This window comes from Ambystoma mexicanum, chromosome 11, assembly GCF_040938575.1.
Source record: "Ambystoma mexicanum isolate Mex_15411 chromosome 11, UKY_AmexF1_1, whole genome shotgun sequence".
In the NCBI taxonomy this organism is placed as follows: domain Eukaryota; kingdom Metazoa; phylum Chordata; class Amphibia; order Caudata; family Ambystomatidae; genus Ambystoma; species Ambystoma mexicanum.
The window spans coordinates 672,528,937-672,601,025 of record NC_090934.1 but is presented as its reverse complement, the minus strand read 5'-3'; positions in this window follow the sequence as shown (position 1 = coordinate 672,601,025).

Sequence of the window (72,089 nt, the reverse complement as noted above, 5' to 3'; positions counted from 1 at the left end):
CAGGGGGATTTTAAATCAGGAATCCCCAGAGTCTCTCTGGGAGGAGGAACCATGGTTCTAGGACCATGAGAATCTTCCCCTAACTTAAAGGATTCGACTGGAAAACTCGTTTTTGGAGGGATGATGGAAGTCTTCTCCAATAATTTCTCTATCGCCTCTAAACTCTGCCCCTCCTTCTCCACTTCCACATCTACCAAATGCGTTGGTCTTAGAGATGTATTAGTCTTTGCACTACTCCATTGGTTCCTAAGGGCTTCTTCCACAGCACTACAAATCATTTGAGTGAGATCGGTATGTGATTTGTTTGCAGTGCCCTTTATTTCTTTCTGCGGGGTCACTACCGCTGGTTTCTGAGGTAGGATGGGAAGTGGAGGGATATTCTCCCTTTTTTCTACCTCTGATGCCGACTTCCAGGGCACTGACAGAGAGTCGGGCCCTTTTATCCTTCCCGCCATCAGCAGTTATACGCCCTTGTCTATATGTAGCACAGGTTCTGAACCACCTCCCCCTATTTCTACATCAATTACTTCTACTGATGTAATTATATTAGAATTGGGAGGATTTGCTCTTGGCTTAGAAAAGAGTCCATATATTTCTTTCTGGGGCAGACATGACGGAGACCTGTCTAATGATTTCTTACGTTTCCCCCCCTCGGGACCTACTACGTCCTTAAGGAGGGACCTACCGCGTTATTTGAACTTTTTTTGTGGGTCATTTCTTCCGAAAGAAGATTAGATGGAGTGGAGTAGGCAGCGTTACCGGTGAACGGCTCATTTCCTTCCAGCATTGCTGGTTTTGCCTGATCCACTTCATCCCTGATAAAGTTTCTCCAAGTATGCTTCGCAAATTTGTTGCACTGTGTTTTTGCGAGCAACGAGAAGGTTTTTTTTATTTTTCTTATTTTTTGGGGAAATTTTCTTTTGCTGTGCAGAAAAGTCCCTTTTTCCGCCCGAAAACATCTTTGTTGGATGAGACGAATCCGTCTCTGGCTCTTTTAATGTCAGAGGAGGGAAGATAGGAGGATGAACCGTACTATCGGTTTTGTAATCAGAATTATCAATGAAAGGTACATGCACCTGCGAGGAAAGCTTTAAGGAGAGGGAAGCCATGATTTCTGATGTTTTTTTTTACTCAATTAATTGGCGCTCTGAAAGAATCCTTAGTTCTGTAAATCCAAGTGAGTGTGTTTTTAGTACTTCTAGTATTTGTCACAAGAGATCTGGCACCACCTGATTCTGAGACATAGTCTCTCCACCAGTTGCCAACTCCTGAATAGAGAAATTTTCCTGAAGGTGTTGGGAAAGGTTTTACAGATCAGTATCTGCCGAAAAAAAATCGGGCCGAGTATCCAAATAAAGAAAAGAGATAGGTACATTATTTACATTTTTTTCCGGGGCAGTGCCGAACAAGCAGGAACTGAAGGCTTTGTCCTGTTTACAAGCAACAGAACCCCTGATGGAAAGCTTAGAAGAATGTGCCATAGCAACCCCCTCCAAGAGCAAGGAATCTTTTGGTTCTGGAGGTGAGGGTGGCAGTGGCATATTCATTGCCATGCGAAGAGTATTTTTGACCAGAGTAAAGATTAAAGGAGCTGATAATATGTCATCGTACATTCTGAGCCCCTGTCCTTTAGAGCCCCTCATATTGGGGGCGGAAGGATTTGTACGATTATAGACATATTCTAAGCTGTTACACCTTCTAGACATCGTAGAACGTAGTATAAAATGCAATATAATTCACAATAACCCTCCACCGCACTGCACCGCAGGCGCAGGCCTTTAATTCACTAACTACGTCTACTCTATCAGGCAGCACAATACAACTTTACCTTCAACTCTACCAGCGAAATGCACAAGAAGCCCGAAATCCACAGATTTAACCCAAGTGGCCTCTGCAGATGGGGCGTGGCTCTAAAATGTGAACAAGTTACACATTGGCGTTTGAAGGACAAGAGAGTGGCCGCGACGCGGCCTAACAAAACACACAGCTGCACAGGAAAAGGGTTCAGGGGGAGCTTATACCACACAGCCCACCACAGAGAAAAACGCCTTCACTGTCCACAAAAATCGATTCGAAATCGGGCCAATGCTGATCCAGCACAGTCCAGGTGAAGCAGGCAGGCACTTCTGGCCGGCACTTCCGCAAGGCGCTATAGATTTATCTCAATTGGCCTCTGAAGATGGTACGTGGCTCACAGAGAAAAATGCCTTCTCAGTCCACCAAAGTCCGTTCGAAGTCATCGCAATGCAGATCCGGCGCAGTCCAGGCGTAACAGGCAGGCACTTATGGCAGACACTTCCACAAGGATTCAATCTACCTCAAAATAAAGCTGATAATCAAGAACAAGAACAATGCGTGACTGCCTTGAATGGAAAACAAGGTCTTGTTTGTCATGCACTAATCACAGTAGCTTTTGGGTCAAAGCCAAGCATCTCACTGGCTACTCTCGTGCTACAGACAAACGTACCCCACAGCACGGCACCAATGATCACAAATGGGCACTGATGGGCTCCAATTAGCCACCGCGGGTCACTGCACACTGCTCAGCCGTTACCCGTGGCACACAGCGTTATAAATAAGGATAAGGATAAGATTGAGGTAAATAGCAGGACCCCCCACAGCTTACAGGTCAATCACTGATCACTCACCCGTTACTCGCTGCACACACACACAGCGTTGTAAGGGAGACAGAGCGACCTGGATACCTGGAGCCTGGAGCCCTCTCGATTGTCTACACTGGCCCTGCAAGGCTTTCCAGGCTTTCAAGACTTTCAAGCCCAAACCAACTCGGTGGAGACTTCTGGAGGAGTTGGGGAGTACTTGCGCAATCTCGCTCGCTCGGTCCACAGCTTTCAGCTTTCTGCTTCAGCTTTTCTGCTCAGGCCCCCCAGCTCCCCGGCTCCCGCGGCTCCCGCGTCGCGTCCGAGTACACACACTTGACTCCAAGGAATCAAAGGAAAGGACCCTACGCTGACGAAACTGATGGAACTGTCAAGCCTCACCTCTCCTCTCATGAGCACACAAGCTCACGCAAATCACAGAGGCCGCTTCCGACAGCCTCAGACTCAGCCTCAGACCATCTAACATTCCACTCACCCAATGCAGTAAGAAAGTACCTAACAAGCTCCTTACATCTCAGGGCTCCCTTCTCCAAGACTTCATCTCCGCCGGTGGATACTTACTGCCTGATTCAAGGAATTATTTGCGTGAAAAACGCAGATTTGCGCACCTTTCTGCCTGAAAATCCCCCTACTTCAAACAGGGATTTTCGGGCAGAAAGGCGCGCAAATCTCCGTTTTTCACGCAAATAATTCAATGAATCAGGCAGTTAGTCTTTTTAACAAAATGTTTAATACAACTCAAGATCAGCTTTGCCCTGTTCCCAGATTGCCTCATCCATTCATTGGCAGTGACGCTTCTTTTTCACAATGTCTTTTGGTTCTCAAAGTTCAGGTCTCACTGGTCTAGGCACAGTTGTCAGACCACATGGTCCACACATCACAGGTCACGCAACTAGGATCCTTCTCTTTGTTGGCCTGTTGGCTTTATGGACAATATTTACACTTCTCTAGCCTCTCCTCGGTAGCCTGCTGGCTCTGCCAGAGTATGTCCCACACCTTTTTGCCAGTCCTTGGCCTTGCCTCACTGTATTTGATAGTAAAGTTCACTTTACGGTGGTGTTATTCCTTTTCCACCTTTTTATGGCTCTCTTTCACACTGGTACTGTTTCTTATATGTTGGTTTCATATGGGCACTTTTCCCTTTCTATTATTTGCTTAGCCCATTAAGTTCCACCAAGCTTAATTGCAAGATTTAATTATGTGTAGTATTCACTAGATAATTAAGATGCTTAATTGTGAAGTTTCATTCAGTTCAGTATTTAATAAATGTTCAACATGCTTATTTAGTTCCCATTTGGTTCGGTATTCAGTATGCACCTAGCATGCGTATTTGCTAGTTTCCTTTTCGTTCGATAACACATTGCCTCTTTCCCGCCCGCTTGGAATGCCCCTGGCTACTGAGTGCATCTTCCCGAAACTCACTAGTCTTCAGCATTGTTTTTTGGCAGCTACCGTGTCTTCCTTCCAGCCTCCCCGGTTGATGGCCAGCTGCTGCGAGCCTTGCTCGCACTTCTTGCTTGCCTTGCCCTCCCTGGTTGTTCCGCTCCCTGGAAATGGACAGCATCCCGCTGTCTCCTGCACCTTCCTTGCGGCTCCTGCTGCTGGTTTTCTCACTGCCCAGGCTCCTGCTCCAGCAAGAGCCTAGCGGCCCAACTCACCTTGGGCTGGACAGGCTTTCTGGGCTTTCGGCTGACGTCCTGGCTCCTCCACAGGTCCCTCCACAGCTGCCTCCTCCGAAACAGGGTCCCCTTCTGGTCTCCTTCCCACAGGCCTTCCTGTGGAGTACCACAGGGTTTGTGCGTCTCTCCGATGCTTTATAATATCTTCACATAGTTGCTCTTTGATCGTCTTGATAACATGGGTGTCACATATATACGAATTACGCAGACGACACCCAAGTTCTCATTACGCTGACTGGATGTTATGAAAATGACTCCAAATTGATAAATGAAATCTACCTTGAAATCCAGGCATGGATGGCAGCACACAGCTTATGTCTGAATGATGATAAGACGGAGCTTTTGATCATTGGTTCATAAGCACGTCTAAATAAACTCGACACACGGTACACAATGTTTAACATTGACGGAACACCATCACATTGCCAAGGAGGTCAAAACCTAAGGCGTCTATCTGGACTCCACACTCTCACTTAAGAAACAAGTGAACGCCACTGCCTCTACAACAGCCTATACCAATAAATTGATTAATGCCTGCAAACCATACTTGTCCCACAACAGTTGCATCATGTTAGGCAGGTCATTAGTCTTATCGAAGCTGGACTACTAAAATACTCTCTTCCTAGGCTCGTCTGAACGTAATCTCAACAGACTGCAGGTCCTACAGAATAATGCCCTGAGATCAGCGTTAAACATACCCCGGTCCAACCATATCTCAACCATTAGATGGGATGCCCACTGGCTCCCTGTGCGTGACAGTATCTCACGCCGCACTCTAGTTATCACCCATAAGTGTCTGTCAAACACAGCCCCTAAATATCTGGCTGACAAATTCTCTAGAAACCAACCTGCCACACCTACCAGCTATTTCTACTTGCACTGCCTCAATATCCCGAGGTTCAAACTAAAAATGGCGGGAGGAGCTAGCTTCCCAGTTTTGGTGGCCAAAATCTGGAATTCTGTCCCCCTCACTATCAGAGCTGAACCTTCCTTCTGGTCTTTCAGAGCTAAAGTGAAAAGATGGCTCTTTGATAAGAAACACTAATAGGCCTCAGGTAAATCACAAATCTACTCCACTGCAACAAATGCACCTTAATCATATCACCACATACTTTTGTATTACTGTACTTTTGTATTAGTGTTCTCCTGTACTGTTGTTCAAACTATCACCTTCGGCGACAATTGGAGGAAAGGGGACGGGACGTAGGAGTAATTATAAGTTACTCAACATAGTGATTAACGTACTCCTAGTCCATAGTCCCCTTTCCTCCATACTGTATGGGTGATTACAACTGAATGTAGCCCCAGGGTGGAGAGGTTCATTAGCACAGCCTGTCCAAATGCTGCATCTGACCTGGAGCCGGCATCCAGCCGGCATCCAGACAATAGTGTTTGCAGAGGCCGAAAGGGTGGCGCCTTTCCTCCATACGTCCCACCATCATCCCCCTAATAAAACTGGTGTCATTAGGCAATGGTAATATTGTCGATGTGTCAATGGGGACTGAGGAGTGGCGCCAGTGGGTGGAGTTAGGAGAGCGCATGCTTCCATGGACGCACTGCTGCGCGCCTCTAAATTGAAAAGGGAAGAAGATTTTTTCTGGTGAAAAAGGTTCTGTCTCCCGTCCCTGGATCAATATTAAAACTAGTGTAATTTCTTCTGACCTATGATCTGTGGCATTCTGCTTACCGTTGATGCCCTAGCATCAGAAATATTTGAATTTGTAATGCTGCTAGGCCATAAAGACCGATATGGAAACTAAGGCACAATAACCATACACTAAAGTGACACGTCAGACACAAGGTTCATTTTCCAAACAAGTCTTGTTTATTGCAAAGTATTCTCAGTTGGCCGACTGGGTCTCAACGCCTCACAACGTGTGTTCCCAAACACTGTGAGATGCGAGAGAGAGCGAACAGCGCTCAAGCAGCAATATATATACATTAGAAATAATCTTTGTGAAGGTAATTCGATCCGCCCACATACATGACATTCAGGCTAGGAATCAGTGATTGACAATCATGACACGTTATGACAAGTCTTCATTCAGCCTAAACATAGTTATTCTACCAAAGGCAGCAGAGACAGCTTTCTGTTATGGGGAACATGGAGCTTCTGGCTCAGCAAGGATATTGTGTTCTTAGCAGGGAAACATTCCTTACTATGTTATCTGTGTGACTTGGGCCATGAGCTAAGGGTCAGATAGTTCTGAAGCAGAAAATACCATTCTCTGCGAAGGAGCACTGCTAGAAGAATATAATTCATGGTTTAAGTGCCTTTTACTACAGCGTTTGCAAGACAACCCGGCACCTGGTCTGCTGATTAGATGGGGCTTCTGCTCACCTTCAAGGACTTAGTGAGAGAGAAAAACAATGTATTTCTGCACAGTTTGACATTCCTGTCTGTGTTGGTATTTCAGCATGCAGGCCGTGGCCTCGGACTGTGTGCAAGTTCGAAGCATAGAATATATTTGCAAAGCGTTTTGACAGAAAGGAAAAAAGCAAATGCCCGACATTATACAAAATGGACGCCCTTTGATTACATTGACGATTCTTTGATCGCAATGTTTGTCACATGATGCGATTGGTTTCAGGCCAACATACTATACATATCATTTGACTATAGGGTTACGTTTCTGGTCTAACAAGCCCTCCTTTTGGCCGTCAGCCAATAGCATCATCCATACATTGCGTCTTCATCGGACTACGTGTCTAATTCCGAACTACCCATGCTGCTGTAATCGTCATCAGAAATATTAATTGCCATAAATTCTTTAAATATTTCATTTTCGTGTTGTGCACCTTCACTTAATATGCGAGGAGGTTTCGTTCTAATTGCATCTACACACTCATTTGTCATTTGGGAGCAGAGGACTGGCAGGCATTGTATGCAACAACAGCAGAACATGAGGATTCCAAATATCATAACCAAAATTGCAATTAGTTTCCATCCCCATGATCGCAGCATTTCCCAGAACCATGAACTTATATTTAGATTCCAACCACCTGTGGGAACATGAATTTCAGAACTTAGGACATGCACTTTTTTAATTGCTTCAAATATCGTGCGGGAGGAGTCACTTACGAATACACAGCACGCTGGCCCCGCCAATTTGCATACTCCTCCACGATCAGCCAAAATTATATCAAGGACCATTCTATTTTGAAGTGCAATTAATCTGATTGCTTTTTGTTCCAATGTCATTTTATTTATTTATTGCATTTGTTACTCGCCCAGACCCTGGGGTATCACGGCGAAAGGTACAGAACGGTAACTAATTATTATACAATGTTACGGTTACAAAACAACAATACATATTTATACAATGGTTACAGGAGATCATGTAGTCATAAGTCAAGTTCCACTTGGTGGGATCGCCCTACCCTTGTAAACCGGGCCTATTTCAGCATTGCGGCTATCCTGGGTAGTAAAATTAGTCATGGTAGGGAAGGGCTTGGGTGGTTAATATTTATTGAATAACCAGGTTTTCAGTGCTTTTTTGAATTTACGTAAGGAGTCCTCGTTTTTGATGCTCAGCGGAAGGGTGTTCCAGTGCGAAGGGGCTAGAACTTTGAAACTGCTTCCTCCTGCTCTGCTATATTTGTATGGCGGAACTTCTAAGAGGGCCAAACTGTTCGATCCCAGCGATCTGCTTGAGATTTTTTTTGTTGATGGAGTTGTTGAGGTAGCTGGGCGCTTTGTTGGTGGTACATTTGTAGACGATGCTTAGGGTTTTGAAAATGATCCTTGCTTCAATAGGCAGCCAGTGATTATCTCTTCTAATGCTGGATATATGTTCCGATTTCTTAATCCCTAGGGCCACTCTCAGGGCTTTATTCTGTAGTAGTTGGATTTTATTTATATTAGTCTTGGATGTTCCTAGGAAGAGGATATTACAGTAATCTAGTTTTGGTAAGATCAAGGCTCTAGCTAGTGTGATGCAATTTACAGGGGTGAGAAATTGGAGACTGAGTGCAATGAGTTTTGCTGTGTATGCTGTGGACGATGAGAGGGCTGCTATTTGTTTATGCATGGAGAGGTTGGCATCGATGAAGACACCTAATGTTTTGACTTGTTTAAGCACTGGGATCTGGGTGCCGTGAGAGTAGTCTGGAGGGAGAGTGCTTATTCTTTTTTGGGAGCCCACAATGAGGACCTCCGTTTTCTCATCATTTAAGCATAGGCTGTTCAGGGCCATCCAGTTTTGAATTATGGAATAGACTTTGTTAATGGTGAGAGTGTCTTGGGTGTAGTCATCTGAGATAGGGATGAGGATCTGAGTGTCATCAGCGAAGTTGGTGTAAATGACACCCATATCGTCTAGGGCTGAAAATAGGAGTTTGGTGTATGCATTATAGAGGGTGGGGGAGAGACAGGATCCCTGGGGGACTCCTATGGGTACTATTATGGGGTCAGCTGCAAAATTCCCAATCGCGACTCTGGATGTGCGGTCGGTGAGAAAGGATGTAATCCAATATGTGGCGTTGTTGGAAAGATTGAAATCTTTTTTTAGAGTGTTGCATAGTTTATCGTGATCTACCAGGTCGAATGCTGCTGATAAGTCCAGTAGCAGTAGTGTGGCTAGTTTACCTGAGTCTCTAATGGAGTCTAATTGGATTTTGAGATCCAGGAGGGCTGTTTCCGTGCTGTGATTAGGCCTAAAGCCTGATTTTCTAGCCCCTAGCAGATTGTTTTGTTCTAAGTGAGTTTGTAGTTGGTTATAAACTATTTTATCAATGATTTTAAGTAAGAATGGGACAGTCGTTATGGGCCGGTAGTTTGTAGGCACTAGTGGGTCTAGAGTGGGCTTTTTTAGAAGGGGGGTGACCCAGGCCGCTTTAATGCTGTCTGGGACCTGGTTGGAGACGAATGAGGCATTTACGAAATTGGTGATTATGGGCGTGAGGGTGGGGGCGCAGAGTTTAATTAGGTGTGCCGGGAAGTTATCTCCTTTGCAGTTGGACGCTTTAAGTTTGGCAATAGTCTTGAGTACAGTGTCTTGCGAGACTGGTGTGAAATTGAAGAGAGAGGCAGTGTTTTCTGAGGTAGTGGAGATCTGGTTGGCCGTGGAATATTTGTCGGACAGGAGGTTTCTTTTAGAGACAATTTTGTTTTGTAATAGTTTAATTTTGGTGGCTAGGGCGTCTTGGATGGTGGTGCACCATTCTTTGCTTGGTTTGACTGGATTGATTATGGGGATTGGATTCTCCAGCTCCTTGAGTATGGTGAATAACTCTTTGCTGTCGTGTGACGCATTACTAATTCTAGTATTAAAGGCATCTGCTTTATGGGCAATGATGGCTGATTTGTAGATTTTATTTGCAGCGTTGAATTCTTCCAGGGCTTCTGGGGTCTGGTTTTTCTTTAAGCGGTGTTCAAGCGATCTTTTGATTCGTCTGAGTGAAACTAATTCCTCATTGAACCAGAAGGAGGACTTTTTGTCTTTATGTTTGGTTTTGATAATGCAGGGTGCTAAGGCGTCTATAGCACTAGTGAGAGAGTTGTGGTAATGGTCTGCCAGGACAGAAGGTTCTTGAGCAATAATGATTTTGTTGTTGAGGGATTTGGCTAATAGGGGGTTGATGTTTTCTGCTGTGAGTTTACGGATGTTTCTTGTTACATATGATTCTTCAACAATCATTTTGGTTAGGTCTGTTTGTTTGCGCAAGATAGAGAAGTTTATGCAGTGATGGTCTAACCATGGCACCGGGGAGATGGAGTCAAGGGATACTGTGGCGTTAAGATGCAGTATCCAGTCTGGCGCTCTCCCTTTTGTATGGGTAGGGGTGTTCACGATTTGCGTGAAGGCCATGTCTTTGAGTGCACTATGTAGTGCATCTGCTTTGTGGTCTTGGGGGTCATTGAATCCTAGATTCAAGTCCCCTAGTATTAGGCATTTTGTGTTTGGTTTTATGAGTGGTGTTAACAATAGTAGTATAACTAGTTCAGGTTGAGATAAGGTGTTAGGTGCTCTGTAGATGGTTATTAAGTTTATAGCAGTTTTGTGGTCCGTGGCTAGTTTAGCTAGCAGGACTTCATAGCCGACTGGGCTCTCGATAGGGCTGGTTCTTAGATTGAGGCTAGCTTTGGAAATGATGGCTACTCCTCCACCTACTGATTTTGTTCTGTCTGTTCTGAGAATGGTGTAGTCTGGGGGAATGGCAATGGCGAGCGAGGGACCGGACGCTTGGTGGAGCCAGGTTTCTGTCACTATAAATAGGTCCAATTCTTGCTCAATAATGAGATCATGAATTTCAGTGGCGTGAGCAGGTATGGAACGCGCGTTAATGAGAGCTGCTTTGAGGTGTGTGGCTGGGGGCGGCTCTTGGGTTGGGGTGGGTGGGTGCATGTTGGTAGTCTCTGTGGCGTTAGATTGTTTTTTGATTATGATAGGACTTTTAGAGTGTTTGTCTTGGGTTCTTGATAGGGGTATACCTTTTGCGTTATCATGATTAGTGCAAGTGATAGTTCGAGGCAGGTTAGGGATTCTAGCTCTAAGTCTTTGGGTTCTTGTGATGCCTAGAGTAGGGGTATGTTTGGATTGATTGGCTTTGGAAGGTCTGCTGGTTTTAAGGTAGGTGGCTGTAAGAGTCCGTGATCTGAGTCTAGTGCGTCTAAGTGCACTGAGGACTGGGGTGGTTGTTATAGGTGCTAAGTGAGGTGTGATGTCCCTTATAGTCTTTAGGATGCTTTTGTGCTCTATTCGGTTATTGGACGGGAGGTGTAGCTTAGGGAATGGTGTGGTACGGGGCAGGAAATGTGTAGGACAAGGGATGGGGTGATGACGGGGGCAGGCTGCTCTGGAGAGGCCATTATCAAGACGAAGGAAGTGTGAACCTGTGCATAGTGTGTCATACGGGATGGCACAAAAGGGAAACATCATGAATAATAACCAACCTTGCATGGTTTGGCTTGGATTGGGTATTAGAGGGGATGGGGGTTGACTATCTGTAGTGTACTTGGGAGTTTCTTTTTTAGAGTAGCAGGGACTCGCAATATCACAATGGGCTAGATACGACTATGCACCTATGTGCAAAAAGGCAGCAGTGGCTAGGTAACACAACATCACAATAGGCAGGGTGAAACTATGCACTTGTGTACAAAAAGGCAGCAGTGGCTAGGTTATACCACAATACAGTAGGCATGGTGCGAACTATGCACCTGTGTGCAAGTAGGCAGCAGTAGCTAAATCACTCACTGTCACAATGGGCTAGAAACGACTGTGCACCTATGTGCAAAAGGCAGCAGTGGCTAGGTAGCACAACATCACAATAGGCAAGGTGAAAACTATGCACCTGTGTGCAAATAGGCAGCAGTAGCTAAATCACTCACTGTCACAATGGGCTAGAAACGACTGTGCACCTATGTTCAAAAGGCAGCAGTGGCTAGGTAGCACAACTTCACAATAGGCAAGGTGAAAACTATGCACCTGTGTGTACGGAGAACAATAGTGGTACGATTTGCCGGACAAATATGTCACTCGAAGTGAGAATTATTTCAAATAATGATAGCAATATAGCAGTAATACATTGTTCATGAAAACTGCGCAATCCGACTGGTGTTTAGGCCAGTATGCAGGGTCAAGGTTATCCGTGAAGATCGTCTAGGTAAGGTGTGTAATACGGTGGGTCACTAGAAATTGGTGGGAATTGCGGAGGTAGAGGGGATATTTAGGAGGCTCACCGTATTGATCCTAGTCCTGTGATAGGGGATCCAGCGGAAGCACCGCCTGAGAGCAAAGACCTGGGCAGCCCGCAGCGCGACACGCTCAGCTCAGTCAGTGCCAAGCCTTCTTTCCGTCGCCTTACTTCCGGCTCCGTCTGCCGGCTCCGCCTGTCGGCGAATTGCGTTGCTGCTTAGGAGCAGTATGTGGGCCAATCAGCATTCGGCTACTGGCCTGGGAGAGGCAGGCATAGATGAGGGCAGTGCAGGGGCGGCGGCCATATTAGTATAGGGCACCTCGAGTGCGCCATTGGAGGCAAATTTCAAATATCATGTAGAGGACTCCACGCCTGAAAACGGATCGTAGGGGTGGGCAGGCAAAGCGTAGTGCGGTAGATGCGTGCAATGCAGGAAATAGGGATAAAGAATTATAACAGGCACGGAGGTGCTTTGAGAACAGCTGGTAGTATGTCCAAAGCTTACCTCACAGCCTGTGGGGATCGAGTGGTGCTGCTCCAGCAGGGCACCACGGCGCTGGGGAGCTTCTGCTCCAAGAAGGCATCGGCTACTACTCATCATAATGTAGAGTATATCTGTAGTTCCATGTATTGTTTTTTCTAACACCCTGGACAGTTTCCTTTTATTCCATTAATTTATTGCTTGTCCCCAAAATGGTATAAATGATTTAGCTATATCCCCTGAGATCTGTCCTGCAGTAGCACCTCGACGTGGTTGAGATCTAGATAGTTCTGGTATCTCAGAAGTTTGGAAAGAAATACACCAGGTAAAAGTATACCTAAATAACAGGTCCCTTCCCAAGTTCTAGGTAACCATGGGTAGGCCTGATCTCTACATTTAAAATAGACAGAACCTCCTATATATAATGGTCTTTCTTCTTGCTCAAGCACAGCAATGTTCATGCCTCTAGTGAAGGTTGGGAACCCTTTTTCCGTAAGCAAAATGGGACAGAACGTGGATTATGATTAATAGTATAAGAGGGAAGCACAGCATTGTTATTTCCTACCGGAGCCATTTTAAAAGTGATTAGGGACTTGTAAGGCCTAGAAAGCCTATATACTGGAGTTGTTGTTACCAGGTTTATTTTGCTTCTGCTTGTAAATACGGAGCAACCCAACGGTTCCAATAGCAATCTTTCAAATTCATTTATGTTTGTTCCATGGAATTGACCAGTGACACTATCATTCCATTTTCTGAAAAATAGCACTCTTAATGATGCATAACAGGTGGTATTATGTGGCAACGGATGTACATACCAACCCATTCCTCTTTCCCCGTGCTGGGGTAAATGGGAACAAACCCAACAATTGGACCTATTCAAGATAGCATGGGTCATATTCATAATCAATAGCAATGTATTATTATCACACCCTTTTCTATGTTTCACATCTTGTGAGGGGAGAGTATAAGAGAGCACATGCACTGGGCTGCTCATAATAGGAGCATTGGTAGCAGTCAAAAGAGAGTTCAAAGTGTGCACAGTTTCTAGATACCAGAATATTGGGAATAGTGTAATAAAAATGCAAAGCGGTATCATAATCAAAAGCATATTATTCCTTCTAAACCAAGTCTTTCTTGTAGTAGGCTTAATCTCTATCTCTATATCATCAACAGCATCGGTGCAGGAGGGAGCAGGAGCGAATATAGGCATTGTCTGTAATGTTTATCTCAGGAAAAGTTTTCCGTCGGGCAATGTTCTCCACAGCAGCACACGTTAGCAACAAACGTTCAGGCCAGTCCAGGCTAGTCTGCTTATTGATGACAGCAAGCTGCTGTAAATTTGCACAGAGCTCCAAAAAGGCAGGAGCAAGTATCAATTTGATTGTGTCAGTACCATATGCCCCCGCTTGTCCTTGCCAGGTTGCATTGGTCCTTTACTTTTCAATGGTAGCACCGGGAAACCGCGTGTCAGAGCTTTCAATTTGATAAAGCTTGATACTGCTCATACGCTCCTTTTCCCTAGGCCTAGGCTCCGTTCCCAGCGTCATCCGGGAGCTAGGAACAAAGGCGAAACAAAAGCTGATTATTTGCGAACGTAGATTGTACCTCACAGCTCCAGGTACAGTATGATCTATGAACAATGCACTCTCATATCCAGATGCAAGAGCAGTGCCAGCTTGAGATGCACTGCGTGATGATGATAAGGCAGCAGTCGGACAAAGTTGAGGCACTTTTGGCCTTTCGATCTTCGTTGCAATCTCCCCAGGCCCTTTCTCGGGCTTAGGAAGCACTTCCAGCAGAGGACTGGCGATGATATCTTTGTGATCAAGTGCAGCTGTCTTTCTTTTGATGTCAGGATCATCAAGCTCTTTCTCATGTGGCAAAGGAAACAAAACTCTTTCCGTGTGTGTTGCGTGGATCCAATGCTTGCGTCCATTCCCTCGGACGGCAGTCTGCATAGCCAGTAGCACCTGGAAGGGTTCCATCCAACGTGGTGCAAGTGAAGATTTTCTTTCAAAACTTTTGACAAGTGTCCAGTCCCCAGGCTGTAGACAATGTCCTGGGCCGGTATATCTGATAGGAAGAGCCTCCTGCACCTGCTGATGAATCAAACGCAAGTTTTGAGTTATCTGTTTACAGTAATCAATAAGTAATGGGTACTCTATGTCCCTCAACCGCTTCATTCGAGGGGCATTCCAAATATTCGCTGGTCTCCCCATCACGATTTCGTAAGGGGAGAGACCAGTCTTCACCTGTACAGTTGTGCGCATGCAGAGTAAGGTTAGCGGTAGTGCATCGGCCATTTCAAATTGCTCCCAGCACACACTTTACTAATTTTATTTTTCAAAATACCGTTCTTGGGTTCTACTAGACCGGCACTCATCGGGTGTCTGGCCGAATGGAATTGTTTATCAATCTGGAGACCTGCACAGATTTGCAATATCATGGCAACAATAAAGTGCGGGCCGTTATCTGACCATACGACACGGGGCAGGCCGAAACAGGGAAAGTATTCTTTTAGCATGGCTTTAGCTGTGCACATAGCTGTACAATCTTTCAGGGGATAGGCCTCTACCCATTTGCTAAAGGCACAAACCACCACGAGAACATACTTATAGTTTTGGCACCTCTCCATTTCTATAAAATCAAAATGGATGACTTCAAATGGCATAGACGGCGAGCCAAAACTTCCTACTGGTGTCACTGTCCCCTTTCCAATGTTATGTTGTAAACAAGTCATGCAATTTTGAAACAATCTTTTAGCAGTTTTTCTAATATGTGGATTCTGCCATACAGAATCCAGGTGTTGAATCATTTTTCTAGCACACGTGTGTTGGACTGTGGGCCATAGTGACCATTGCCATCACATAGGCATTTGGTAACATCCATCTGTTATTTTCCTTGTCCACCCAACAACCTTCAGAATCTAATTCTGCTGGGCCCTCAGACCAGTTTTTTATTTCATCTACAGTAGCTTCTGCTTGCATTTCCTTAACTGTTGCAATTCCATTTTCTATCATGCAGGGTACTTCTTCTAATTTTTCAAAATACATTTTCAGTGGCAGTTTGTTTCACAATTTTGTCTGCAAATGCATTTCCCTTTGCAACATTACATGTTACTTTTTTATGTGCTTCACATTTCATTATTGCTAATCGCTTGGGAAGTGCAAGTGCTGACAATAGTTTCACCATCAAAGTGCCATGTTGGATTTTGGTTCCGTGTGATGTCAGGAAACCCCTTTCAGCCCATAATTGACCAAAATTGGGTACCACCCCAAAGGCATACTGACTGTCAGTATATATGTTTACATTGAGATTTGCAGAGATTTCACATGCTCTTGTCAACGCTATTATTTCTGCAGCTTGTGCTGAGATATATGGGATTCTTTTGCTTTCTATAATGCTTTTCAGTGTCGTGATGGCATAAGCAGCCGTTGGTGTGCCATCTGGTAATTTAAAACAAGAACCATCACAAAACAGTTCTCATCTGGCTTTTTCTGTGGGGTGTCAGTTACCTCAATTCTTCCCTTTGTCTCTTGTTCATTAACCATTAAGCAATCATGGGGGAATTGTTTTTCACCCCCTTTCTCATTTGGAGGGGGCATTAACTCAGCCGGATTTAAAGCGCAACACCTTTTAATTTGGATATGCGGTGCAAATAGAACTATTTCATACATTGTTAATCTGGCTGATGTAAGGTGTTGCGTCTGCGTTCTATTTAAAAGAACGTCCACTGAGTGAGGTACCATTACGGTTAAAGTGTGACCTAAAACCATTCCCTCGGTTTGTTTTACTGGCGCAGCGGCTACAGCAACAGTTTGCAAGCAACGCGGCAAAGCACATGCAACCGGATCCAACGTGGAAGAGAAGTAACCGCATGGTCTATTTCTCCCCCTGTGTTCCTGGGTCAAAACAGCCAAAGCACATCCATTATTTTCATGCACAAATAACTTTAAACTCTTATCGTAATTTGGCGTGCCCAAAACTGGAGCTGAACACATAATTCAGCTTTAAGCAGGTCAAATGCTTCTTCACAGTCCATGTTCCAATGAAAAGGTAAGGTAACATCTTTCCTTGTCAATGCCACTATTGGTTTCACAATCATCGAAAAGCTAGCGATCCAAATACTACAATATGAAGCCATGCCAATTAAAACTCTGACTTCTTTCTGTGTATTTGGAATAGGCATATCAGAGATGCTTTCTATTCATTCTGTTGTCAATCTTCTTCCCTCCTTTGAAAGGAGGTAGCCCAAGTAGGCCACTTCCTTCGACAATACTCCAATTTTTTTAACAATGCTTTGTGTCCATGTGCTGCTAAACGTGTCAATAATGCAACTGTACTTTCTTTACAAATCTCTTCTGTGTCTTCTGCTATCAACAAATTGTCTATGTATTGTAGCAATATGCAGCCTGTCAGTAGTTCAAGCATATCTAATTGTTCCTTCAAAGCTCTACTGTAAATACTTGGACTCTCAGTGTAACCCTGCGGAATTCGTGTGCATGTAAATGAATGTTCTCCTAAAGTAAAAGCAAACAAATATCTGCTATCTGGATGCACTGGGATACTAAAAAATGCATTTTTCAGATCAATAACACTAAAATATGAAGCAGAGGCGGGAATCATAGTCAAATTTGTAGTCACATCCGGGACTAATGGAAATTGAGGATCAACCACTTTATTAACTCAGCGTAAATCAATTATAAAATGGTAAGGTATATCATTACCACCTTTCTTGTAAACCGGAAGAATCGGACTATTGCAAGTACTACCAGAAGTTTCTTCAATTACGTTTCTTTACATCAAATCTGATACAATGCATTTCAACGCTTTTTCTCCCTCAGCCGAAATGTTATATTGCGGAATACGCAGAAATGTAATTCCTTCTTTCAAAACAATCTTTACTGGCTCTACTTTCAAACAACCAACATCATTGTCGTTCACTGCCCATATACAAGCTGGTACTTTACTCAATTCAGTCGGTAGTGGCTTAGATACAAATTGTGATACAGGAGTCTTTTGTGGTGAGATTTTCAAATACACTTCATCCGGAGAACAATAAATGACCACATTTAATTTCTTCAATAAATGTAATCCCAACAAATTTTTGCCGCAATTTTTCATCAAAAGAAATGGGCAAGACTCTGTGAATGGACCTAGTGTCATAGGTACTGATTGTGACACTAGATTAATTGCTGGCGTACCTGAGAACCCTAATGAGACATTCTTATGCCCTGACTGTTATTTCTGGAACCCGCTGATGGTCAATTGAACATTTTTGTGCACCTGTGTCCACTAAAAAAATGTGCTCCCTATTCTGAACCTTCATTTCTACGTAGGGTCCTTTCTGGTGTACGAGAATAGATACTGGTTCCAACCCCTGTCTCGGGCTGTCCTAGTAGAACAGTACATCGTCAGATGTAAAGCCGCCCGAGTAATATCCATTGGACTGATTGTCAGAAACATTCCCACCATTTGTATTGTTTTGTTGTTGATTCTGATTCTGGTTCTGGTTCTGATTACCCTGGTTATCCTGAAATTGTGGCGCTCTTTGGTTTCTATTCTGTCCTTGTATTCCCGGACAACCTCTATTCTGTCTTCTCAGAAAAGTCCCATTTCTATTCTGTATATGCAGGCACTGTGCTCGCCAATGGCTGTCTTGTCTACAATAGGCACATTGATTAATTCCTATTGGACCCCCCTGCATATTGGACGTTAATGCAAATTGGACTCTGGACGGTGCATTCCCACGACCTCTATTATGTTCGCTACTTGCTGTAACAGTACTCTTGTTTTCAAATTCCCTTTGTCCCTCAGTTCCTCATCCTTTTCCAAATTTACTCCGTTCTCATAATAATGGGACATGTGTAATACTTCACTTTGTGTTTTTGCTTTCAATGCACTTTCAGATGTCATTATTAAACTTTGAATTTTCGGTAATAACCCTTGCACAAACTTATCAACAAACAATCTCTTCCCAGGTTCAGTACTTAGATCTTGACCACTAAAATCTGCAAATACTTCTCCAAATCGATTAAAATAATCCGTCGCTCCTTCCTCTTTGCCCTGCAAACAAGCAGTCAATTTATCCCAAACTATTCTCTTCTCGGGCACCAAACTTTTCAATTTCTCTACTATTTGCGATGGTAAAGCCAACATTACCTGCAGTGGCTTCTCTCCAGCCTTTCTCTCACTATCAATTCTAGTCAAATTCTCCTATGTATCACCTAACATCGGCACGTCACTTATATTTCTAACCTGTTTCCATATGTCTACAGGAAGAATCACGGGAAACAATAAATCAATGTCACTCAATGTAAAAACAAGATGAATTCAAAACAGATTCAATTACCTTATAAAATCCTGACAGGTTTTTCCTAATATCAGGGATCGTTTGCTTTATAGTATTTACCTCTGGCCTCGAAAAAGGTACATGTACAAACTGTGCGATATAATGAGCTTCTATCGTTCACGCTGGAGTTCCTCCAGAAGCAGCAACTTCTACTTTCGGGACAAACGTGGGAGGCACCTCTCTCGTGGGTAATTGCAAACTAGGAGATTCTACATTCGTTCGTCTATTAAGCAACAAAGCTAAATCAAGTGAAAAAACAGTTGTTCCAGTTTCAGGCGAAGATGCTCTTTTATAAATTGTCATTAAATCAGCGGGACAACATATCTTATTCTTCATACATTCATCTTGTAGGTACTCTGTAATACCTTTCTCTGCATTTCTGGTGTATACTGACTAAACGTATCATGCACTTCAATTGGGGAAAAGGCGACATCTGTAATCCATCTAAGCGCATCTCGTGTACAAATCCGCATTTCTTCACTAACAGGTTTCAACGGTGGCAAAAATCGTTGCTGGACATACAACATATGTGGTTTACCTTTTTTCAATAGCTCTTTATGCAAACGATCAAGTTCTCGCTTAAACACAAATATTCGGCTTATGTGTTCTTGTACTTTTGTCGCATTATCTCGCAAATTCAAAAGAACAACCAAATCGTGCAACTCTTGCGGTACCACTGTATCGGTCAAATCACTCCACATTTTCACAAGATAATTCCCCATGCATTCTAACAATACCTGCTGTTCACCAAGGCCTCTATGATCATATATGGAACTTGGCACAGCCACTTCATTGCCATCATCAATATACATTTCGGCCCATTCTTTCAGTTCTTCTTTCCTTTCTTTGCTAATCATACTACGAGTCTGTCTAATGCTTCCTCGCGCAGGCCCCATCTCTGTAGAACTGCCTGCTAAGTGGCTAACTCATGCTCTGGCAGCGGTGGAGGAAATGATGTTACAGGCACAGGGGGAGAGGAACTGCTTACTGCAGGTGCAGATGGAATAACGGGAATGGGAGGTACATAAGGAGGAGGTGCAACTGGGTCAGTACTTTGGTGTTCATTTCTTCGCTCATTTAATATTTTGTTTATTAGTTCATCTGATGTATGCAAGTCTTGCTAATGATATATTTTCTGTACATCTTATTGGAAAGCCCTGTCCATGTTCCTAATGGCTTCTGTCTGCTGATGCTGGTCATGCTCTAGCGCTTTCTCTACATTCGTTTTATGTCTGCGCGTGTGTTTCTCCCTACTTCTCAATCGGAGATTAGCTTCCTTCCTCCAGTCTCTTACAACGTCAAATGCTGCTGGTCGGGCCTTCTTGCGTAGCAATACTGATTGTATGTTTTCTATACGTGCTAATTCAAAGCTCCAATTATTAGGCCACTGTAGGTCTGATACACGTCTGGTCTGCCTATGCCAAATCGCATTAAACACTATTGCCCCCATACCGTATTTTATGTACATTTCATGTGCCGGCAATCCTTCGGGTGGCGCAACCTGGCCAGTTTCCAAAGATTGTCTACCGCAGTGAAAAAAACTCACTAAACAGGAAAACAATTTCCCAGGCATGGTTAATTCTTACCCTTTTCTATTACCCTGGGCGTTTGATCTTGCAGGAGCAATACTCAACTAATATCAGGACGTTTAAGAATCGGGCCACGACTCACCTGATCAACCAATTCGTCACTCAGGACGCAATTCGCCCATATACAGACGCAACCAAGAATCGTCATGACTGCGTGTCTGGCTCAATCTGCCTTGTTCCAGGACCCTCCCCTTGATGCTCTCTGGGTGCTGCTCGTCGATCAGGGATCGGCTGTGTACAGATCTGCAGAGAAGTCTCTCATCACTTCTACAGGGGGGCCCCGAACACCTTCCGATCCCGGCTCAACGGCTACGTACTCGACTCGTTTTTGCCTTCTTCATCTTCAACATATACGATGGAGCTTTAGTGGGAGGGTCCCTATTCGGGCGCCATATTTGCTAGGCCATAAAGACCGCATATGGAAACTAAGGCACAATAACCACACACTAAAGTGACACGTCAGACACAATGTTTGTTTTCCAAACAAGTCTGGTTTATTTCAAAGTATTCTCAGTCAGCCGACTGGGTCTCAACGCCTCACAACGTGTGTTCCCAAACACTGTGAGATGCGAGAGAGAGCGAACAGCGCTCAAGCAGCAATATATATACATTAGACATCATCTTTGTGAAGGCATTTCGATCCGGCCACATACATGTCATTCAGGCTAGGGTTCAGTGATTGACAATTATGACACATTATGACAAGTCTTCATTCAGCCTAAACATAGTTATTCTAACAAAGGCAGCAGAGACAGCTTTCTGTTATAGGGTTATGGCTCAGCAAGGATATTGTGTTCTTAGCAGGGAAACATTCCTTACTACGTTATCTGTGTGACTTGGGTCATGAGCTAAGGGTCAGATAGTTCTGAAGCAGAAAATACCATTCTCCGCAACGGAGCAGCGCTAGACGAATATAATTCGTGTTTTAACTGCCATGTATTCCCAGACAACCTCTATTCTGTCTTCTCGGAAAAGTCCCATTTCTATTCTGTATATGCGGGCACTGTGCTCGCCAATGGCCTTCTTGTCTACAATAGGCACATTGATTAATTCCTATTGGACCCCCTTGCATATTGGACGTTAATGCAAATTGGACTCTGGACGGTGCATTCCCACCACCTTTATTATTGTTCACTACTTGCTGTAACAGTACTCTTGTTTTCAAATTCCCTTTGTCCCTCAGTTCCTTATCCTTTTCCGAATTTACTCTGAATACTGGGCCATGTGTAATACTTCACTTTGTGTTTTTGCTTTCAATGCACTTTCAGATGTCATTATTAAACTTTGAATTTTTGGTAATAACCCTTGCACACACTTATCAACAAACAATCTCTTCCCAGGTTCAGTACTTAGATCTTGACCACTAAAATCTGCAAATACTTCTCCAAATCGATTAAAATAATCCATCGCTCCTTCCTCTTTGCCCTGCAAACAAGCAGTCAATTTATCCCAAACTATTCTCTTCTCGGGCACCAAACTTTTCAATTTCTCTACTTTTCGCGAAGGTAAAGCCAACATTACCTGCAGTGGCTTCTCTCCAGCTTTTCTCTCACTATCAATTGTAGTCAAATTCTCCTATGTATCACCTAACATCGGCACGTCACTTATATTTCTAACCTGTTTCCATATGTCTACAGGAAGAATCACGGGAAACAATAAATTAACGTCACTCAATGTAAAAACAAGATGCATTCAAAACAGATTCAATTACCGTATAAAATCCTGACAGGTTTTTCGTAATATCAGGGATCGTTTGCTTTATAGTATTTACCTCTTGCCTCAAAAAAGGGACATGTACAAACTGTGCGATATAATGAGCTTCTATCGTTCACGCTGGAGTTCCTACAGAAGCAGCAACTTCTACTTTCGGGACAAACGTGGGAGGCACCTCTTTCATGGGTAATTGCAAACTAGGAGAGTCTACATTCATTCGTCTATTAAGCAACAAAGCTAAATCAAGTGAAAAAACAGTTGTTCCAGTTTCAGGCGAAGATGCTCTTTTATAAATTGTCATTAAATCAGCGGGACAACATATCTTATTCTTCATACATTCATCTTGTAGGTACTCTGTAATACCTTTCTCTGCATTTCTGGTGTATACTGACTAAACGTATCATGCACTTCAATTGGGGAAATGGCGACATCTGTAATCCATCTAAGCGCATCTCGTGTACAAATCTGCATTTCTTCACTAACAGGTTTTAACGGTGGCAAAAATCGTTGCTGGACATACAACATATGTGGTTTACCTTTTTTCAATAGCTCTTTATGCAAACGATCAAGTTCTCGCTTGAACACAAATATTCGGCTTACGTGTTCTTGTACTTTTGTCGCATTATCTCGCAAATTCAAAAGAACAACCAAATCGTGCAACTCTTGCGGTACCACTGTATTGGTCAAATCATTCCACATTTTCACAAGATAATTCCCCATGCATTCTAACAATACCTCCTGTTCACCAAGGCCTCTATGATCATATATGGAACTTTGCACAGCCACTTCATTGCCATCATCAATATACGTTTCGGCCTATTCTTTCAGTTCTTCTTTGCTTTCTTTGCTAATCATACTACGAGTCTGTCTAATGCTTCCTCGCGCAGGCCCCATCTCTGTAGAACTGCCTGCTAAGCGGCTAACTCATGCTCTGGCAGCGGTGGAGGAAATGATGTTACAGGCACAGGGGGAGAGGAACTGCTTACTGCAGGTGCAGATGGAATAACGGGAATGGGAGGTACATAAGGAGGAGGTGCAACTGGGTCAGTACTTTGGTGTTCATTTCCTCGCTCATTTAATATTTTGTTTATTAGTTCATCTGATGTATGCAAGTCTTGCTAAGGATATATTTTCTGTACATCTTATTGGAAAGCCCTGTCCATGTTCCTAATGGCTTCTGTCTGCTGATGTTGGTCATGCTCTAGCGCTTTCTCTACATTCGTTTTATGTCTGCGCGTGTGTTTCTCCCTACTTCTCAATCGGAGATTAGCTTCCTTCCTCCAGTCTCTTACAACGTCAAATGCTGCTGGTCGGGCCTTCTTGCGTAGCAATACTGATTCTAGGTTTTCTATACGTGCTAAATCAAAGCACCCATTATTAGGCCACTGAAGGTCTGATACACGTCTGGTATGCCTATGCCAAATCGCATTAAACACTATTGCCCCTATACCGTATTTTATGTACATTTCATGTGCCGGCGACCCTTCGGGTGGCGCAACCTAGCCAGTTTCCAAAGATTGTCTACCGCAGTGAAAAAACTCACTAAACAGGAAGACAATTTCCGAGGCATGGTTAATTCTTACCCTTTTCTCTTACCCTGGGCGTTTGATCTTGCAAGAGCAACACTCAACTAATATCAGGACGTTTAAGAATCGGGCCACAACTCACCTGATCAACCAATTCGTCGCTCAGGACGCAATTCTCCCGTATACAGACGCAACCAAGAATCGTCATGAGTGTGTGTCTGGCTTAATCTGCCTCGTTCCAGGACCCTCCACATGATGCTCTCTGGGCGCTGCTCGTCGATCAGGGATTGGCTGTGTACAGATCTGCGGAGGAGTCTCTCATCACTTCTACAGGGGCGCCCCAAACACCTTCCGATCCCGGCTCGACGGCTACGTCCTCGACTAATTTTTGCCTTCTTCATCTTCATCGTATACCATGGAGCATTAGTGGGAGGGTCCCTATCCGGGCTCCATATTTGCTAGGCCATAAAGACTGCATATGGAAACTAAGGCACAATAACCATACACTAAAGTGACACGTCAGACACAATGTTTGTTTTCCAAACAAGTCTGGTTTATTTCAAAGTATTCTCAGTCAGCCGACTGGGTCTCAACGCCTCACAACGTGTGTTCCCAAACACTGTGAGATGCGAGAGAGAGCGAACAGCGCTCAAGCAGCAATATATATACATTAGACATAATCTTTGTGAAGGCATTTCGATCCTGCCACATACATGTCATTCAGGCTAGGGTTCAGTGATTGACAATTATGACACATTATGACAAGTCTTCATTCAGCCTAAACATAGTTATTCTAACAAAGGCAGCAGAGACAGCTTTCTGTTATAGGGTTATGGCTCAGCAAGGATATTGTGTTCTTAGCAGGGAAACATTCCTTACTACGTTATCTGTGTGACTTGGGTCATGAGCTAAGGGTCAGGTAGTTCTGAAGCAGAAAATACCATTCTCCGCAAAGGAGCAGCGCTAGAAGAATATAATTCATGTTTTAACTGCCTTTTACTATAGCGTTTGCAAGACAACCCGGCACCTGGTCTGCTGATTAGATGTGGCTTCTGCTCACCTTCAAGGACTTAGTGAGAGAGAAAAACAATGTATTTCTGCACAGGTGACATTCCTGTCTGCGTTAGTATTTCAGCATGCAGGCCCTGGCCTTGCACTGTGTGCAAGTTCGAAGCATAGAGTATAGTTGCAAAGCGTTTTGACAGAAAGGAAAAAAGCAAATGGCCGACATTATACAAAATGGACACCCTTTGGTGACATTGACGATTCTTTGATTGCAATGTTTGTCACATGATGCGATTGGTTTCAGGCCAACATACTATACTTATCATTCGATTATAGGGTTACGTTTCTGGTCTAACAATGTGGTTCCAACATAATTTCTTGCTGTATAAATGCAATTTTATTTAGCTTCCCTGGGTCACTTTGGACTACTTTGCCCACATCAATTTGGGAAAAGTATACACATTGACCTTTCATAGACTGCCCTCCTACTTTTGTCTTGTGTCACCCTCTGTGCCCCCCTAAATTAGATTTGTGGAAATGCCACTGCTCCTTTGTGTGCATAAGCACCCTTGCCCATTCCTCATTGGTAAACTGCATTTATGCATCTATATCCTGCGCATGTCTAGTTCTTGACAATTTCCCAACCTCCTTTCTTGGAACTGGCCTGTAGAGCTCAGACTCCTTCCTCCCAAGCCGTTGCTAAGCCCATCAACGTTTAATTTGCTTGATGCCGTTTCAGTTTCTTCAGGAACCCCGGCCCGAGCCTCGTTATAGCTTCCATCAATCTGGCATGTTGCAAAAGATTCACCTGCATCATTGGATTTAACAATTCAAATTCCTGGTATGTGGCAGCCCTGTCTCCCAAATACACATCTTCAACCGTTCCCCTAAGGTTAACCATGGGATTACTTGACTGTATACACTTGGCAGAGGTATGCCACATACAACTGCTACTCAACCACATCATAGGTCAATGCATCAACTTGTGCGAGGGAGCCCTTGCCACTTGTCTCCAAACAGTTAACAAGGTGGACACTGGAGTTAGCAGAGTTTTCAAATCTCTCGCCATGGCCCGCACAATTTCGAACAACTGCAAAGGACAACACTATCTTTCTATCAATTTCAGAACTGCATCCTTGCGAGGCACCTGAAACCAAGCTACCATATATTGTAGTGTTGCTGCCCAATCACAGACCGTGAAATCCGGTACACCCATCCTCCTGTGGCCAAGAGGCAGTTTTAATATAGACAATGCACCTCTCGGGCCTCATTCCTCCAAAGGAGCTTCCCTAATACCATATTAAGGTCCTGGAAAAATTCAGCAGGTATAACCATGGGCATAGATTGAAAAATGTATAATATTCTCAGCAATGTGAGCATCTTTGCCAACCCAGCGTGTCCCATCACGACAGTGGGAACTTTCCCCAGAAATCTACAGATTTATCAAATTGTATCAATGCATCTTCAACATTCCGCTGATACACTCATGGCAGATCCTGACTCACTTGAACGCTCAAGTATTGGAACCCCTTCATAGCAATAACCATGCGTAATCCCCCAAACTCAGCCCTCAATGAGTTTGGCTTAACACACACCAAAGATTTGGATCTGTTCACTACCAGACCCGATAGCTGTCCAAATTCCTCCAATGTTTCCAACATCAAACCCAGTTTTCATGCGGGGTCTGCAGTATACAGCAAAATGCTATCCGTTTATAGTGCAATGCAGTGGGAGATCTTTCCCACTTTGACCGTCCCAATTATTGTACCTACCCCTAATGACCCTCACCAGAGGTTCGATCACCAGTGTAAATGCCAATGGCGGCAGTGGAAAATATTGTCTAGTGCCCCTTTGCCCTCCTCATGCACATGCCAATGTTCTATTAACCCGTACTCTGGAGATGGATTATACAGTAACTTACCCACCCTAGAAACTGACCCCCCCCCAACCCCATCTTTGCCAGGACAACCCACATAAATTCCCAGTCAACTGTATAAAACGCTTTAAACGAGTCCAGGCTAGTGATCCTCAGTTGCTCCCCTACATGGTTACATTTATGTATCAAAAACAGCTTCCTCAAGTTCTGAGTGGTAGTCCTGCCAGATCTGAAGCTGGCTTGATCTTCATTGACCGACGTGGTCATAAGTCTACTCAACCTATGTGCTAGTATAATTTCAGATCAACATTAATCAGTGACAATGGTCTGTGTGAGCTGCATTCCTATACATCCTTCCGTGGTCTGGGCAACTGGACCACCAGCGCTTCCAACACAGAGCTCGAAAAAAACACTGCGAGTGAGCACTTCCTGAAAGACCTCCAGCAATTTAGGAGCGTACAAATGTTATATAACTCGATAGAGTTCCAATGTCCATCTGTCAAGCCCCAGCGCTTTATTTCTCCCCAATTTGTCAATAGCCCATTTCACATTCACAAGAGATATCGGCGCATTAAGTGCTGTGCCCTCCTCCTCAGTGAGGAACTGTAATCGCGTCTCCTTAAAGCACGCCTAGATCTGATTTGTGTCCACCTTGGACTGTGCCTCATATTGTCCGGTATAAAAATCATAAAATACAATCTAGATTCCTTCCTGCCCCATCACAATATTACCAGTCCCATCTTTAATATACCTAATAGCGTGGCCACACATCTCTCTATTCACTAACGTTTGTTCGTTCATGCTTTATTTCGGCAGAAACATACCATAAAAGCAATACAATGTATGTATAAAACGTTCATAAAAACAAACAATACAAAACAAGGAATTATCAATACTTCACAATCGATATCCAGATACATCTTAAAATACTGTGCAATATACGCAAATAACTGCAAAAACATCTCAAGAACATTGTCCAAAACTTCACAATCAATATTCAGGTACATTTTAAAACACTCTGCAAGACACCCAAATAACTAAACAATGCATTACAAAAGCATTGCCACCTCGGTATCATGAATAATCTCAAAAGTTAAAATCATATCATTCACTCTAAAAAAACATGATGATAGTAAGGACCAACAACTACATCTCTACTCTAGGATGCCTAGATTGATTCTCAAATACTTGACACTATGGCTAGTATTAAAGGTGCCTCATGACACCCAGGTACATTAAGGCAAACTCATGGACCTTCTCCAAGTTCTAAGCAGATAATTAGCCACAGTGTGGGTTGCAAGGCTATCCTTAGCAGCACTTCACAGCACCATAGCCTCTGCTGTCATTCTAATGGAGCGAGCAATGAAAATCGCTCTCAAGAATGTCCTTCTTTGATCACAATAGTGTGCGCAAATCAGGATAAAATGAACAATACTTTCAATTTCATTGGGACAGAAAGGGCAGTTTGGCATAACATTGCTGTTCTATTTTTCCTTAGGGCCTCCACAGGTAATATTCCCAAGGGAAGCTTGATATACAATGATCTCCTCTGCTTAGGATACATACTATCCAGATGGACCCCATAGCTAAAGGGGTGTTTTAACGCCCAGTACCCAGTAAATTGGCTCAAATGAGCTAGTTTAGATAAAACATCTGCTTTCCTTATTGAGGCAAAAGCATTTTTGATGGTGATTTTAGAGCTGCTAGCCATGGTGCCAGGACTAGTCCAAAGGTCAATCAGCTCAATAACCTCTAACCTCTACAGGGAGAGCGAATTAAGTTGAATAACGATTGGGGTGATATGCTCAAACCTACGAGAGTTGGTATTGAGTTAATCAGCAGAGTGGAGAAAAGCTTTGAGAATGGACCTCAGGGTCCCATTAGTGATCATTTAAAAGGCTGCAGAAAGAACATAGAAAACAAGCAAACCCCAGCATCCAGCATGCACATGACATTATCCACAATCTTAATTGCTTCCAGTCATCAATACATTCTTGGCACTTTGTAAAGGTTGCTGCACAGAGGCAGAAATTCCTTCTAAAGTGGATTCCCCAAAGGAGGATATTTGAAGATTCATTTTTGGGGGTAAGTTACATATTTACATGCACTCAAATGCTATTCTTGAAGGTGCTAGCCATGATTACTTCACAACATCAAAATACAGCTATATGCTGAATACATACTTTTCTAGACACATCAACAAAGGCCCTGATCAGAAACCCTGTCTCTCCCTCATACAAACGTTTAATGAGGCCTTAGCAAGGCATGTGGCTGCCCTAAGAAGCTGGCTAATGTATGGCAGCCAGGGAAAAGAAGACCTGGTGCTCAGTTGGGCTGCTGGTGTTACTGGGTCAGGGGAAGAAGTCAACAGTGGCTCTGCATGCTAGAGACTTGAAAAGAAAACTGAAGATGGTTCATAAGAGGTAAATGGGGAAGAAAGAACAGCACAAGATGTGGCAGAGGAAATACGGATCAGATTGAGACTAACACTGTGGCACTAGGACATCTCTAAGAGAAAGGAGATCAAGAGCTGCGATAGGGGACAGATACAGAGATCCACAAAGGACATAGTCAGCAGCAGAGGTCACTTCCACTAGTACATAGCTTTTGCTGTAAAACATATGAAATGTGATTCATGCTGAGCCCAGAAGAGCTGTTCCTTTGATTGGATAGGCTATCATATAATACATGCGGAACATCACTGCCAGTGCGCTTTCCCTATATGAAAGACTCCATGTTAGTTCAAGCTTTTTCCGGCAGGGCATACAGAGAACCATTGTATCCATAATTCAAGTTATGGGTTATTATTATTACATTGGGAGGATTGTAAAAGGGGGTTCTTTCATAAAGATATAAAGACTATAGTGGGAATGACATTGATAGTTGGGATTGAGATTGGCTAATAGATATTATAAACTCACATATGTGTGTATGTAGGCAAACCCTGCAAAGTTACTAGAAAGTAAATGACGATGCATTGAATGATTTGTGGACAAACATTCTAATAACACGGTAATGTGTTCTCATAAAACAAGAATATTTAAAACTGTACAATGGACATGAGATTGTTTTAAAAAATATATAACTCTTAAAGATCTTAATTTCGAGAGATTGGGGCTTGGAAATATTGGGCCTCATTACACGGTAGGCGGTAAGGGTTTACCTGTACCGGTAAGGGCACCGCTACCGATAAACCCCTACCACCTTACTACGAGGTCCCTTTGCGGGACCCGACCTTAACGGCTGGTGTAGACCAGCCGTTAAAGTTGTGACCCGCAAAGGGACCTTGGTGCTAATTACGGTACCGCAATTTGCGGTACCGTAATTAGCCCCTTCCCCATTCCCATTGAGCCCTATGGGGCAAAAATGGGAATGGGGAAGGGCCATGGAGAAAGGGGGAATTACCGCCCCGCCAACCTTGGAATTGGGTGGTAATTCCCCTTTTCTCCATGGTGCTACCAGTATGGTACCGGCGGCAACCATGGTGCTAATAGCACCATGGTTTACCGCATTCCGTGTAATGAGGCCCATTGTCTTGAACAGTTCTTTTTATACCGTGTTCAACACCATTTTGTTGTATGCCTTTTTGGCATCTTGGATGAGTTTGGTTATGTTTAAGATAATGTAACCTTTAGAAGTATGTTGATATTGGCAGATGATCTGACATTGGAAATGCATGTGTTCATACATCTGTTAAATAAATAGGAAGTCAGGTACTAGATCTCCTCAAGAAGGGTGATATACAGATACCTGAAACGTGTTGAGAAGATTATATTACCAGACCTCGACATTGATTGAGGGGATCTTCATTTTGGAAAATATGGACATTATTTTACAAATGGGATTAGTAATGAATTTATCTTCCTGTGTATTTAAATTATGATGAATTCTATAATAGAGATTTTTTGAAAATCTCTGTCAGCAATTAATGGAATACAGTGTTTGAGTATTTTAAGATATTATTGCATTTTCTTCACCCTGTGGAATGAATTGAATTGGATGGATGTAGAATATTTGTTGGGAATTCACTGTACACAGAGAGTGTGTTTGTTTACCTTACCCAGGTCTGGTTGTAGGGGTAGACCATCCAAAAATGTGCCACCGCTCTTTATCCATAGCAGAAGCAGGCATGTCTCTGTTTGATTTTATTCTGGTAAGCATCTTCTTGATATCACAACGGGTATGATACCATGGGTCCAAGCTTGTAGAGTGTATGGATTTTGTTATAGTGTTCAACAGCAGCATTTGCTATGGAGTGGTCTCAGACCCCAGGCCCCCAATGGTTTGGGGAGGACCCTGATTCTTCCCAAACCTTCCCCAGGCAACAGATCATGTAGTGAGTGGAGGGGCACGCCCACTAAGTTGCTCCCACACATAACATAAGGCAGGGAACATTACCACAAGTTAATTCATAGAAAGGCTGTCTTCATAACCTCAGTGTACGTAACTATGTAAAAGAACCGAAATAGTGTGATTAATCCAAGGAGTTTGTCACCACTCCCCAAGGGGAAGTCACCCCTTTTAGGACTGGAGAGGTGAGCATGCTATGCTTAATGGCCCCTAGGGGACATTTTACCTAAGTCACCACCTCTCCCCCCAGACACTAAAACCATTATGTGGTATGTAGGCGCTAAGGTGTATAAGAACCCTATGAGACTTTTTACAATGACTGACTCGGTTTCTGATGCCAACTTTACCCAGTGCACATGGAAGACAGCAGGGAGAGAAAAAGACCAGTCTCCAGTGGGAGTGTCATTTGAAGAGCTTATCAGGAGAGAGACACTGCAAAACCAGTGGATTTCAATTGCAGCACAGCACACATAGAGGATGTGGCCAGTCAGAGAGAGAGAATGCCGGGATGGCACCCCGGCCGGCAGTGCGCACTAGATGACTGCAACCAAGCACTCTGGATGAGTAACAAGGACTGTCTGGTGTGGCCACGAGAACGGAGAACCTCGGATGGCTTAGGTAAAGTTCAGAGGAGAAGCTGTCTTCAGAGCACTGCACTGAGTGAGCAGGTGAGGAGAGTCAATGCTGGCCGATGCAGAGTCTAGTTGATGAGTCTCTTAAGCAGCTCCCCTGTGAGAGGAGGACCGGGCAGACTACACACCCCCCAAGAAGCATCATCCATCTGAAGCAGGTAGGCAATGGCTCAGAGGGACAGAACACAGGCAGCAAGGAGAGAAACCCTCAAGCAGGGAAAGAATGAAAGAACCCCAGAGCAGGCAGAGAGAAATGCACAAACTCCAGAGTAGGGAAAGAATAGAGAAGCCCCAGAGTGGGGAGTAAGACCGAGAGAAACACCGGAGTGGGGAAAGAACCGAAGGTCAGGAAGAGTGAAAAGAGCTCCAGAGTGGGGAAAGAATGGAATCGTCCCACAGTGGGAAGGACGAGCGAGAGAAACCCTGGAGTGGGGAAAGAACGGAAAAACCCCAGAGTGGGGAGAAAGAAAGACAAAGACACAAACCCCAAAGTGGAGATAGAACTGAGGTGCCCCTGAGTGGGGATGAAGATAGAGAGGAACTCCAGAATTGGCAAAGAACGAAGAAGCCCAAGAGGGGGGAGTCGGGAAAAGGCAAATCCCAGAGTTGGGAGAAAACGGTGGGAGCCCTAGAGTGGGGAGGAAGAAAGAGACCAGCCCCAGGATGAGGAGTGAAAAGAACAAAACCCTAGAGCGGGGAAAGGAAGAAACTACCCTTGAGTGGGGGATAAGAAGGAGTGGAGCCCCAGAGTTGGGACGAAGAGATGGAGAGGAATCCTGACTGGGTAAGTCAGAAAGACGTAAGAAAGATGAAAGTCTGCCCAAAGGGAAAAGGACTGCGAGACTTTGTAGGAGTCCGAGTACGGCACCCCAGCACTGTTTGAACTATATGAACGGGAACTTGCACACCCGTGAGGGCCTATGCTAAAGAGACCAAAGGGGTGGAGATCAGAGGCCATCACCCATCCCTTTCATTGGGCAATGTCCCAAATATGTCATTGTTGTATTTGTGTTTTCCTTTTTAGAGGTAGGGAAAGAAACTATCTTATAATAAGATTCTGGGCCGAGGACTTCATTTATGAAAGACATCCTGATATGCACACCTTTGTACTTGTTTCTAGGGCTTCGAGTCTTAGGGCCTAATCACGAGTTGGGCGGAGTGTTAAAATGCAGCAGTAACGCTATCATTGCCGCATTTACCACTCCGCCCAATCACGAGGTGGGCGGAAAATGGGATTAGTTCCTCTAATTTATGCTGGAGGTAAAAATCACCATTGTCTGCCTGTTTTGCACCAGTGCTAATAGCGCTAAGAAGCCCACACTAATGGAATGAGGATTTACCTCCCCTACAATTCAGGATCGGGGCAAATTTTGCCAGATCGAGTTGCGCTAACACTAATTGTGTTAGGTGGTATCCTGCCACAATTAGTGCAGGGTTTCCACCCAACTCTTCATGAGGCCTTTAGGATTAGGGAAAGGTTTGTGCTTTTTATGTTGAAAAAAGAATAAAAGAATTGAGAGATCATGCCTCCTTGCCTGTCTCCTGATTCTGACCTACTTAAAACATTAAGGCAACAATTGAATTAGGAAAGATATGAGGTAATAGATGTCAAAGTCAGTGATGTGGCAGATCTCGGGAATGCAAATACTGAGGAATAACACGACTGCAGACTTGACTGGAAGGTTTCATAAACCATTGCTACCCAGAACACACTGACAGAGAACAGTGCCTCTATGGAGGCCCAGAAACAGTCAGAAGAGGTATCTATGTAGCAGATGTTCTCAGTTTCAGCAGCGCAACTGCTTAAGGATGGAAGCACACAGAAAAAACGTTCCTCTGCTGTCGCGGAATTTAAGTGGGTGTGACAGGTTCATGATGCAACGCCCTTCCCGAAAGAATACACTGGGTACGAGCTGGATATCAAGTAGAGTTGTAAGTGAAACAACTGAGCAAGATGTCTTTGTGGAGGTAGGTAGATTGTGCAGTATTAACAGAATAAACACATAGGTCCTCCTTACAGAATATTCCTACCCATTGAGGTGGCACTGAAACCTGGTTAGTTTGATACTACAGAAATGAAACCGACTGCACCGGAGTGGATGAAACATTGGCTCAATATACTTCGTGTCCTATTACGGGGAGCTGTATTCATGAAGGTGCTTCTTAGTACAAGTGGAAAGAGTCCTGAAATCCCCCCTAACAAGTGATTGGTGTCAGGAAGACCCAGGCTCATCTCCAGAAAGTCATACGGTATAGTACTGAATAAAAGTGTTTTTCTGTGCTCACCCTTTCTGTAATACTGATTTCACACACAGAATTGGTGCAGTGATAGAATGGGCAGGATTACTATGGGCATATCGCCACCCAAATGTGTTCCTTCTCTCCCACTAGCAGTTATGGGTGGAGATACTAACCAGTGGGAATGGTATTACTAACAGGAGCCTCTGTCTAACAACTTCGACCTTCCATAATTAGTGGCCCTACCTTCTGGCTACGTACTTTCATGTATTGTAAACAATGAATGCCCAAATATTTTACACAATGACTCAGATATATGGTAAGTCTAATAGAAAAAGATTATCTGAAGATAACATTTACATCTTTCAAAATACACTTTGTCTTCCAGCATATTTAGAAGTGGGGGATGGTAGGGGCTAGAGGGTGATATTGTTGTGTCTCTGAACACTGCCACGTTTGGACGTACCCTCTCCAGTCCTTCTGCAATTCTCTAACCCCAAGCATTGGGCCGGGAGGGTGCTTCCAACCAACGCCATAGTGGTGACCTGGTATGCTATACACCATGAGAAGATTGTGGTGTAATGGCAGGTGATGAAGCGGTATCTGCCGGACATTTGTTCTGCCACCAAAAATATGACCATTGCAAAGTCACTTTTGACACCTACATGGGACAGTAAAATTCATAAAATTCCTGTTGTTGTCTTGAAGGTTTCCTTCTAAATGTGGACCCGTAGTGCATATGAACCATCAATTACGTACAGTAGGATTGGCTAAATAGAATGCTTTAATAATGTTAATGGGACTTGTATCGGGCACTGTTGCCACTTGCGTGGTCTCTTGGTGCTCTGGCGGGTCTGCAATGGAATAATAGTTGGGGCAGTTTGTTAGTGGGATTGAGAGGGAAAAGAGCAAGAGAGCTTTGATGTGCTGTTGGCAGCATCAGTTCAGAGAAACCAGTAATTGATCGTTGGGGCGTTTTTGGTTGGTAGCCGTCATGTGGTGTTGAGGTATGATTGTGTATGGTTTGTTTTCATGTCGGGTCGGGTGTTGTGAAGTGTGTGCGGTTTGTGGTGCGGTAAAGCTATGGTTGGGTTTAGTTCAGAGTTTGAGGGTGCATATGCAGAATGGTGAGTTTTTAGTATGGTTAGTTAGTGGCAATACATTTCCCACCCACAACAGTCCAACCAAGTGCGATGCATTTTCCACCCTGTGAGAAACCTGAAGGTGTCTCCCTAGCTAGTCCCCAGGGATCTGTCATCCAGGTGGCCAAGACACAGCCATTGCTATTGATCCATGTCCTGAGGGTGGTCCAGTGAGGGAAGATCACCTGTATGGGGGTTCCTCAGGGAGTGGAGTGGGACACCGACGGGTGAGATGTGGTATCCCACCTCTTTTGACACCTTTTTCCCCTCCTCTCACTTAGGACATTCTATACCACTGCCCCCCCGCCCCCTTTTCCAACACGAACACTTTCGCACAACTCAAGGGACAACAGACTAACACCAGAGCCGTGTACCTGACATGTCCCGATTCAAGGGTCAGGCAAAGTCAGGCAATTGATCAGAATCAAACACACCTGATGGCCCTTTCACTTACCCACAGGGATAAAAGGTGGAGGCAGAGAGCACAGTACGAGCACGGCAGACAGCACGACAAGACGGCTATCCAGGCGCAGCAGTTCAAAAGAAGGAGAAAGGCAGCAGGAAGTGAGAGGGTAGTGTGGAGCGAAGTGACCTGGCCCTTTTCATCCAGACCCATATAACTTTCGTGGAAGAGAGCCTAAAACGGCAAATAATAGTACAAGTGTCTTGCAGCAGATGTCAACGGTACATGGTAAAGCTTACACCGATAAGCAGGAGCAAGGGAAGCTCCCACGGCCGCAGAACCGGCCTTGACTCCAATGAAGAAGAAAATCCAAGCGGTTCATCACAGCCAGTGAGCCGAAAGGGAAAATGATAAGAAACGGCTGTGTTGATTAAGAATCGCAGAGTGGCAAATTTGAACCAAGTTTAATGAACTGTAACAAGTATTGAAGCAGAGACCAGCTGCGAAGGGAAACCGGCACCACGTGGGTGCTAACTCGAGATAAGCTGGTCGAGCCCCATATGAGAGAAACTACAGATACCAGAAGGCCATAGGAGAGCCAGCAGAATAGTTCAAAGTGTTCATACTGAGGGTCAAGCAAAATCCCTGTACAATCAAAAGACTTTGATCTACAAACTAAGTGAAAGAAAGGGAAGTGAATCCTGCAGTGAGAAGAAACAAGGGAAGCGAATCCCAAGACGGGCAAAGTCTAAAGTCCCCAGAAACAGTGTGTTCGGAGCTGTTTACAAGGACATTAAGATTTGTGGAACACAATACGAGAAGGGTTAGCACCCAGAAGAGGGGAACCCAAGGGGTGAAGCCATCAACCTATGTGAAACTGTGATAAACAAGTGAGAAGGATCAGCGCCTAGAAGGGGGGACCCAGGGGTGAACCCATCACCCAGCGAACATTGGAAACAAACCTTTAATTTGATAAAGGAACTTTTGTTCTATTATTTGAACATGCCAGGTCCTCGAAGGCAAGAGACTTTCATTGGAAACAAGACTTGGTCATCGACGGCCGCTGAAAGCTCGAGAGTGTGTCCTTGGAGCTGCCATTAGGACTGTCGTCTCGTGCTGGAGAAGCCTGAGACCGTACTGTGCTCCATGCTCCCTTCTTATCCCATGTCCAAAGCGTAGGGAAGGGAGATCCAAGCTACTGCATCCTGACCCATTATTTGAGAACACTTCTTTCTTTTCTTGAGAACTATCCCACACCCCTTTTTGTATTAGTTGTGAGGTTTGGCAATAGATTTCTTAGTATAGGCTCTTTTATTTGACACAACACCACCCGGACTGCCTTATTTTTAATATGGTCGAAGCTTGCTCCCCTCTTAGATTTAGGTTTAGAATAGGCATTTTTCCAACATGCATCCAGCATTCATTGTTCAATAAACACCCTTGAACTGTGATCACTTGTGTCTGTCTCACTTGTGGTCACCATGAGTTCCTCACATATGTTGTCAGGGGTGGGATGTGACTCAATTGAAACAAATTGGGGTACCCTGCAATTCCAAAAGCTTAGCCAGAAAGCCTCCAACCCTTCCATTGCCACCAAGGAATCAATAGGGTTTGATATCTGTAGCAGTAGGGAAGCTATTATTCCCTGTGTGGAAAGAAGAATGAGTCCTATGGATTTAATTTTGATTGCCCCTCCGGGGTGTTACATATGATTAACTCCAAAATCTGGCTTAGCAACAGAGTTTTATGATAGACGTCTTAGCGGGCATTATTGATCCTGACTTCCGAGGAGACGTGAAGATTCTCTTACAGAATCATGGCTAAGTGCCTCTTGAGGTACATTGGGCAGATCAAATTGCACAGGGAACTTTGGGAAGAGATCTGTTCCCTCAATTCCAAGATGAAACAGACAGAGGTAACTTAGGCTTTGGAGAAGCTGATAAATCCCCTACCATCGAAGAAAGGAAAGTAGAGGAACCTACCATCTATCCCGACCTAGCCTTTGCCCAGCAAAAAAATGATCAGCCCTCGCTGAAGCATTTTTTCAAGAAATTCCTGAAGAAGAAGGCCTAGAGAAGGGACGTCCCTATTTCTTCTTAAAACTAGGGTTACTTTACAGAAAAGAAACCTCCCCTGAGGGTTAATACAAACTTAACTGGTAATACCTAAACATCATCGAAATGTTGTGCTAGAGATCACACATTGCCATCTCACGGGAGGACATTTGGGCCAAGTTAAAACACAGGCACATATTAGTGGAAGATTTTACTTCCCAGGTATCCACGCTGACATCAAAACTTTCATACAAACATGCGAGATATGTCAAAAGACCAACCCGCACTTTCCATTACCTGTCCCTCTGAACTTGCTGCCAATTATAGAAGTCCCCTTTTCATGAACTGGCAGGGACATAATAGTACCTCTGGAAACATCTAAATTGGGTAACAAGTATGTCCTGGTGATCGTGGATTATGCAACCCGATACCGTGAAGCATTCCCAATGAGAAATAATACCACTCAGCAAATCCTGAAACATCTTCTACTGTATTTTTCTAGGGCTGGCTTTCCCAAAGAAATACTCTACCGATCAGGGTTCAAATTTTATGGCTAAGCTTATGGCCAAAGTCAAAGAGCTAGTAATGAATAGGGTTCCTGGCTCAACCCCGATTTATCCAGGTAGATCAAAATTTGAAATAACAATGATCAGGGTGACCGAACGTGATATGCACACTTTAAATAATCGTTTAGTTCATATGACAGATGCCATTCACTGTCTTTCGGTAAAATGAAATAACATTTTTACCACATGCTTCAATGCATACATACGTTTTTAAACAAAATTCTGACTGGACATATATTGATGAAGATGTAGTATCCTAACATGAAACATTAATATTTTTGTCCATGCTTTTTGGCCTGGACATACATTTTAAAACAACATAGAAAGTCCCTTGCAACACTTCGGGATCATGGTGATCAAATTATACGCAAAGAAAACAGAAATGCAAATCATATTACAACATTTTCAGTGTTGACATTTAACACTGGGGGGGGGGGATGTCGCTACAAATGTGTTTCAGCGAAATAAGAGCTGATCTCTTCTGCTGAAAAATGGGTGGCCTTCATTAGGACGGAGAAGAAGAGTTGGATAATGAAGTCCTGTTTCTCTCGGTCAAGAAATGAACAGAGATGGACGTGTGAGAGTGTGTATTCGTTTGGGTACTAATTGAATTAACTCACATATTACATTTAATGCTTATTCATTTATAGGGAGGTATCTTCCTCCAATAGTAGGGAGATGGTCATTCTTACTGTGTTCTTTGTATTTTCACACAGTGTTTTAAAAAAAAAAAACACTTTGAGGGTTGGGTGCAGAAGACGGCGAAATGCTGACCTTTCGTGATCCCGGCATTCCTATGAGTGAACAGTGGATGTAGTTATGGGTCTGTATTGCCCACTAGAGGTAGGTTGCAGTTGTGCTGGCCATATCTAAAGACAACTGTTGTGTTGCCCCTGCGAGGCAAAAGTAGGATAGTGGTGTAGGGCAGCCATTGGTATTTGCGACAAATCTTACCCTGTCCCTCAATCACGGTGGGATATTGGATGGTCCCCTTCTCGGTATAAGATGGAGTGGATCGTGCACGCTGCTGAGAGTATTACAGGTCACTGTGGTGTACATTCAGGTAACATTGTGAGAATGCTTACTTAGAAAGAGCGTGTGTGGAAAGGATACTTATGTCAGATCAAAATACTAATTAAAGAAGCAGTTATGGTGGTTTCCCATCCTTGATTGTTGATATGACGGTCTGCTACTTTAATTTTAACAAATCAAATGCTATTGTTCGCATGTGCCACCGATCGCTTCAGTGCCATATTCATTTGGGAAATATTTACAGTGACCCTAATGCGTGCTGTGCCGTGGTAGTAATGTGAGATGGGAGTGCTGGATTTGGGTAATTTAAGGTTTATTGATGCCCCCAAGAAAATAGAGGTCACGATCCACTGCGTGAGGGTGTAGGTGTCAGCGAAAAGATTCCCGGGCAGATGATGTAGTGGCACTCATGACGAGGTGCTTCTATCAAAGAGCCTGTGCTCGATCAGGGCTCTGCGGACCTTCACCTGGCAGTTGCTGAAACCAAAGTAGGGGAAAGCTAATGCAGCTTCCCGCACATGTGTACAGCGGCCTGGCTGCACTGCTTGCTGTATGGAGCAAACGCTGTGCACTGTTGTCATGGCAACGTTTGGTATTTGTGCATGCGACCATTTTAGAAAAAAGTGTAGAACGGAGCTGGAATGTTTCGTGGAGGAACAGGGACTGATCACAACTTCACTGTTGTCCCTATCTTGCAAAAACATGATGATATTTATGATGCTTAAGCAAAACAGTGCCTGTTGGCCTATGAGGATTCCTGGCCGTTGCCCCGCTGCTTCCACCATTGTGCTCACCATGGATTGTCCATAGTTCCATGGAACTCCGATGTACGTTTAAAGGACATTAAGCCTTTCACACACCGAAGAACTTCCTTTTTATAGCCAGTATTCTAAGATTAAAGTTATCCTGTATTGTTTTATTGCAGTTTTTTCATGGGCTCTGCCTTCTTTTCCCGACACCTTTCAAAACCTCAGGCATGCGTGCCAATGCGCGCGTGCCCCAAGGGGTGCCCCAGGGTGCCTATTTGCCTGCTTGCAGGCTTCGGGCAAGAACTGTGCCACTCTGCTGAATCCCCTTTGCCTCAACCCGACACAGATTGCCTCTTGTGAAAGTAAGCAGCTGTCGTTATTTACATCATGTTTTAAAGTTATTGAATTTTTTGTAACGTGTGTGATGGACGGCGCCTGATTGAGTGTTTGTCCTGTTTAAACAAATCATGTCTGGTCCCCGTACGAGGAGCGTGAACTTACAAGGGGCGCAGATATATGTTGATATTTTATCTGCGCCCCTAGTCTTCATGCCAGTCAAGAACACTCTACGCATGGCATTAACCATGCCTCTCCCACCTTCTCCCCCTTCGGTTAACGATTCATTGATGTTAGAGCATGGGGGAGAGGAAAGCAGATCTCCCATCTTGATTGAATCTGCCAAAGCGACGTCCGAGGAGGTTAATGTTCCTAGGCAGATTCCGCGATGTGATCCATCTGTGAAGGGAAATGCTGGGGAAATGGATGAATTATTTTTGGACACCTCACCTGTTTTTCAGGAGGGAGAGGTATCTCTATTGGCACTTTCCCAATATCCTTTTGGTTACGATGAGCTTACCGAGGATAAATCATCGGTTTAACCTAACCAAGAGCCGGGCAGTAAACCCAGCATGTCCGGGCAAAGACATACGCTGTTGCCGATTTTGGCGGACTAAGGCTACATACTACTTGCCTGCGTGAAATTATCCCTCTATTGGGTAAAATGTCGATAGTTGTCGGTGCTACTGAGAAACGTTGTGCCGTGGGCGATCCGCTGTCAATAGATACGGGGGCCCACAGGTTTCCTCGAAGGAGGACACGTTATGCCTCTCGCAAGTACCCAGCCCTTCTCCACCAAAAACTAAAAGCGCTTCTCTGGAGAAGGAACTAGAGTCTATAACATCTGACTCTATGATTCAGGTTTCCCCTAAAAAGTAAAAAAAATAGACGAAATAGGAAGATTATTCAAATTCAAATTCAAGTGCAGGCATTATATAAAGGTGGGAAGCAAAGATCTCTGAAAGATTGGAGATCTTTTGTTACTGAGGAACTAAGGGAAGGGTTTGACTTTGAGGTGGGATTGAATATCGATCCGGAAACAGCGCACTGAGAAGGGGTGTTGGCAGAAAACACATTAACTGAGGAAATGAGTCACAAAAGGCTAAAAAACTTAAAAGGGAGTAAGAAAAATAAATCTCAAACAATAAGTAACACCAGTACCTCGCTCTCAGCACAGCTGGTCGAAAAGTGTAAGAAGCAGGTTTCTTCTGTGACCACAGGTACACAAGTGAAAGAGAAGGAAATGTATAGGCTATTTTCAAAGAAATCTAGGAATTTACCTGCACTAATTACACCTGAAATTGAACTCAAAATAAACACTGCAAAGCAGGATATGCAAATCGGGCCAAACACGTTCGCTGAAGTTTTTAAAGAGCAAATGGAGGCGTCAAATTCCCGAAATGTGACACAGACTTTGAAAGATTCTCCAATGGTAATATCACCGGATTTGATAAAGGAAACACAGGGAAAGGCTGCGAGTGAAATTCGGGTTAAGGGGCAAGACGAACAAAAAACAGAAATTAATATTGCACTAGTGTCCATGATTAGATCCACTATCCTTGAGATGCTACCTGCAACACATTCTCACAGTCCTCCCAAAGTTGTTCTTTCTGTTGTCAAAGACACCTTGGATAAAGTGGAAGCTCGGAAAGAAAGAGCAAACTTGGTGGCGTAAGTAGTATCTTTTGATACAATATTAACAAAGACAATGGGGGCGGATTCAGTGCAGGCTCAACACGAGGGAAAAAAGTGTGAAAAAGATACAAATGTGAAAGAAATACCTGCAATATCTTCATCCGAAGGAATGGGGGGGGTAAGCTCCCTAATACTATCCATGAGAGTGATCTTTGGTTTGTGCAGATTTTCCAAGCATTCTCCTTACCATCTGTTTGATCAAGGGGGTCCTCCCTACATGAACCGTGCCTGTATTTTGGCTCTTTTTAACTCAATATGACCATGTTAGACTTGTTTACTATTCTAGACCGGTCTATGATGCTGTTCTTTTGGAGGCAGAGCAGTTTAATCGTATGGGCTACGACATTCTAATTTTCAGTCCAGGTCTGGGATGGCCAAAGGGTATGGAGAATGACCTAGCTCGGCCTAGGGTAAGCCAGCCTTGGGGAATTTCCTCCCTTAGGGAATTTCCTCACCGAGTGATAGGGCTGCTTCTGGTACAGATGATGAACAAGGCTGGAGATGGCTGGCATTATCCGTAAGGGAGTCCATATCGCAGCTAAATTCTTTGCGACAAGACCCAAAATATACAGATCAATGAGTTCGTACTGATGTCTTGGAACTCGAGAGGCTTTTCCCACTTCTCTTCATTAGGCGAACTTTGTGAGAAGTTAAAACATTGTAAGATCATTTGTATCCAGGAATCCTGGATGACTTCTGTATTCCACAATGATGGATTTGATTGTGAACACCAATTGGCCAAAAGCGGTTGTATTTGGCTTGCCTCCTTTCTCACATTCTTGTTATAAACATTTACTGGAATCCACTTCATGATCTCTCCATTACAGTCAGCAGAATAAATGGTTGCTTAACTATAATGATGATGAAATATAGTAAGTTACATGTTGTTATTGCTGGTGATTTACATGCGGAGATAGTATATGGCTCAGGTCTGTCTAAAAATTACCACTTTGAATATTGCTAGTAATCAGCGAATTGAAGGTGCCCCTGCTGGAATGTCAAGGCAACTACTTCAGGGACATATATGGCACGACGTTTTTGTAAATTGGGGTCTCCAACACATAAAGGCCTCATTGAATTAGGGTTGCCATCCTTACACCTGTTCTGATGGAATTAGGGCCTCTAAAATGTATCACATTTTTCTATCTCAGAGTCTGTTTATATCATGCGATAAATTTAATACCTTAGATTCCAATCTGAGTGATCATAAAAGTCTGGAGGCAGTGTTAAAACTGTACTGTAAACATCCCTCTGGAGGCAGATAAAATCCTATCCTAAAACTGAACTCATCTAGGAATCGCATTAGATGGCATGATGGTAATGTGGAGAAGTTAAATGTGGTCTTTCTATCAGAATATCAGAAGAATCTTTAAGGCATCAACTTTTCTCTATCGCCATCTTTCCGTCATATTTGAATTTGCTGGTCTTGAACTCGATTAAAGTAAGAGGTAGTCGGGTCACACAAGTTACTCGTTCTCACACATACAATCTTCTTGTCATAGAGCAGAAAAATATATGTGGGAGAAAGATCCAAAGGCTCTTAAATAGTTCACTTGGGTGGGAAGCAAAGATTTCAAGAGTCCGTAAAACTAATCCGTCATTGAAAAATTGGCTTAAGAGCCATAATGCTCAGATTTTACAAACTGATAATAAGATCATGTTGAACGCCCTTAAAGAGGGCTGAGCCCAGCACTTCAGGCGCCTGATTAACCAACTCGAGTCCTCCCAAGTGGCTGCTCAATCTAACTGTTTTATGGAGGATACTTGGGTTAGTTATTTCAGTTCTCTATATGCTGCAAAACATTCAATGTCTAAACAATTTGCTGGAATTAGGAATCAACCATGGGATTGTAACTTCTCGGTCATAGATATTGAAACTCAAATTAGGACCTCAAAATCATCTAGGGCAAGTGGCTCAAATGGTCTAGCCAATGTCACCTTGAAGGCAAATCCTGAGGTTTGGGCTAAATCCCTCTCGCTGTTGTTCTCCGACATAAAAGTGAATAGACTTAAACGTGAATCTTGGCACACCTCATACATCATTCCCGTCTACAAGAAAGGAGATAGGAGCCTACCTGCAAACTATCACCCAATTCCATTGATGGATGCTGAATCAAAAATATTTGACGGGCTTGTTCTGAAACATTTGGTCGAATGGGCTGAATCTAATTCTATTCTTTCGAACAAGCAGTTTGGCTTCTGCAAGACAATGGGGACGGAGATTGGGGTATTGGTGTTCATGCTACTATAAGAAAAAGCATGCAGGAAGGATGCTACACCTATTTATATTGCTGCAATTGATTTGTCCCTAGCATTCGACTTGGTTGATTGTGCATTGCTATGGTCAAAACATTTGCATTTAGGTGTTCCACACAGTATTCTAACTATATTGATCCATCTTCATTAAGGCTCTGTAGTGCAGGTGAGACTCAATACAGAAGGAAAGTTATCTTGCCCGATCAAAACTATGAATGGACTACGGCAAGGGGGTATATTCGGTCCTACACTTTTCAATCTGTATGTCAGATGCTGGATTGAGCCTAGATGTCGCCTCATTCATTTCCCCTAAAATTGAGGGGCAGAAAATCAACTGACAACTTTTTATTAATTGATGGTACGCATATTGGCCCTCAGCGTAAACTTAACTCTTTTTCTGCTTAAGTTATAAAAAATGGTCTAGTAATAAACGAGAAGAAGTTAGTAATTATCCGACTCACTAATCGTAAAAAGCATAACCGATTTAGATGGTTTATTAATAACCATAATTTGGCTAAAATAAGATAATAGCGGTACCTTGGTTTTCCATCGTTTGACACAAGATAAAAGTATCTGTATTCCAATTGTATTGTGGAATGAATGGGATATCTGATATCACAAATGAGAAAGGTTGCCCAGAAATACTGTAAATATTCTTTGACACACTTGCTTTGCTTTTATAGACAAAAAGTGATTCCAAAGATAAAGTATTTTGCGTTAGAACAGCTTCCATTTCACTTGCAATCTAATCTGCAGAAGATGGCATCTAAAATCTGGTAAAAAATGTTCTGTCTACCAAAATGTGTACCGCTCGCTGCATTCAGATATGAACTGGGTTTGCAATCGCTAGGGAGGGTGGTGGAATGGAAGAGAATGTCTTTGTATAGGAATTTAATATTGGGCAAAGAAACTTCCCTATACACTGACCTGGGAGCCAAACTAAAGATGGGTTGCTCAGAGTTTTCATGGTTAATGCTATTACAAACAGACTGCTTAACGGCCTTGAACAATATTGGAGTCTAATATACAGAACTGATGGATAATCCGGTTAGAGTAAAGCGCTTGTTACAAAATAGTGACTCGGCCAATACAATTTCCATCTGGTTTCTAACTACGTCTATGGGTAACCCAGAATTGTGTTTGCTCAGATTTCCTGATCCCTATTGGCGAATTGCATATATGAGATTTTGCTTTAATGTATTATTAACTGGTGAAATCATGGAATGTAGTGCTGGCACCGGGGGAACACCCGTACTATGTCGATTCTGCAATAGCCTGACTGCGAAAGAAACACTGAGACAACTGTTAGGGAGAATTCTCCAGAATGGCTAATTTCCCTTACCTACTGAGCCGTCCAGCAGCCTTGCTGGATTTCTAGGATTTATCTTTTTCACCTGGTAAGAGTGTGAGCCTTTTTTACCACTCTTACATGTGTTTTGGTGTGTGTGTTTAACGTTTTTGTGTTTATAGACTGTGGAGCTTCACCAACTCCATAGACATCATCTTTTTACTGTGTGTCACACAGCACCTTTAGTGCAGTGACACAGGGTTGTCTTTTTCAGACTTCCCACTTCAAACTCCATTTTCTGGGACTGACTACTGTCTCCCAGAACATGTGAAGTTGCCATTAACTTTATTCGTCTTTTTAAAAGCAAAGACCCAGTTCAAAATATCTTACATAGAGTACTGGAAAGGGTTAATAGTTAGCCCTTTTTGTCTGTCTCTCATGGAACATCATTTCGTTCCCCTTTCTTTAAGATTTGGTTGGTGGCAGTGGTATCTACCCTATTTTCCCTACCGCAGTCTATTTAAATAACCTTGGTACTGATTTAGGCTAAGTTAGTAGCCTCGAACTTAAATCCGCTGGACCCCATTTACTTTTATTTGGTTCCGGTTGTGTTTATTCGCCATTTCTTTTTGTAAAGGTCTTTCTCGTGTTTTACTCTACGCGCCAAACCAGGTTTGGTTCCTTTGTTCGCCGTCCTTTGGTGGGCTTCTGCACAGAAGCCCTCCTTAGGCGCCTGAATGTCTGACGGGTACAGGATGTGAGGAAGGGGTTTGAGACTCCCTACACAAGGTCTCCTTGGAGACCCATGTCGCACTCTGTATGATTGGCTGTGGTGACTGCCTGCCAGGACAGCCACGAGGCTGTGTGAATGGGGGAAAACTGCATAAAAAGCAGGTCTCTGGGACTAGGAAGGCAGAGTCGCTACTGGATCGAGAGAACCGAAGAGAAGCTGAAAGAAGTGGACCACTACCACGGGTGAAGCCCTGCTGCAGGTCCGAATCTCCAAACTTCGACGACAGAGAAGATCTGCAAGGAATCTTCTTCCCTTGAGCTGGTGGGACCAACCAGTTTGCCAAACACCAAGCAAGGCCTCCCTCCGCTGGTCGAATTTGCTGTGCACAGCTGCAGTGAACCGGATAGCCAGGAGGACCGGACCCTGTTTGGGTTTTAAGGAGCGCACCTTTTATTTGTTGCTTTGCTCTGCTGCTGGTTTCTTCCCTGGGCAGTGCAGGTCCCTCCAGTCTTCCTACTTTGTGTCAGTCTGACAGTCGCTTCAGGAACCGTTAGCCTGCAGGACCTGCCAAGAAATTCTGCCTCTGCTGCAGCCTTCTTCTTCATTTAAGGTACTGTTCAAACCCTTTTGTTCGTTCCGTCTGACCGCGGTGAAAGAGTTTGAAATTTTTCGCCAATCCGAGGGCCTGTCCTTCTCTACTCTTTTAAGTAACTTTTCTTCTGACCAACTTCGTTTCAAACTCGTGCCAAAGACTTAACCGCAAACTACTCTGAACTGTGTGATCCTCTGCAAAGACTCTGAAACATTAAGATTGGCCCAGGCCTATTGATTTGAATCCTCATTGTAGCAACCCTTTTCTAGATTGACCTGCCTACTTACTTGTTGGTGCTGCTTAATTTTGTTTAACCTTGTCTTTCCCTGCCTTTTAAATTTCTGGAGTGCCATTTTGCTCACACTTCGAGGCAATTAATGTGCGCTGAAAATTTCCACGCAAGCGTGCGAAAGTGTGCCAATCGCAGCGCAAGTACAAAAATCGCAGCGAAACCCGCGCACAGCGATTCATGGAAGTCCGTGCGCATGTAAATCCATGGATGTGCGCCAAAATCCTGCATGGCGCACGCTGGCGCACAGGTCTTGAAACAGCGTGCGCTACGCGCACAGCAAAAGCGCCCATAGCGCAGCGCACACAACAAAAGTAGGCGTAACACGGGGCGTAACACGCGGAATGGGGAACAACAACGCGTGAAAATGTGGGTGTCACAGGAAAGTACAGGAGGCAAATGCACGGAACGCCCATACGCGCGCATACAACACGTATTCATGGAATCAAATGGGGCTAATGCGTGCGCCAAAAAAAAGACGCACTAATCCGGAAACACGTACGCCAGCAGGAAGCAGGTGTACGTGGACCCGTACAGCATAAAAGTGCGCACAAACAACAAACAAGCTCAGACGCTAAGAAGAATATACCGTTCCTTGTAGCAGTGGTCGTGGGATACCGCAGGAGGACGAGGATAGTCAGGCCCAGAATTTTTACACCCAGAACCAGCCTTTTTGGGATGCCTGATGACCAGGTGTATGGGAGGTACAGGTTTCCACCTCACATAATACTCAACCTGGTGAGTGAGTGGGAGGATGACCTCACATCAACCACCCTGTGTTCCCAAGCACTGAGCCCCCTTGAAAAGGTGCTTAATGTACTGCACTTCTTGGCCACTGGATCATTTCAGCGGACAAGTGCTATAGTGGGGGGGGTGTCACAGGCCACGCAGTCATGCTGCCTACACCAGGTGTTGGCCATCATGACTGCATGCCCATCAGTCCGCAGGCACGTATACCTGCCCAGAACACCTGCAGAAAGGCAGGCTGCCATCCAGGATTTGTACGGGGTGGCACAATTCCCCAAAGTGCTAGGTGCCATTGATTGCATCCATGTGGCTCTACGTCCCCCCAGGGCAACGGAGCACATTTATAGAAACCGCAAGCACTGGGATTCCATCAATGTGCAGGTAGTTTGTGATGCCAAGGGAATCATCACCTCAGTATATGCCAATTATCCAGGGTCCACCCATGACTGTTTCATTTACAGAATGTCAACCCTAAACCGGGACCTAGAAGCTGGGTGGCATGGCGATACATGGCTGCTTGGTGAGTATAAATGCCACTGCACATGCATGCATGTCAGATACTGAGTAATGTCACAAACCCACTAATGATACCCATCACCACCTCCCCAGGGGACAGTGCCTACCCTCTGAGCACCCACATGATGACTCCAATTTGGAACCCCACCACACCACCCGAGGTAAGATACAACACAGCCCATATTGCAACCCGGGGCATAGTTGAGCGCACATTCGGAGTGCTCAGTTCACGCTTTCGCTCCCTTGACCGCTCTGGTGGGCAGCTACTATATGCTCCCCCAGTAGTTTGCAGGGTCATAGTGGCAGCATGTGTCCTGCACAAAGTTGCAACACGCCGGGGCCTGCCGGTGGACATGGTGGTGCCCCCACATCCCCAACCACATGCACGGCCGCTGCGTATGGGAGGGGAAAGGGCACGTGGTGAGGCAGCCCGTACGCAGCTGGTGGCTAATTACTTCACCTAAAATCAAACCCCTTTGGAGTGCACACAGCCCTGGCACATACCAGCTGACAATCAATGATGATGACATAAGGGACAGTCAACTGTCACAACCATATCAGCCTGAGATTGGTCACCTGGAAGTGTTACATTGTGTGCATCCCTACCTACCGAAACACCACCAATGCTGTGTCATTATAAGGCATACATCTATGCTGATAAATTGATTACCCCCTTGCAAAATACAACATGAAAACAGTGCCATGTCACCCAACTCCTCTCCAGCTCCGCCACCCAACACACCATGGCATGTCATGCAATGTGAAAGCAAACCAAGCAATGCACAAGACCTGACACAAGTGTCACAAAGAGCACTGTCCCAAATGGAAACTGCCCACAGACAATATGCTCCCAGTAATCAATAACAAACAGCACACATGAACAAATACTTACCACCAACACAATACAGCAACACACCATTAAACATTGCAAAAACATGACAGTACTAAGTCTAAGTAGTGGTAATCTTACAACCTGAATAAGCCAGCACATCGACCCCTTCCAACTGTAGAGTGTTGCTGCCACGCAAATGTGTCAGTGTACTGCATACAGCATGAACATCTGAATCTGCAAAGGAGACGGCCTTGTGAAGACATGAGGAAGGAACCTGCAAATTAGGAGGAAGACATGGATGCACAAGCACATATCAACACACCATGCAGTGTACAATAAAACAACAGTACCCACTAGGGATGTCCACACAGTATTTACTACAGACTGCCCACACAGGTCATGGGAGCCAAATGTTACTGTGTAAATCATTGTCACTTGGTCACACCCTTTGCAAGCCCCTGGAAATGGGAAGCAGAAGGGGTGTGTCTGTCACGAACCCAAGCATCTAACCCAAACTCAGGACAAGCCTGCATGTGCCCAGCTGGAATACAGTGGATGCCCACGGGAGCCACACAAGGCAACACACTGTAAAAAAAAAAAAAAAAAAAAATGCCCATGTGGGGGGTGGGCACCCAGGAGGTTCCAGGACAGGGTGCACACCAACACCCACCTGCGTGGATGTTGCGGAAAAAAAAATACCTCCATGGGCTCATGGCCTGCACGGCTATGCCATTGTGGGAGAACTGCTGTCGCTCTCTTCACCCTCTGCTGCTGCATCAGGAGGTGGTGGCACTATGGGAGGCAGCCCACGCAAAGCCCTGGTATGGTCCTCCATGGCAGCAAGCATGCGGGTCTGGAAGGTCTGATTCTGGAGGATTAAAGTGCGGAGATCCCCTTGCAGCACCTCACGGGTTGCCTGCACTTCTGCACGCATGGCCTCGCGTGATGCCCGGATCTCCTCACGTGTTGCCTGCAGCTCAGCTGAGAGCGAACGTGTGAGCTGCTCCAGCTGCTGTTCTGCCCAAACATTTCGGGAAGCCTCACGTTCAAGCAGACTCTGTCTGAGGTTATGGAGTTCTACCCTCAGGGCTTCCCTGTGGCCCTGTGACTCTATTGATATGGATTCGCGCAGAGTCTCCAGTGCCGCCCGTCTGTCCCTGTTGGACGCCAACATGTCTTCCCTGTGTGATTGGCAAATGGAGTCTGTTGCCTGCTGTTGTTGCTCCATCTGTCTTTCAGGGGGATAATGGAAGTGGCCACCCTCTCCATTGCCTGAGCCATCATTTCTACTGATGCTGCCTGTTGGGTTGCTATACCATACATGGAATTTTCCCATACAGTATTGCCTCGTGGCGCACGGCCACCGCGTCGGCGGGCACCAGACCTGTTCGGGGCAAGGCGATCTGCACCTTGCTGTGCTGGCACTGCCTGAGGCTGCAGGACTGCATTCCCCCTCTGATCTGCTGGCCCAGGAACAGGATCAGAAGCTGTGGAGTGTGACCCTGCATCCGTAACCGCCAAAGGCGGACCTACCAACACTGACATCCCCATAGAGGGTTCTACCCCTGGGGCAGGTGGGTTGGACAGAACAGAATCCCTGCCAGAAGCACTGGCCTGCGACAGCACATAAGTCTCATCATCCGACTCAGCACCTGAATAGAGGTCTGGGGAGCTGCACCCAGAGACACCCCTCGACAGTATGGTCTGCAGTACCAAAGTGTTTTCACCCACCACCACACCACGTCTCCCACTGGTGCTTGGTCGTGGCTGAGAATCCTCCTGAGTCTGCACCATCTCCTTAACCTCACCAGCATCAAGTGCGTCGTCACCTGCAAAAACATGAAATACAAGAAATGGAAACAGGCATGAGCACCATAGCACACACATAGGCCTGACAAGACAGACATCCTGTAAATGGTTTACACATGTCCCACATGACTATTACCCTGGCATGCATGCACTGTCAATGAGTTTGAAGGGGAGTCAAAAAGGCAGACAATGAGGACACCAAGATGGAAAAGCAACACATTCGCAGCATGTTGGGTAGCACTGGCATCACACATCAGCCTGTGAGTGGCATGTCCAATACACATACATGACACATGCCAGCACACAGATGTCATGTAGCATAGCCATGGTAAATTAGACAACTACAGCGATATGTCAGTGAATGAGTACTGTCACACATCCATGTCACATGGACATGATGAGAAGATTAATGCAGAATAGTGTTGCAAAATATGCATGTGCCACACACTGCAACACATCCAGTGTACAATAAGACAGTGATTGTAGGCAGATGTACACATCAGTGATTGGTCACTTCAACATGACAGGAAACAACTATCATGTTCCACATGCAAACACCCCCTAAAAATAAATTTCAGCAGGCCAATACTCCCTCGCCCTGAATGGTCTAATCATTCAAATAACCCGGTAACTAAAGTGGCACAATGTGGGGTGTAAACAATGACAGAAGCATGTCACATATGTGGCATTAGGGATGAAAAAAGCATATGAAAAATGGGATGATCTAAACATTCAGCCTGAATGAACACAGAACAAATCAGAACAATGCTGTTGCAAGATGATAGTTCAAGGGCAACAGCAGTAATGTGGGGCTAATTGGCTACTGTGGGCAGAAGGGATACTGTCATACCCAAATCAAAGGCACGTGAATGTATTGGAGGAAGTACATGGGTGACCCATAACACTCAGGAGTACACACCCTCACCTGGCACTCAATCAGAACCCGTCACCCAAACAACATACACATGGATTATACACACATGCATGGGCACTCACCGGACAATGCGTCATAATCAGGTAGGTCTCCCACGCCTTGGATCTGTTTCTCTGTGACGAAGGTCCCAGCAACAGACTCGTGTTCAATGAGTTTGTTGTCCTCTGGTGGAGACCCACCGCCAGTCACCAGAGTAGCGGCATGATTTGAGGCCAGCTTGTTCTTTGCTCTGCGTTTCAGGTCATTCCACCGCTTGTAGCAATCATCAGCTGTGCGCCTCACAAATCCAAGGGCACTTATGCGGTCCGCGATGGTCTGCCAGTGTGCCCTACGTTGACCTGGTGTGGTCTTGCACCCTGCAGTCACCACCATTTCGCGGCTATGTGCCAACACATAGGTCACAAGTGCATCAAGTTCGGCGTCATTAAAGCTAGGCTTCCTTGACGTGCCAGAGTGTGTAGCCGTGTCTGGGGTCTCAGCCTGTAGTGCCAGAGCACCCTTCTTCCTCTTTTTCAAAGGTGGAGTGGAGCCTGAGTGGCTTACGCCGCTCTGGTCAGTAAGGGCAGAAGCGTTGGTGGACTGAGTACTAGGAGTGTGCGAAGGTACAATGACCATAGGTCTTGGTGCAGGCATTGGCTGAAGTGTGATGTTGGCAGGGGCAATGTCGGTTTGATGGACCTGGACCGACACTGTCCCGGCTGGGAGACTCAGAGCTGGGGTGGATAGAGCTGCAGCTGCCCCTGCAGCCTCCCCACCCTGCCTACTTGGGGCAGCAGATGACATCGCTGCCCCAGATCCACGTGTCCTGGGGCCACCAACTTGCACCACTACACGTGGCTTAGACTTGCTGACCTGGAAGTCAGCCTGGGAGTCATCCTGTGCCGGGTCAGGTGCCACAATGGGCTGGTCCAACAAGGGCTGAGCTGGGATGGTGTCAGCTACGTTTCCCACAACCATGGGGGGGGGCATGGGTGTCCCTGATTGGTCCTCCACACATGGGGGTCTAGGGGCACCCTGCAAATCCTGGCCACGTCCCCTACCACGCCCACCGCGTCGCCCATGCCCACCTTTTGGAGGTCGGCCACCTTTGCCTCTCTTACTGCTTGCTCGCCTCCCAACCATGGCACTGATGTTGTTGTGCGCATGGGAGTAGCAGTAAACGATTGTCCTGGGCAATTGGGGGCGAAAGGGGTAGGGTACTAGATGGAATTCGTACCCTAGTGCTCTTGTAAGGCTGTCTGTGACCCCTGGAGGAAAATGACGGGTCACGCAACGCACAGGCACCCTGAAAACAAAAAATAACATGCACGCAACCCCTCGTAGACCACGTGCGTGGAAAAATGAACCCGCACTACGCTGTGGCACCCAGGAACACAAAAATAAGTGTACGCATGTTACACGCAGCCTACAATGACCTCTGAAGGGGTACGCGACACACGGGGCAAGCACAGTTGGTAAATTCGTGCGCGATTCACAATCTGCCTGGAAAAAGAACCTGGAAAAGACGCGCAACACCCCCGCCAAAAGAAGAATTGTACGCTGTCTGTGGAGACAGGACAAAAGAAGAAGTGAACGCTGTTTGAGGAAACAAGCCCAACAAAAAAAATGAACGCTGTCAGAGGTAACGGGGAGCACGAACTTGAAATGCTGTGAAGTAATCGCGTGTGAACCGACAAGAAGTACAGAATTCACCCACTCCCTCTCCACGAAAAGCACGTACAAGGAAATGGGGTCCTACACATACCTTTTAAAGCGGCCCACACGTACAACGTCACTTACGTGTGTACGTGCTAAGGCCCTTTCCTCCAATTACACGAGCTGACACTCGGACGTGCAGTTCTTGGATGTGTACGATGAACATGCACCCGTGGTGAGGGAAACGCCCGCGTGTGTCACGTCATATACGCGTAGGCCCTTTCCTCGGATTACACACATTCACACGCAGACGTGCAGTTTTTTCACACGTCATGAGCCACTATGCCCACGTCACGAGGGAAACGCCCACGCGCGTAACGTCACAGACGCGCTTACGCGCTAAGGGCCTTTCCTCGAATTACACGCAGATGTGCAAGATTTTCACGTGCCAAATCACTCCGTATCAATCTCTCCACACAACAACACACGGAAGACCACGCTCCTGCCCAGAAGGCCGAATTACTGCCCCCGAGAACCCTGAGCACGCTCCCACCTGCCATCTGCTGCTGCCTGCCTGCTGCCCACGTGCCCTGCTATTTGGTGCCTGTACGTCAGCCAGGGTTCCAGTTGCTGTGTCCACCCCTGCCGAACAGAAGACTCCCGAATGGGATACCATCGCTCCACAGGCCAGCCCCAGGACCCAGTTGCCCACCCACACCTGCCTCGGGGGTCGCCATGTCAGGGCAAACATCATCTGAGACCACTGGCGACCCCCAGCCAGAGAGGCAGAGGGCCACCAGCTTCAGTGTGAAGGAAGTTGGTGTCCTGGTGGAGCATGTCCTGGGGCATTATGATGCCCTCTTCGGAACATCACGCGCCAACAAGGAAGGGCGGGAGAGGATCTGGGACGACGTAGTGGAGCACGGAGGGGGGAGGGGGGCCGGGTCAGCATGAGTGACATCCAGATGAGGGTCCTGGAGCACGTATGCCCAGTGCTCCACGCCCAGATCCTTCGGAGGAAGACCCGTCTGGAGTTGAGCGGTAAGTGGCCAAGCATTGGTGTTTGAGACAGGGCATGTTGCAGTGTGCTGGTAGTCTGATACTTGCCTGTATGTGTGACATGGGCCATGTATGGATGTGTGTGTGCAGGGACATCATGGTCATGCATGTGAGACCAGTAATGTGCGAACCACATGGTTGGTACATGAGTTCCAATGCAACATAGGGAGCTGTATGGCAAATGCACACATGAAAGCATGTGCATGTCTGTTCTTGCACATGGTGGGGGTGTGAGGGATGGGTGCTGCTGTCATGTACATGTATGGTGCACATGTGTGTGTGTGTCTGAGAAGTGTGTCTGTGACTTCGATACGCCATGGATTCATGACACATGTCCGTGATGATGTGTACATTCACTCATGCAGTGCGGTCACCGTTGTATGCACTGTGTCTATCCACTGTGTCTGTGGTGTACAAGGCATGATGCATGACCCTCCGGTGATGTGTGTGCATGGGATCAGTGTGAGCCATGATGCATGTGAGTTTGAAGGCAACATTTTGATTAATAGAGGCCCTTGTACATGGATGCTGATGTTGATTGCAGGCGCCATGCCTGTTTATGCATGTATGTTGTGTGCATTTACCCATGTGTTGGGGAGGGACAGGATGGAAGTGACGTTAGACACTGCCACTCATGTGTTATTGCTTCCTGTCTAGGGAAATATTGTACTTTACCCTGATGCTTGTGTTCTATGTCTCCCTCTACGCAGCGTCAAGTGAAGAAGAGGGCGGAGACGGCGCTGTGGAGCCAAGCGGCGGGGATGCCTCCACTGGGCGGCGACGCAAGGCCCAGCCACCCTCCCAGGACTTGCCATCATCCGGGAGCAAGGGGGCTGGTGCTGCGTCTTTCACCTACGGCTGTGGTGGAAGGGCCGGGTGAGCACCCACAGGGGCTTGCAATGGCAGAAGACGGTACAGAGACATCCAGGTTGGTGGTCTCCACAGAGGAGGAGGAGCACACTACTGAGCCACACATGGGGCCTGGTGGGGGTAGTACCACTGGTGCAAGTGGTGCAGTCCAGGGTCAGGAGGCAGCACAGGCCACCACGGAGGGGCCTGTGCATGTCCCTGTCCTTGACCCTGTGACTGCACCACCATGCACCAGCAGGGATGCCCCGTCCCAGGCCCGTCTGCAGGTAGGGGAGAGTGCCATGTCATCTGCCTCTCCGCCCCCTGTGGACCTGGCCTGCCCAACACAGCCAGCTTGGTGGAGATCCCATCCCTGCCACAGTCAGGAGTCGGCGGTCCGGCAGGGGTGGAAACCACAACTGGAGACCAGCTGATGGAGGATGTGGAGGCATCATCGGACAGGGCACATGGACAGCAGCAGCAACATGAGCAGGCTCTGGGTGGGAGCAATGATGGCTCGGGGCCATCGACATCAGCGGGGCAGGCATCGGCCAGAGGGCAGGAGAACCCTGTAATGGATGTGTCTTCCGTGTGGCTGTGGTTGGGCCAGCGTATAGGTGCGGAGCGGCGGCGGGCGGAAGAGGCGCGGCTCACCATGGTCAGGGCGGAGTTCTCCATGCGTCGGGCATTGAGGCGGGCAGAGTGCCTCAAGGCGACTCGCAGGGAGTTGGAACAGGCCATGAGTGCCTCCCTGCGAGACCTCGGGGCCAGGACAGAGGCCCGCCTCTAGCAAATAGACATGGAGTTCGATGATGCCCTGGCCGAAAACATCACTGAGTGAGCCGCAGGACTTGCCCGTCGCCATTGTAAATAGTTTATAGTGTTAGGTTTCCTTTTATTTTTTTTATTTTGGGGCTTTTGGACTATGCCCCACACTTTTGTAAATAGTTTTTTTGTTAGGTAAGTTATTAGATAGGTTTCATTTGTTTCGTTGGGCTCATGGACCCTTGAAAATTGTATTGTACATAGTTGGACGTTGGATTTATTTGGCCATTTTAATTTCATTTCACCATGGATGAATGGATTTACCTTTTTGCGTTTCATTTGGATTTGGTTTGGTGGACAGAGAGTTTTGGCCGTTTTTCTTTTGCGTTACTTGGGTTTTTTGAGGATTTTTTTTTTATTTGGACATGCATTTCATTTCATGTTTGACATTATTTTATGCTTTAAGTACTTTCAATTGGTTTTCATGTTAATACATTTTGATCTTTAACTTCAATGTGTGGGATTCACTCATTGGGTTCATGCATGTTGACATGTGGGTTTACTCAATCAATGGCAATTTGTGTGTCTGTGTGTGTGTGTGACGGACATGTGTTGATTTGTGTCATGAGATGGGCATGTCACTGCTGGGTGGGTGAGTGGGTGGGGGGACATGAGTGGGGGCCTGCTGGCTGGTGCCCCTCACTGCTGGGGGGTGGAGATGCAGGGGGACATGAGTGTGTTTGTTTATTTTATTTCTATAGCGCTCCGGACCCGGGAGTAAAAGGGCGCTTAGTACACCCAATGGCAAGTTTCCTGAATGACTGGAAGGATTCGGAAGACTTAATATTCAGTGGCAGGGAGTTCCAGAGTTGGGAGGCGAGGACAGTGAAGCTCGAGCCTCTGGCTCTTTTAGAGGTAAATCTAGGTACTGTGAGACATAAGGTATTGGACGATCTGGTGGTTCTGATGGAAGATTTCATGGTGAATTTATCTGTAAGGTGGGGGGGTAGATGGTTGAGAGCTTTGTAAGTAAGGCAGAGGGTTTTGAGATCAATTTTATGTTGGATGGTAAGCCATTTGCATGCAGTTCTAGTGGCAGAGATGTGCTCACGCCTACAAATGTTTAGCGCTGCCCGTAACGCATTATTTTGGAGGACTTGGAGTTTACTTATCGCTTGGTTGGCACCTAAGTAGAGGCTGTTGCAGTAGTCTAACTTGGATTGTATAAGGGCTCTAGCTAGCATGAGGCAACTGAGGAAAGAAATGATCTACAAGCTCTAATTAGTTTACCTGTATAGGCGGTGGCTGAAGCAGTTAAGTTGACTTGTTTAATGAGGTTAATATTGGCATCGAGATAGAAGCCAAGTGTTTCACATTTTTGGCGACCGGGATGGTATTGCCATCAATTATGATGTTGGAGTAGTTGGGGCTTAGTTTTTGTAAGTTGTTCGGAGAACCAACAATGAGCAGTTCGGTCTTCTCCTCATTCAGGGAGAGGCCATGTGAGGCCATCCATGCCTGAATGACAGAGAAAATTTCATTGATCCTGGCTACATCAGTATTGTAATTGCCCGAGATGGTGAGGAGTATCTGGGTGTCATCCGCGTAGTTTGTGTAGGTGACACCCAAACGGTCCAGTTTATCAAAGAGGGGCTTTGTAAAGATGTTGTATAGGGTCGGTGAAACACAAGAGCCTTGTGGGACACCGCAAGTGATAGGGATAGGGTCTGCTGCAGCCACCGGAGAGAAGACTCTCATGCTTCTATTGGCCAGGAAGGACTGTATCCACGAGACAGCAGAGGTGGAAAAGTGGGCGGCAAAGGAGAGGTGGTTGCAGAGTATCTTATGGTCAACCAGGTTGAAGGCTGCTGAAAGGTCTAAGAGGAGTAGGATGGCAGCCTTTGCCTTATCTTTAATTTCGTCAATCTGACTTTTATGATCAACAAGGGCAGTTTCTGTTCCATGTTGAGGTCGGAAGCCAGACTGACGCAATCCGAGTAGTTGGTTGGCCTCTAGGTAATGCTGAATTTGCAAGTAAGCAACTCTGTCAAGGATTTTTAACAGGAAGGGAACAGTAGTGATAGGCCTGTAATTAGTAGGGATGGCTGGGTCCAGGGTCTATTTTTTTAGTAGCGGGAGGACCCATGACTGTTTCAACTTATTGGGGACCAAATTGGTAGAGAATGACACATTTATTAGCTCATAAATGAAGGGGGCGAGGTCTCTTGCTGCATCTTTTATAATCTGTGCAGGGCAACTGTCCCCTTTGCAGTTTGATGGTTTGAGTGAAGTTATGATTTTTTGCACTTCTAGTGCGGTTACTTTTTTGAAGGTGAAGCCATAGTTAGTGTTAGAGGTGGTAGGTGGGCTAGGGAAAGGGAGGCTAGAGGTGGGGCTACTATTGGAAAGTTGTAGTCTTTTATTTTCAATTTTTGTATGTAGGCCAGTGATTTTGTTCGCAAGGGCATCTTGGATACTAGTGCACCAGAGTTGGTCTTTCACGGACAAGTCCGTAGGTGGACTAGGGTTTTCTAACTCCTTCAAGATGGTGAATAATTCTTTGGTATTGGAGCTAGCATTGCTTATTCTTATGTTATAGGCATCATTTTTGTGGGAATTATTTCTTTTTTATATAGGGAGGATGCTTTAGTGAGATTGATTTTATGTTCCTCTGATGGGTTCATTTTCCAAAGGGTTTCCATTTTGGACTTTTTATTTCTTAGAATTTTAAGTTCTGGTGTGTACCATGAGTTAAAATGTGCTTTAGGTTTATCTTTACGTAGTTTTAGAGGGGCAACAATATCAATAGCTTTGGTCATGGCGTTATTGTAGGTATCTACTAGTAGGTTAAGGTCAGATGAGTTGGAGACCATATTTAGAGTGGGTAGAACCAGTGGGATGAGGGCTTCAGCGGTCATGTTCCGCTTGTTTCTCGTCAAACATGCTGGTGCTGGTGGGCACTGTCTAAAGTGTGGGTTATTAGTGCTGATGTCGAATGAAAGTAGGAAGTGGTTGGTCCATATAAGTGGTTGTGGGTCCTTGCAGATAATGTTACAGTTGTGGGCAGCGAGCCAGTCTAAAGTTCTACCTTTCTGATGTGTGGGTAGGGTGTTAAATTGAGTGTAGTTCTGTTCGTGAAGTGTAATAGCAAGGGAGGATGCTGGAGCGTCATGAGGATCGTTGTATCCCAAGTTAAAGTCACCTAGAATAATGTTCTGTGATAAAGGTTTAGATTTTTCAGCTTGAGGGAGGTTATGTCTTCCTCAAAGGAACCTATGGGACCAGGAGGTCTGTATATTAGTTCTAGGGTGATAGTATTCTTAGGGGTGGTTTGGATTTTAATGGATAGGTATTCACAGGAATTTAGAGGAAGGGAGGTCACAGATCTAATGTCAAGCGCCCCTCACTGCTGGGGGGTGGGGGTGCTAGGGGACATGAGTGGGGCCCGGCTGGCAGGTGCCCCTCACTGCTGGGGGGTGGGGGTGCAGGGCGACATGAGTGGGGGCCTGCTGGCAAGTGCCCCTCACTGCTTGGTGGTGGGGGTGCTGGGGGACATGAGTGGGACATGAGTGGGGGCCTGCTGGCAGGTGCCCCTCACTGCTGGGGGTGGGGGTGCAGGGGGACATGAGTGGGGGGCCTGCTGGCAGGTGCCCCTCACTGCTGGGGGGTGGGGGTGCTGGGGGACATGAGTGGGACATGATTGGGGGCCTGCAGGCAGGTGCCTCTCACTGCTGGGGGGTCGGGGTGCAGGGGGACATGAGTGGGGGCCTGCTGACAGGTGCCCTTCACTGCTGGGGGGTGGGGGTGCAGGGGGACATGAGTGGGGGCCTGCTGGCAGGTGCCCCTCACTGCTGGGGGGTTGGGGTGCTAGGGGACATGAGTGGGGGCCTGCTGGCAGGTGCCCCTCCCTGCTGGGGGGTGGGGGTGCAGGGGGACATGAGTTGGTGATCATATTGCAAGGTGACATGTGGCTTGGCTGGGGGGCATGCCCATGGTGGATGGGCTGCTTCTGGGACATGACCAGGGGTGCAGGGTAGTCCCCTGTGGTGTGGGCTGCCTGCAGGGGCCCTTGAGGGGATAGAGGGGACACCTGGGAGGACCCACACTGCCAATTCATGTGTAGGACTCCCTGCGCACCACACTGGATACACGTACCCCGCTCTGACAGCAAAATCGCGTGTGAAACTTCACGCGCACCCACGAAATACATGTACCCCGCTCTGACAGCAAAATTGCATGTGAAACTTCACGCGCACCCCCGAAATACATGTCCCCCGCTCGCACAGGGCCAATTGCGTGTGAAACTTCCCGCAAACCCCAGTAATACACGTACCCCGCTCGCACAGGGCCAATAGCGTCTGACACTTCCCGCAAACCCCAGTAATACACATACCCCGCTCGCACAGGGCCAATCACATGTGAAACTTCACGCGAACCCCAGTAATACACGTACCCCGCTCGCACAGGGCCAGTCGCGTGTGAAACTTCCCGCGAACCCCAGTAATACACGTACCGCCCTCGCACAGGGCCAATCGCGTGTGAAACTTCCCGTGAACCCCAGTAATACACGTACCCCGCTCGCACAGGGCCAATCGCGTGTGAAACTTCCCACGAACCCCAGTAATACACCTACCCTGCTCGCACAGGGCTAATTGCGTGTGTAACTTCCTGCGAACCCCAGTAATACACGTACCCCGCTCGCACAGGGACAATCGCGTGTGACACTTCCCGCGAACCCCAGTAATACACGTACCCCACTCGCACAGGGCCAATCGCGTGTGAAACTTCCCGCGAACCCCAGTAATACATGTACCCCGCTCTCACAGGGCCAATCGCATGTGAAACTTCCTGCGAACCCCCGTAATACATGTACGCCACTCGCACAGGGCCAATCGCGTGTGAAACTTCCCACGAACCCCAGTAATACACGTACCCTGCTCGCACAGGGCCAATTGCGTGTGAGACTACACGCGCAGCGGGGTACGTTTATTCGGAGGGGTCCGCTGGGAGTTTTACAGGCGTTTCTGAGGTTCTGAGCCTGTGCGCCATGTACGGGATTTGTGCGCTGTACATGGCGCACGGGGAGGGGTTAGGGGCGTAACTGGTGCTGCTACAGGGTCGATGCGCCACTGTGCGCCAAGGCTGGTTTTGGATGTTAAGATCCATGAATATGCTGTGCGCGGAAATGGATTTTAGCGCACGCGGCTGGCGCAGAAAGTCGCATGCGCACACTGTGCGCCAGCGGCGTGCGCCACTTGTGCGCTGAATTCTATGAATTACCCTGTTCATTTTGAGCTTAACTTGTCCAGAATTCATTGGGTGTTGTGTAGTGTATTAAGATTGTGATTTTCTGCTGCTTAACTTCAGTGAATTGTTTTACAACTGATGTGTAAATAAATGTATATTCTTTTACTCAGAAACCTTGAGTCAGTGTTTATTTGAACCATAGTAATTGCAGTCCTTTGTGTAACTACTGATACTGCTCACTTTACTCCTGAGATAAGTCTGGCTGCTCAGCCATCACTACCACTTTACTGTGTAGTACAGGCTTGTACCAGAGGTGAATTTGTACTGTCACTTGTAGTCTTAATTGTGTGTGGTGTTCCCAAAGGGTACTGCATATGATTCTGCCTAACAACACCTTCTCCTGGAATGTGCTTCAATCAGATTACAACGCTTGAGCACCTTTGGGAAATTTGTTTCAAATACCGAATATGTTTTTTATGAAAGAATCTGGTGGGACATATTACATGGCAAATCTGTGGCCCTAAAGAGGCCCTAAAAATGTCCATTGTTAGGTTTCTTACTGAAGTGTGTGGTCTGACTACAGTTCACTCTTATACTCGTCCTCTATAATACGAGAATACAGTTATTTTGATTCCGTACCCTGAGTTTAGGCCTGGATTAAGAAGAAAAGGGAAAACATGTATTTTTCATTGTTTCCTTGAGAGTCGAATTTACTTATTTTGTATTATCTTAATGTTTTATCATTGTATTGTTTATTATCTTCATTGTGTTAGGTTGGTTATGTTTTGTTTTTAACTTTTGTAAAGGTTTTCTTTCTGTAATGAAAACCTTAACAAATAAAGTAAAGTAAAAAAAGTCAAGAAAAAGAAAAATGAACGCTCCGATCAGTAGGACATCAAGCGTTTGCGTCGCCTTTGTGGCGCTTTTGTAAAAGTGGCGTCCTTGTGTAGGTTCATATCCTTAAGTCTACAGCGGGCATATTGGAGTAGTGTCATGGTATTCTTGGTCTAATGCACCATTGTGGCTGTGCATGTGGGTGCTTGTGTACCCCATTGTATTGGGGACTCATATAACATATTTAATCAATGGAGGGGAAAATCTCAACCAACAGAACTTCAAATGAACTGATTGGTGATCAACTAATGAAAAAACATGCCTTTTTGCATAGATTTTGGTATGCTTTAAATTATCAAATTTCTGGGTTGCTGGGTTTACAACACATGTCTTACTTTATACAATAGAGTGAGTCAGATGCGTCTACGTTCCTGATAGAGATTGGGTTTATGCTGCTACTGTCTGAACATGGATTGACCTGGAATCACATATAAGAACATCATCATGGACGGCAGGTTTTAAGGAGTCTCAACAACATACTAGGCCATCTTTCACAGGAAAAAACATAAAAAGTCAGTCTTTCAGAGGAGAAACAACATTTTGTGGGTTACTGTTGTTGGTGGATGTTCGGCTACACCTGAACCCACCCGGATAAATTAATCTAGAAGCTAGTGGGCACTTCTGAAATCACCTGCCTTACAAAAGGGCCCAGTTAGAGAATGTATGTTCTGAGATATTCATTGTGGTTTGCATGACAATGTCAGTTTTGTCAAGTGGTTGTAGAACATTTCCCATGGTACGCTCTGCGAAAAGTCAATGTTATTGAATTATTGTGATGTAGCTAGGTGCCCATAAAGTGTTTCCACTCAACTGTGATGTTGAGACCGTCCCTTACTGTGTCCAGGCGATGCACCCACCTTTGCTCTAATATAATGAGGGCCTTGTTGACATCTCAACCTCTTTTTTGTGGGGCCATCTTCTGTAGCACAAACCACTTTAGATCCATAGTCGTGTTTTTTTTTGCAACATAGTGTTCCACTAAAGCCTTGTCTGCAACCTCATTCTTTATGCAAGATCTATTTTCCGAAATCCATTGCTTCACTGCTCTGATTGTTTTACCAACATATAGCAGGCTGCAGGGACACTCAATGATGTAAATGACGAGCCTGCTATTGCAGTTAGTGTGTTCCGCAAGTTCCCAGTGTATTTATCTATGGTTGAACACTTTTTTGGTCTCTTTTAAGTTGCATGCTATTCAGTGTCTGCATTTGTAGTGACCCTTAACAGGGGGTAGGTCCCAGAGAGTCGTTGGAGCTTTTGGGGGGTTCAATATATGTGTGAACTAGATTCTCCTTTAGGTTGCGGTTCTTTTTAAATGCAAAAAAGGGTTTCCTTGCCAAACTTCCTGTATTTTTTTTTAAAGCTTTATTTAAAGCCGATAAGTGCATTACAAGTACATAGCAAATACAGAATATAGGAGCATTGACATCTGGTAGTAAACAATAGGACCGAAAAGAAGCATGGAACACAAAGCCCGGTCACTGCTGAGCATGCGGGCCATAAACATATATGTGGTATTGGCATTGATATTCATATTTCACTTGGTACCTATGGACAATCCTCGGAGCAGAGTGAGTCATTGTCAGACGGTTCTGGGGAAGTCTTGAGATATCTCCTTAAGGGGGCCCAAATGTCCTTAGGTCTGCTAGGAGGCCGTGACACCCGTGACGTAAGCCTCCTCACTTTCCTGTACATATATTAAGTCTGTTAGCCATGCCTGTCGGGAAGGAGCAGCCCTTGCTTTCGAAGGCTGAAGTATATTCCTCTTGCCCACTGCGCCTGCCACTGCAAAGAGTTGGCGTGTTTTGATTGAATCTTTTTCTATATCCCCAAGTAGGTATTTCAGTGGGGTGGTCAGTATATGAACACCTATTATATCACTAACCACTTCATCCACCTCGTCCCAAAATTGTCTGATCGGGGGCAATCCCAGTACATATGAATTGAGTTTGCCGATTGGGCATGCCCTTTGGGGCAAACAAGTTTTGTCGAGGGATTGAATTTAGCAATTTTATTTGGTGTAATGTGTAAGTGATTTGGCATTTTAAATTGGATCAGTCTGAAGTTAGTGCATAGGGAGATGGTTTTAGTATATTGACAGTATTTCACCCATTGGGTATCTTCTATTGAGACACCTAGGTCCCGCTCCCAATTAACTTTCATTTGGCCTCATTACACAGGTGGCGGTAAATCCTTACCGCCTTACTACGAGGTCCCTTTGCGGGTTGGGGAATTTAACGCATGCTTTTTGCAGGCGTTAAAAACCAACCCGCAAAGGGACCCAGGGAGCTAATTACGGTACCGCAATTTGCGGTAGCGTAATTAGCGCCTTCCCCATTCCCATTATGCCCTATGGGGCAAAAATGGGAATGGGGAAGGGCAATGGTGGCAGGGGGAATTACCGCCCCACCGACCTTGGAATGGGGCGGTAATTCCCCTTTCCACCAAGGCGGTGCCGGTATTTTACCGGCATGAACCATGGCGCTAATAGCGACATGGTTCTCCACCATCCGTGTAATGAGGCCTATTGTGTTTTTAGATGGGGTGTGCGATTGAACCGCTTTGTAGAGGCTAGAAATGCCGCCCACGAAACCCCCTGAAGTCATGATCTTGGTTAGAAACTGATGGCTAGGTGGCACCTTTGGAAAGGAGGACCAACTCCTCTTGCAGGCTGCCTTGATACAGTGATATTGTGGTGTTGTGACAAGACATTCCCCTACTTTCGCTTGAACATCTCCCAGTGACACGAATTTCCCATCTGGATATATGTCCCCCAGCCGCATCTCTTTGCCTGGGTCCCATTTATTCTGTAAAGCCGTATTGAGGGTGGGCTCAAGGTCAGGGTGATGCCACAGGGGGGTGAGAGGCCAATAAGGGTCCACACAACCCACCCTGGCGAACAGTCTGGACCAGGCTTGCACAGTGGAACCAACGGGATCAACCTCCCCCATGTTTTTTTTGGCTTCAGCAAGTGGCATTGCCTGAAGGCTTATAGGGGCTGCTGCAAGCTTTTCGGCTTGGATATGCGCATTCGGTTCCGAGGAGTCTGATCAGTACTTTGCAAAATGTGCTTGAGCTGCGTGATAGTGTAGTAGGAAATCTGGGGTAGCTATCCCACCCGTTTCGTATCTCTGGCAAATCTTAAGCCACTGGAGACTTACTGTACCCCCTTCCCAAACAAAACTGGATGCCAGCTGCTGTCATTTTTGGAAGAATAGTTTTCCAGGCCATATCGGGATGTTACAGAACAGGTATAATATCTTCGGCACCACCACCATTTTAAGTAGCGCTATTTGCCCGTATAAGGACATTGGAAGTTTATCCCATTCCTTAAGCTTGCATTCTAGGAGTATTAGATATGGTTCGTAGTTGTTAGTGTATAGGGTTTGCTTGTCTGTAGCCATTATAATACCTAGGTAGCGGGCAGAGGGGGGAGACCATCTAAACTGTGCGGTGGCTAGGGATTGTGCTGTAGTCGAAGTGAGTGGAATGACTTCTGACTTCGCCTGGTTAATCTTATAACCAGAGTATTCTGTGAAAACAGTTATCTCCTGCACCACTGGCTGTAGGTTCGTCTCTGGGTTTCTGATATAAAGCATTGTGTCGTCTGCATAAAGTGAGATAAACTGGGGGGTCCCCTGTTATGAATGCCCCTCCATGCATGTTCATGTCTCAATTTTGCTGCCATGCCCTCTATGGTAAGTTCAAATATAAGAGGAGACAATGGGCAGCCTTGTCTGGTGCCTCTCCCAATGCAAAGCCCGCCGATAAGGTCTTATTAGTTCTAACCTTAGCCCTGGGATCTTTGTATAAGACACGTATGTAGCTAATATACACTGGGCCAAACCCCATTTTGTCTAAAATGGCATACATATAGTTCCAGGATACAGAGTCAAATGCTTTTTCAGCATCCATGGTGACCACTATAGTTTTGGCCTTCAGATCCAGTTGTGAGGTAATGGCGAAAGAATCTACAGAGATTTAGCATGGTGGAGCAGGTGGGAATAAATCCCGACTGCTCTGGGTGAATTCATTTGTTCATATGTGCTAATAGGCGGTTTGCAATCGCTTTGGCATACACTTTGGTGTCTGCGTTAATAAGGAATAGGGGGCGATAGGACGTGGGCTCTTGAGGAGGCTTGTGCATCTTGAGTAAAACCGTTATTATAGCTTCCATCATAGAGTTAGGCAGTACCCCTTTCTAGAGAACTTCTTCCCAAACTTCCAGTAGCTTAGGAGCCAGTTCTGCTTTCAATGTCTTATATAGGTCCACTGGGATGCCATCACTCTTACCTGCTCGTAGATCCATGATTGCCTGTTCTATCTCCTCTGTGGTAAGGGGAGATAGGAATGTGCCTTGTCAGCTTCTTCTAGTTTGGGCAGTGGAAATTAATCCATGTAATCACGTAGCTCCTCGGGGGACGCAGCGTCTGCATTAGCGTATAGTTTGTTGCAGAACTTCCGGAACACTTGCCCGTGCTTTAGTGTGTACAACACCATCGGGATCTGTTATACTTGTTATGTGCCTCATCTCGTGCTCAGCTTTGATGAGATTGGCCATTGATCTGCTCGTCTTATTTCCTTTGCCGTATGTTCTGGCCCCCATCGGTTGCATCACATGGAAGAGTTCGCGTTCCGCCAGTGACATACATTTTGACAATTAATCAGATATTTTTTGCAATTGGTCATCACCTTTGCTTAGGGCATGTGTGACTTCTAAGGCTAGTACCTGGTCAGAATGATCCAGCTTGCTTCTTAGCTCTCTCAGTGCTCCATGCGTCTGTGCCATCAATTGTCCCCTGAGCCACACTTTGAAAGTTTCCCAGATCGTTGTATTTGATTTTACCGATCCTGTGTTTCAAGCAAAAAAGACTATTATTTTAGTTCTGAGAGGTTCTATCATTGTGTCATCTTACAGTAGATCAGGAGGCATCCCCCAGTTGCAGGTGGTATATTCTATGTCAGATGGTGTCAGCTCGAGGAGGACCGGGGAGTTGTCCGACAACGTACGTGGGAATAATGTGCCTTTTCCATAGCTTCTCAGCGTGTGTGTTAAAATTGGCTTTGTCTGAATGGTTTCTCCTTATCCTTAGGAATTATCTGTAAGGTATGTTCAAGCTGTTGCGGTCCGTTGCTTTCCGGTATAGCTCTGTTTTCAAAGTTTCGCCCGACCTGTATATGTGCAGATCCAGAAAATCAATGGCATGATAGTCCCATTGATTGGTGAACTTGATATGTTTGTTACACTGATTGACCCAGTGGTGAAATAAGGTCAAATCGTTGTCCGTATCGTCCCACACTAAAAGCACATCGTCGATGTATCAATGGCATATTACTATTTTGAGTTGACGTGGTCCTTTTCGCATTGTGCCATGTACAATTTGTCCACGTCCGAGGCGAAGGTTGCCCCCCCTACTTACTCCCTTGGTCTGTATATACTTGTGGTCTTTGAATAAAAAGAAATTCTCGGACACTATGGTGCAAAGAGATACACAAATATAGATCTAAAATGGTTTGTGCTACAGAAGATGGCCCTCAAAAAAGAGGTGGAGATGTCAAAGAGCTACTTCATTTTACCACCTTGCAAACTTCTGTGTACCAATCCCAAACCAATGGTATAGTAGAAAGTTTAATAAGACCTTGAAATTCTTTCTACGAAAATTGGTAGAAAAGGACTGGAAGGACTGGGACCAAATGATCCCAAGGGTCTTATTTACAGTGAGAAAAACTCCCAAGTTTCCACAGGTTTTTCTCCCTTTGAGCTACTCTATGGAAGAGAACCCGAGGGATATGATATGATATGATAGTTTATTTATATAGCGCCTATACACACTGGTCCTCATTCCGAGATTGGTGTAGTCATGGTGCTATTAGCGCCATGACTAGCACCAATACCGGTACCGCCACCGACGTGGTGATATGGGGACTTACCAGTCCATTCCGCCCATTGTGGGACCGTTAAGTCCCCATTTGAAATGCCATTCCCCATTCCCATTTGAGCCCCCATAGGGCTCAATGGGAAGGGGGAAGGTGGCAATAACGGTACCGCAAATTGCAGGACCCCAGTATCCCTTTGCGGGCCCCATCCTTAACGCCTGCTAAAACCAGGCTCTAAGGGAAGGACCCACAAAGGGACCTCGGAATAGGGTGCAAAGGGATTACCTGTACCAGTGTCATTACCGGTGCCTGGTATCCCTTTGCGCCCGGGTTGTAATGACCCCCACTGTGTTTCAAAGCGGTTCAACGCAAGGGAGGGAACAAGGGAATTTGCAATGACATTTTTACAGGCCATGAACAGTAAGGATGTGAAATTAACTATCGTACTCGACCTGACGACATTTCAGATAGTGCAAGAGCTAAGACATAGATAAGGAAGGGAGGGGGAGAGTGGGAAGGAAATGGAAACAGATGGGCGACTGCCGTACTAGGCCTGACAATATTTCTAGTAGAGCTGGAGAAAAACAAAAGGTGAGGAAGAGAAGTGCAGAAACGGAGGGGAGGAACAAAACAAGCGACTGTCGTATAGGCCTGACAACATTTCAGATAGCGCTGGGGGTTGGGGGGGAACAAGTAAGGGGAGGGACAAAGAGACAAACAATATGGCTATCATACTAGGTCCAGTGACAATTCTGTCCTGCACATGGTCTGGGAATCCTGGGAAGAACACAAGGAGGCACCCATTCCAATATCCCAAACTGTCACGAGAATGCAAGAACACATGAAATTAGTCCCAGACTTAGTTTGTACTCAAATGGGAAAGGCCCAAAACCAGCAAAAGGCCAGTTATAACAAAAAAATTAATTTAAGTTGTTTTTCTATTGGACAGAAAGTACTAGGCCTCTTACCCACCTCAGAAAACAAACTTGTGTCCATGTGGCACAGACCTTATGAGATAATGGAAATAATGGGAAAGTGCATGTATAAAATAGCCCAGCGAGGCCGAAAACAGAAAGTCCACTTATATCACATTAACCTCCTGAAATAGTGGAAAGAAAACCTGTCAGCCACCCATGCCAAAGTTCTAGCCTGCTTGGTTCCCGAAGACATAGATAACTTTGACTTAATTCCACCTGAGTTATCTAGCCAAAAACAAGAAGATCTAAAGGATGTAATAGACTCATTCCCTGATGTATTCTCAGAAAAACCGGGTTAAGTAAAATGTACATATCATTATATTCAAACACCTGAAGGCAAATTAGTTCACCTAAAACCTTATCATCTACCAGAGGCACGTAAACAGGTAGTGATCGAGGAAGTCAACAAAATGTTGAAGGTTTATATCATCGGCTAAAAGATACCTTAGAGCATTTATCGGGTTAATAGGTTATTACCGTAGATTTATCCCCATCTATTTGGATAAAACGGCACAGTTGACAGATAAACTTAAAAATGCTGAGCCCCAGAAACTTAATTGGAGCGAGGACGACAACAAGGTATGCTATAATATTCTAAAGCAAACACTATGGCCCTCATTACAACTGAGGTGCTAAGTGCACCAACTTTACCACCATGGTGTAAACTACGTTTACACCATGGTGGATGGCGGATTTACCGCCCCATTACAAGGTGAGTGGGGCGGTAAATCCCCATTTCCCATTTTCCCTTCCCCATTCCCATTTTTGCCCCATAGGGCATAATGGGAGTGGGGAAGGCGCTAATTACGGCACCGTAAATTACGGTGCCGTAATTAGCACCAAGGTGCCTTAGCACCATGGAACTTAACGCCTGCAAAAAGCAGGCGTTAAGGTGGGAATCAGGCGTTAAGAGTTAACGGTGGCGTTAACCCTTAACGCCTGAGTTGTAATGAGGGCCTATGCCAAAACCCAATCCTAAAGGTAGTTGACTTCTCGAAAGAGTTTGTATTACAGACGGACAGCCCCCTTACAGGGTTAGGAGGCGTCCTGTCCCAAATATGCGACGGAATAGACCACCCTATACTATACACCAGTCGCAAATTATTCCCACGTGACAAAAACTGCTCTATGGTGGAACTAGAGGCCCTAGCCATCAAGTGGGCCGTTGTCCATCTTAGGTACTACCCTAGCTAGTACCTGGGTATCTGTCATCCAGGCAGCCAGGACATGACCATCGCTATTGGATCCAGTTCCTGGGGATGGACCAGTGAGGGAGGATCACCTGGATGGGGGGGTCCACAGGAGTGAGAGTGGGACACTGACCGGTGAGATGCGGTATCCCCCTTCCTTTGACACCTTTTCCCCCTCCTCTCACGTAGTACATTCTAAACCACTGCCCCCCTGTTTTCCAACACGAACACTTTTGCACACCGCAAGGGGCAATGGACTAACACCAGAGCCATTTACCTGACATGTCCCAATACAAGGGTCAGGCAAAGTCAGGCAATTGTTCATAATAACACACACCTGACAGCTCTTTCCCTTCCCCACAGGGATAAAAGGTGGAGCCAGAGAGTACAGTACGAGCACGGCAGACAGCACGATGAGACGGCTAACCAGGCATAGCAATTCAAAAGAAGGCAAAAGGCGGTGGGAAGTGAGAGGGTAGCGAGGAGACAAGTGACCTTTCCCTTTTCATCCCAGACCCGCTGAACTTTCAATGAAGAGAGCCTATGACAGCGAACAATAGCACAAGTGTCTTTCAGCAGATACCAACACGGGGCAAACCTATGCAGATAAGCAGGAGTGAGGGAAGCTTCAATGCCCATGATACCGGCCTTGACTCCAATGAAGAAGAAAAGCCAAGCGGTTCATCACAGCCAGTGAGTCGAAAGGGAACATGACAATAACCGAGCTGTGTTGATTGAGAATCGCAGAGTGGCACATTTGAACTGAGTTTAATGAACTGTAACAAGTATTGAAGGTGAGACCAGCTGTGGAGGGAAACCGGCACCACGTGGGTGTTAACTCGAGAGAGACTGGTTAAGCCCCATATGAGAGAAACTACAGTTACCAGAAGGCTATAGGAGAGCCAGCAGACTAGGTCAAAGTTGTCATACTGAGGGTAAAGCAAACTCCCTTTACAATCAAAAGACTTTGATCTACAAAGTAAGTGAAAGAAAGGGAAGTGAATCGCGTAGTGAAAAGAAACAAATGAAGCAAATCCGAAGAGGGGAAAAGTCTAAAGTCCCCAGAAACAGTGTGTTCGGAGCTGTTTAAAAGGACATTAAGATTTGTGGAATACAAAACAAGAAGGGTTAGCGCCCAGAAGAGTGGGGCCCCAGGGGTGATTCGGTCATCCTACGTGAAACTGTGATGAACAAATGAGAAGGGTCAGCAGCCAGAAGAGGGGGACCCAGGGAGGAATCCATCACCCACCGAACATTGGAAACAAACACTTCCTTTGATAAAGGAACTTTTGTTCTATTATTTGAACACACCGGGCCCTCGAAGGCAAGAGACTTTCATTGGAAACAAGACTTGGCCATCGACGGCCCTGATAGCTGAAAGCTTGAGAGTGTGTCCTGAGATCTGCCATTAGGACCGTCGACTCATGCTGGAGAAGCCTGAGAGTGTACTGTGCTCCATGCTCCCATCTTACCCTGTGTCCCAAATGTGGGAAAGGGAGATCCAATATCCCACACCCCTTTTTGTATTAGTTTTTATGCCCCGAACATGTAAACTCTGGTGGCGTTGGCGGCTCCATTGAGCTTGCCCTCACATCTCAGACCGCAGTTGCATCTGCGGTCTATTCTTCTTCCAAGATGGCCACTGCCACTATATTGTCAGCGCTCTGCTACTGTTCGGGGCGTTGCAACCCTTGCTCTTTGGGTTTTCTCCCTTAGTATTGCTGCTCCCTCCTAGTTACTCTTGCTCCTTGCTTATTTCCTCCCTGGTCTCCCGCTTGTTGCCTGCCCTCCATTCTGCACTCTGTGGGCAGAGCCTTGGATTCTCGGTCTCTTCCCCTGTGCTTTGCTCTCTATCTCTCTCCGGCTCTTCTGGCTCTCATTCCTTTCTGCCTTGCCTCCTGTTTCCCTTCTCGGGTGCTTGCC